The sequence below is a fragment of the Haliotis rubra genome, unplaced genomic scaffold, assembly GCF_003918875.1.
Source record: "Haliotis rubra isolate DU_JTF1 unplaced genomic scaffold, ASM391887v1 Scf184, whole genome shotgun sequence".
NCBI lineage: Eukaryota > Metazoa > Mollusca > Gastropoda > Lepetellida > Haliotidae > Haliotis > Haliotis rubra.
The window spans coordinates 402,477-462,705 of NW_025765825.1; the positions used below are offsets into that span (position 1 = coordinate 402,477).

Here is a 60,229-nt window from a genome sequence, read left to right on the forward strand (position 1 = left end):
AGTTCTATAACCAACACATTAACTAAACAGTGTAAGATCATTTGGCAGTCAGGTTAATCAGGCACATCCATGTCTTCCTGAACCAAAGATATATTTCCTTTGTCAATTTTGGTAGGCCATCCGCCGTAATAAGGCTGGAATAATGCTTAATAGATGTAAAACCCAATTGATTAACTGATCCATTTCGATGGAATGTGCCAACAGCGACTCGGGCAATGTATAGACCAAATACACCATACGTATGTCTCTGTATTATGGTTCTTGCACATATTCGGGGGCGGTGGGGTAGCCTAGTGGTACAACGTTCGCTCGCCACACCGGAGACCCGGGTTCGATCCCCCACATGGGTACATTGTGTGAAGCCCATTTCTGTGTCCCTCGCCGTACTATTGCTGGAATATTGCTAAAAGCGGCGTAAAAACTAAAACTCACTCACTCTTGCACATATTCCTTCATTGAAGATGATGAATATTAACAAAGACAAGACCTAAAAAAGGTTGTCCACATTTAAAACCAAATAAACAAGATATATTCACTACCCGTACTGTCAGAATATATTCACTGGCAATACTATCAAAATCTATTCACAACCAGCACTATGAAGCTGTATTCACTATCCATAAAACTGTATTCACGTTGTCAAGGTATAGTCACCATCAGTCTTGTCAAACTCGCTGAAGTTCTGTCAATCTTCATTCACTTCCAGTACTAACACTTGAAAATCTGTCAAGCTATATTCACTACTCGTACTGTCAAGCAGCATTCACTGTCAACACTGTCAAGCTCTAATCACTTTCAGTTCCGTCAAGCCATACCACTATTCTCTCCAGAACATATTACCCACGATAGCGTTGTGTGTGGCAGGATTACTTATGACACTAGCACAAGATACATATCATTAACTCGCTTCTATGATATTAAAGAAAGTTCTGTTAATAATATGAGCCAATACATTGAGAGTATGACTCAACGCACCACATTCTTCTCCAAGCCTTGGTTCCGATCTGCCACCTAAACACTAAACTGGACTTCGTTATTACAATAAAGGCAATCGCTGGCCACATTCCTTTCAAACAGAGTGGACAATACTCAACGAATGACGATCATGGCTGTATTGTAGTAAGAAATTGGAAAGTGGAACTGGGATTTGGTTTCAAACAATAACAGTCAGAAAACACCATGGAGTGTCCAAGTCGAGAGATCAGTTATCTCCCCTATTTCACCTACTGGACATATATTCAAAATATCAATGAAACTACTATTTGTTCTTGAGATATCATCTGAGGTCACACAGTGAAATATATAATCTTTCTGATAGATTCTTCCAGAATGTCAAATAAAGACAACAGGCAGCGTTGCAATGTGGCATATCGGAGGACACAATGTCGTCTTCTTCATCATATTCTCCAACTCATCCTCTGCCTCTATTCCTTCTTCCTCTCCTTCTTCAGCTCATCCTCTGCTCATCCTCTGCGCTATTCCTTCTTTCTTTCATTCTGCGTCTATTCCTTCTTCCTCTCCTCTTCCTCTGCTCTATCCTCCTTCTTCTTCTTCCTCCTTCTTCTTCAGCTCATCCTCTGCGTCTATTCCCTTCTTCTTCCCTCCTTCTTCAGAGGCGTTTCCTTCTTCCTCTCCTCCTTATTGGGGTAGCTTCTTCAATGGTTGAAGCGTCTCGCTCATCAGACTCTGAAGAACCGGGTTCAATTTCCACATGGGTACAATATGTGAAATGGTCTATTCCTTCCTCCTCTTCTCCTTCTTCAGCCATTGTTGCTGTCCTAATGGTTTGCCGTGATATTGCGCAATATGGAAACCCATTGTTGCTGTCCCTTGCCGTGATATTGCTATCGCTAAACGGGGGGTAAAACAATACTCACTCATTCACTCAACCTCTCATTCCGTCTTCTTCAAATTCTATTTCTTCTTCATGTGATCTCCAATTCCTTCCTCCTCTCCTCCGCCGGACCGCCTCCGTGGTGCAGTGGTTAGAGCGTTCTGATCCCCAACTCATACCCTCTGTTGGTCCCTGCCTGGCGCTCGGCATTATGGGTTCAGCAAGGACTGGTCTTCTTCTGATGTGATCCTCCAACTAACCATGATTCTTCTAGTCATTCCTCACATGAGCGAAATATTCTCAAAGCACGACGTAAAACCAATTTCTCCTCTCACCTCACCTCACCTCCACATCATCATTATTCTATTATTCTTATTACTGTGTTTCTGTAATCTCCTGATCTGGTCAGGCTACAGTGATTACAACTTACTCAAGACAGACGTTATTGCAGGCGTGATTGAGTGGTATAATCCCCTACACAAACACTCACCGGTAACTCCTTACTCATAAGCACAGCTAATGGAATACAATGATCGTTTTTAGGGGCTGATTATGCATATTGAATAAAAAATTGCCTCGGGCGGTTTGACTTTCTCGGTCGGCTCGACTCGACGTGAGTCAGTTGGTTGATGTCGGTGAGTCGCTATGTCCAGTGTGTCCACATATCTAACCTCTGAGGGCCAGTCCAGGGACACTGTCCGGAGAGCACGGACAGCAAGCACGTGAGCCAAATAATTATAAATAACCAATCAGAATAATAATAATTATAAATAACCAATCAGAATTGGATTGATATACAGTTTTCATATACAGTCTTGAAACTGTTTCTCGTCCAAAATGAGGGCATATTTCATGTTATACTTAGTATCTAGACACATGGATGTATGTTTTGTGTCATTTAGAGACTGGGGCATTACTTTATGTGATTCCTAAAACGAACACGACATTTAGTGTGCCACTTGTGAGAAGCTTTTCCTTACCATACCGCGTTATCGGTACATTAAAATAGTGTCCGATGGATGTCATCTGCGTGCCGTGTGTCTGTAGTGTGTCATATATGTTTGCCCACACATGTTCCATATGTTAATTATATCACGTTCTGATGAACTGGGGAATAACATATTTCTGAACCATGTTTTTAGATCTATATTATTCCACATCCTGATATTCTGATGAAAGGCAACACATTTCTGACTCTTTCTCTATATATGTAGACTATTCCATGAGTTGACGTTCTAGTGGAAGATAACACACGTCTCAACCATGCTCTGTATACTAGTATACATTATGCCAAGTGCTGATACTATGGTGAATGTGTTTACACTGTGCCGGACGAGTACAGATTACCTATCCATTGTCTATACAAGTGGAATATTTCACGTTCTAACACTTTGCTGAATGTTATTCTACGTAACTATTGTACGTAAGTAGATTATCCCATGTGATGTCACTCTGCCAGACGAATACATCCTACTCCATGTTCTATATGTGTAGGTTATTCGATGAGCTGATTTTCTGGTGAATGATGACATGTTCATAACTCATGATCATGTTCTATATACACATATTATTGTATGTGCTGCCGTTCTAGTGAGAGATAACAGATTTCCCACCCATATTTTTTGTATGTGTTGTTCAACATGCCGACAAACTGATGAATGATAACATATTTCTGATCCTTGTTCTATATAAGTAGATTATTCCACGTGCTGGATGATAACATATTTCTAATCCCTGGTCTATATTAGTAGATTATTCCACGTGCTGGATGATAACATATTTCTGATCCCTGTTCTATATAAGTAGATTATTCCACGTTCTGGATGATAACATATTTCTGATCCTTGTTCTATATAAGTAGATTATTCCACGTTCTGGATGATAACATACATATTTCTGATCCCTGTTCTATATAAGTAGATTATTCCACGTGCTGGATGATAACATATTTCTGATCCCTGTTCTATATAAGTAGATTATTCCACGTGCTGGATGATAACATATTTCTGATCCCTGTTCTATATAAGTAGATTATTCCACGTGCTGGATGATAACATATTTCTGATCCCTGTTCTATATAAGTAGATTATTCCACGTGCTGGATGATAACATATTTCTGATCCCTGTTCTATATAAGTAGATTATTCCACGTGCTGGATGATAACATATTTCTGATCCCTGTTCTATATAAGTAGATTATTCCACGTTCTGGATGATAACATATTTCTGATCCTTGTTCTATATACGTAGATTATTCCACTTGCTGGATGATAACATATTTCTCATCCCTGTTCTATATAAGTAGATTATTCCACGTGCTGGATGATAACATATTTCTGATCCCTGTTCTATATAAGTAGATTATTCCACGTTCTGGATGATAACACATATTTCTTATGATCCTTGTTCTATATAAGTAGATTATTCCACGTGCTGGATGATAACATATTTCTCATCCCTGTTCTATATAAGTAGATTATTCCACGTGCTGGATGATAACATATTTCTGATCCATGTTCTATATAAGTAGATTATTCCACGTGCTGGATGATAACATATTTCTGATCCCTGTTCTATATAAGTAGATTATTCCACGTTCTGGATGATAACATATTTCTATATATGTAGATCACTTGCTGGATGTTCTATATAAGTAGATTATTCCACGTGCTGGATGATAACATATTTTCTGATCCTTTGTTCCACGTTCTATAAGTAGATTATTCCACGTTCTGGATGATAACATATTTCTGATCCTTGTTCTATATACGTAGATTATTCCACGTGCTGGATGATAACATATTTCTGATCCCTGTTCTATATAAGTAGATTATTCCACGTGCTGGATGATAACATATTTCTGATCCCTGTTCTATATAAGTAGATTATTCCACGTGCTGGATGATAACATATTTCTTATAAATATCTTTGTTCTATATAAGTAGATTATTCCACGTGCTGGATGATAACATATTTCTTATAAATATCTTTGTTCTATATAAGTAGATTATTCCACGTGCTGGATGATAACATATTTCTGATATCTTTGTTCTATATAAGTAGATTATTCCACGTTCTGGATGATAACATATTTCTGATCCTTGTTCTATATAAGTAGATTATTCCACGTGCTGGATGATAACATATTTCTGATCCTTGTTCTATATAAGTAGATTATTCCACGTGCTGGATGATAACATGTTTCTGATCCATGTTCTATATAAGCAGATTATTCCACGTCCTGGATGATAGCATATGTCTGGTTCATGTTCTATATGAGTAGATTATTCCACATGCTGACATTCTAGTAAGAGTTAACTTATTTCTCAACCATGTTCTATTCATGTAGCTAATCCAACGTGGCGACACGCTGATTAATGATAACGTATTCCTGATCCATGTTCTATATACATGTAAGTAGATTATTTGAAATGTTGACAATTTGATGAATGATAACGTATTCCCGATCCATGTTCTATATACATGTAAGTAGATTATTCGGCATGCTGACAATTTGATGAATGATAACGTATTCCTGATCCATGTTCTATATACATGTAAGTAGATTATTCGGCATGCTGACAATTTGATGAATGTTAACATATTTCCATGTTCTGTATATTTAGATTGCCCCATGTACCGACGTTATGGTGAAAGTCATTTTTTACTCTTTTTTTTAATTTATTCTTTTTTTTTTTTTTTTTCTTTTTTTTATTGGTTCATTTTTCAACTCTTGTCCTATACATTTACAATATTTGTTGACATTCCAGGGGCGTAGGAACAGGGGGGCATTTTGATTTTCAATACTTTTCATAAATTAGCCCCCTCGCTCTGAAAACCGTTCCTACGCCCCTGCATTCTAAGATAAGACAATGCTATTCCATGAGCTGATGTCCAAAGACGAAAAATGTCAATGTAATAGTTGCTACTCATTTGCATTATCTAATATCGTGTCTTTATTGTAGATTACCCAGTAACATTATTCATGCATGTCACGGAATAAATTAACGGGCAAATACAGTTGAATCAGTTCATTTTGTGTCTAGGCCCGTCGGTGTCACCTATGACAAGCCTCATACAGCTGTGTATATCGTATTTCTGTGTTGTGTGTAGTGAGAGCGTTGTCAACACAGACTATGACAAGATGTGCAATATATCCAGCTAGTCACTGTAGGCGCATGAACTCGCCGCTGCACCTCCGTGTTTGTTTGTGTGGTAACCGCTGGAGGAGTGTTTACATAACTGCTAAGGGCTGTTTTATTTGTAAATATAACTTTTGAGTTCTTTTCATACTGATTATTAAAGAATACATGTTGACGGGTCATGTTTGACAAGATGTTTGAATATCTCTTTCGAGGGAGTATTTACTTGGGTGAAAATGTGTACATAGAAAATATTTTAAGAGCGAGTATATTTTACGCCGCATTGTAACAATATTCAAACGCACAAACTGTCACTCCTGTGTCACACTTTTGGGTGCGGTTCTTCGGACGATAGTTTCCTTTCATCTCATTATTTCACCACGTCCACCCTACTCACCTCCAACCTCACCCCAGATCCCATCTCTTTTAAGTGGTGATTCCGGTTTGGAAATTTCCCCAGCGTCCTCTAACGGCATCGGGCTGGACCATACGTGGTTATATAGTCGTACCCGATCATTATTGATAATGTCAGTCACCGGATTGTCTGATCACGACTTGAATATACCCGCGAAGATCCTAGTAAGAATTGGTCTTCAACAAACCACGCTTGTCGTAAGTGGCGACTAACCGAATCGGGTGATCAGGCTAGTATCCCAATTGCGTAGGTCGATGCTCATGCTGTTGTTCACTCGCTTGTCTGACTCAGGGGGCGGTGGGGTAGCCTAGTGGTTAAAGCGTTGGCTCATCACGCAGAAGACCCGGGTTCGATTCCCCACATGGGTACAATTTGTGAAGCCCATTTCTGGTGTCCCCCGCCGTGATATTGCTGGAATATTGCTAACAAGGGCGTAAAACCATATTCAGTCAGTCAGTCAGTGTCTGACTCAGCTTGTCGCTGCCATATAGCTGGAATATCGCTGAGTGCGACTGCAAACAGCAAACAAACAAACACTCAATCAAGTTTGAAAACTTGACTGTATGACTGTGTTTCACATAATGAGTCTTGAACCTATTTTGTACATGTAGATAATTAGGGACTTATCTTTGTGATTATGGTTAGATAACGTCATGTAGAAAAAGAAACGGATGAGTTCATACATGGTGTGATAGGTCAGTGGTTAAAGTGTTCCCTCTTCACGTTCTGGTTTGGTTCCCAACATGGGAACGATCTGTGAAACCTATTTCTAATGTTCCCCGACGTGATAATGCTGGAATTTTGTTTAAACAATACCATACTCACTTACTCATATTGCCAAAATTTGATCTGCCTTTGACAAAGCTTGCGTGAGTTGTGTTTATATGTTTTTTTAGCAATATTGCCTATTGTATTTAGTTTTTCAGTGTATCAATGTTGGGAATCAACCCAAGCCTTAAGTGTGACAGGTAAACGCTTCAGAAACTAGACCAAACAATTATCTATCGGGATTGTACGGGATTGTATAATAATCTATTTTGATAGCATATGTACTTAGGTACGTAGAATAAGCAGAATATGAGTCCATAGCATGGGGACTCTACAGTTTATGCTCATGAAACATACGCTGATTCAACGGTAACGTAACGGTTGTTTCTCACGGGATTTGTCACCTTGCACCAGGTATAACAGGTTCACAGAGATCGTAATATGAGTCATGGCGGTGGCTGTAAACTTTATTTAGTTCTGGAAGTTAAGTGTAGCCACCTTAGTTCACCACGGACCAGCAGAGCTACACATCGGCAATAATCCGAACAGCAATAATAGAGGCTTGTACAGGATTAAAAAGGCATAAAGAATATGACGAGACTGAGGCATTTGAGTTCAATACAAGTTTATATATAGAGCTCTCTCTGTCTGTCTGTCTGTCTGTCTCTCTGTCTGTCTGTCTGTCTCTCTCTGTCTGTCTCTCTCTCTCTCTCTCTCTCTCTCTCTCTCTCTCTCTCTCCTCTCTCTCTCTCTCTCTCTCTCTCTCTCTCTCCTCCCTCTCTCTCTCTCTCTCTCTCTCTCTCTCTCTCTCTCTCTCTCTCTCTCTCTCTCTCTCTCTCTCTCTCTCTCTCTCTCTCTCTCTCTCTCTCTCTCTCGTGATGCTTTAACAGCATCAGTGTGGAATATGTCTACATCAATGTAATGCGTGCATCTGCATGTATTTATGTATTTATGCCTGTGTGACAAGGACACAGTCTCAGAAGGTGACATGACGTGACAATGCATGAGTTACACCACCCGGCTCCAAGCGCCACAACACAAGGACCTACTGTTTGCTCATTACAGCCTTTGATAATGTGCCTTAGAATTGCAAGGGTCCACGTTTCTGGTGACAATGACTTTGCGGTATATTAAATATAATCATTATTGTATTTGCCAGGGTGGGTATTGTGATCTCGGATTGATATTGCGGCTGAATAAATGACTGTTATAATTGCTGAATATTAGCCCGAATTCCAGGACGTTAGTGTTTCAAGTCCTACAGACAGTTGTGTTCATTGGTAAGGTGAGGGAGGTGAGGTGAGGTGAGGTGAGGTGAAATTGGGTTTTACGTCGTGCTTGAGAATAGTTCGCTCATATGACGACGTGCATGCGTGTGTATGTGTATGTGCGGCTGCTTGGTCTAGCCCAGACTTAAGCTGGTTTTATAGTGCTAGCCCACTGAGATACCATGCCGCAGAGAAGCATGAATACCCCACTCAGACACATTATACTGACTCCGAGCCGACCAGTCCTTGTTGTACCCATTAATGCCGAGCGCCAGGCAGGGACCAACAAGTAACATATTTTAACGTCTTTTGGTATGACGCGGTCGGGGATTGAACCCGCGACCTGCCGCTCTCCGGGCGGACGCTCTAACCACTACACCACGGAGTATACCATATATAATTAATATACCATAGTTAATTAAGGTTTGAATATGTATATGTCTCAGATAAAGTTACGAGAGTCCGTGTTTACTCCTTGGTCTTGATAGATAGTGTGCGTGAGTGAGTTTAGTTTTACGCCGCACTCAGCAATATTCCAGCTATATGGCGGCGGTCTGTAAATAATCGAGTCTGGACCAGACAATCCAGTGATCAACAGCATGAGCATCGATCTACGTAATTGGGATACGATGACATGTGCCAACCAAGTCAGCGAGCCTGACCACCCGATCCCGTTAGTCGCCTCTTACGACAAGCATGGGTTACTGAAGATCAATTCTGACCCGGATCTTCACGGGTAGGTCTTTATAGAGCTCTATTGTTATTAGAGCGTCTTCCCGGAACGGAATATCTGTAGGTCGATTCCCTTGTCTCCTTGTAACAAAATATGTTTAAAGGTGGTACTTATTGTTGCACTTCCTTGTGCTTGGCTTTTAATGGATGTGATAATTAAGGGCCGGCTCGGGGTGAGAATATTCTTACGCATAACATCATTATCAAGTTGAGAAGGTTTTTCAAGGGGGTTGCAAGAGCCATGATGATGCAAAAAGGTTTCATCACCTCAGCTCTCCACCCAAAAGTAGGGTAAACAAGATAGAACTACGACATGGTATCTCAGTCGTCCAGCACTACAATCATAATCTGGACTAGTACAAGCGGCCACATGCGCGCGCACACATGCGCGTCGGTGCGTAAGTGCATTAATGTTTACTGCAACGTTAAACTCTATATAAGCAGGCTTGATTTCATCTTTTTGTCGTAACGATCCAGACTCTGTGTTTCAGGATCGCCGGCGGTGGCCATGGAGCAGGTCGAACCCCCGTCACGACGGAGTCATTTCCGAGACCGAAACAAAATGGCCACCTGTTATCAGGGGAGGGAACTCCGCCTGCTCCCCGACTAACGTTCTACCACAACGCAGGTGGATCACGTGTGAGGGCCGAGAATGCCCCCCGGAGACACAACAGGCGGCTCCAGTCACTGCCCCCGAGGAAGCCAAAAGGTACACGATACGGAATAGAAGACTCTAGATGATACGTAGTGCTTACCTAGATCCATGTATGTAGTGTAGTGTTGTAGTCATGTATTGTTGTAGCGACCATCCAGTAACCACAGCCCCGTGTCTGTTACATACACTACCGGACGAAAAAGAGTATACACTTACAATTGGATGGTATCAGACAATTAGAAATGTTATCAAACGTTACAAGCTTGAATCAATCGCCGAAATGCTACAGAAACAAAAGGTCCTGTACACGACCATGATACCCGTCTCAAAAACTGGACCATGGAATGACCCTTTCATTTTTAACCGCAAAAAAACATTGGTGTGTTGTACGTTTTGGGGGGGGCCGGCAGTATTCTTGATACCTACCTCCTAGGGTTGATTTGGTTGTGTGAGGTGTTGTCTCGTGATACCTCCCTTGGCTATCCGGGTTCAGATCTCAGATTCACTTGATACTTGGTCTGTCGGCACCTTATTTGTGCCGAATGTTTATTCCAATGTAAGTTCAGTAGCGTTTGCTCGTCATGCGAAAGACATGAGTACAGTTTAAGAAGACGTTTCTGGTGTACCACAGTACTCATGATGAGCATTACTGAAAGTGGGGCGGTGGTTAAAGCGTTCGCTCGTCACGCCGAAGACCCGGGTTCGATTCCCTACATGGGTACAATATATGAAGCCCATTCCTGGTGCCCCCGCAGTAATCGATATTGCTGGAATATTGCTAAAAGTGGCGTAAAACTAAACTCACTCACCTACAATTGCTGAAAGTGGCATAGAATATTCTCATCCAGCGAGCTGGCTAAGGCGCCAGGCTAGTGATCCAGCGAGGTTGAGGTGTCGGGATCGAGCCCACCTGTGACCGGGTATACAAACCTTGGAGTCAACTTTGTGTGCAGACTCTTTCAGTGTTGTCACAACCCCTAGTGTACAGTACACAACCCTGTGCACTTAAAAGAACCCACGAATCCGTTGGTATTTGACCAGATGGTGGCCACATGAATACGTGCAAACACCTAGTTGCGGGTACAGCAACGTGCAGTGAACATGGACAAAGTACTGTGACTATGTGTCCCAGTCCACCCAGCTGTGAATGGGAACCTCGTTAGGATGAGAAAGCCACAATAACTCGGTGCGCCTAGTGGCTGCAAGAGTTGTATACTCCCCAGGGAGTTGAGATTGATAATGCGATGTGCCGTTGAGATTGACATCCAATGATCGAGGGAAAAAATACCAGCGCCTTGAGCATGCACTAGTGCGTGGATATGTGCGCTATATAAATATCCTATATATATATATATCATCCATTCCAAAGTAGCATGTCTACAATGAGCTTTCCTAAAATCTTGTGATGTATCATTCACTGAGTCACTCACCCTCCAGCGCCCCTCCATACATGTACCTGCCCTCCTACCCTTACAGCTGACGATGACTCCCCCAGGATGGCCAACTCCGCCCCATCTAGGAAGGGCCAGAAGGCGGTGGCTCCCCTCCCAAAGCTCAACAACCTGATGGCAAAGCTGAAGACATCAGAGCGGGAGCATACATACGGAAAACACCGAACAAATGGTAGCGTAGCCTCTGACACGTCTAATGTAGGCGTAACCTCACATCTAACACAAGATAATAGAGGTGTAACCTTGCTTTTAACAGGATAAATATGATGTAACCACGCCTCTAACATCGAATTAATGATAGTGTAACCGCACTTGTAACACGGGTCAAAGGTGGCGTAACCTTACCCCCAACAGCAGGCAATGGCGTGAGGCTGCTTCAAACATGAAGGAAAACAACACCGGGCCTATCACATCAGGGTAGTGGTAGTGGTATCACAGTCTCCGGGATATTAACACGGCCTATCACATCAGGGTAGTGGTAGTGTAACCAGTCTCTGACGGCGGCACAGTGGTGATATTAACTCTTCTCCAACATCGACACCAGGGTAGTGGTAGTGTAACCAGTCTCTGACGGCGGCACAGTGGTGATATTAACTCCCCTCAAACATCGACACCAGGGTAGTGGTAGTGTAACCAGTCTCTGACGGCGGCACAGTGGTGATATTAACTCCCCTCAAACATCGACACCAGGGTAGTGGTAGTGTAACCAGTCTCTGACGGCGGCACAGTAGTGATATTAACTCTTCTCCAACATCGACACCAGGGTAGTGGTAGTGTAACCAGTCTCTGACGGCGGCACAGTGGTGATATTAACTCTTCTCCAACATCGACAACCGGGTAGTGGTAGTGTAACCAGTCTCTGACAGCGGCACAGTGGTGATATTAACTCTTCTCCAACATCGACACCAGGGTAGTGGTAGTGTAACCAGTCTCTGACGGCGGCACAGTGGTGATATTAACTCCCCTCAAACATCGACACCAGGGTAGTGGTAGTGTAACCAGTCTCTGACAGCGGCACAGTAGTGATATTAACTCTCCTCCAACATCGACACCAGGGTAGTGGTAGTGTAACCAGTCTCTGACAGCGGCACAGTGGTGATATTAACTCTTCTCCAACATCGACAACCGGGTAGTGAAATCTCGTGTCTAACACCGTGGAAATGATAGTGCTATCTAACATTGGTACATCGGTAACTACATCATCACCTTTAACACGTAGGCAACGATTGTATAATTTCACGACTAACACTGGTACATTGGTAGTGTAACCTCACCACTTATAGGTATATAGATGGAGATAACGGCCGTTTTTCCCCTTCTAACACCGGCACAATGGTAGACTAATCTCCTTTATAACAACAGTGCATTGGTAGTGTAAGCTCATCTCTTACACCGACACAGGGTAGTGTAATCCTACTACAACACCAGCATATGGACCAAGCAATCTCACCACTAACACCGGCACAGTGATATTGTGATCCAAGTCTAGCACCGAGAGTATGGTCGCGTAATCTCACCATTAACACCGGCTCAATAGTAGTCTGATCTGCCCTTGTAATAAGACACAAATATATGTAAATAATTTGCTAAAAGAGTATGTATTCACAAGAAACCTAAATCGCTCCATGACATTTCCATATTTTGGAAAGTGTTTTTGTGTTGTTGTTGTTGTTGTTGTTGTTGTTTTGTATCATTAAAGCATGTGTGATGCTTCAGTTGCTACAAGCTAGTTACAGTCCGTTTGAGTCAGAAACGGACAGATGAACTGCAAATTTTATGCCACATAAATATAAATAGTACACATGTTTATCATTTACTAGTACCCAACAGCTTTCTTATATTTGAACCTTTTCCGGACTCCGACAAAAAAGTTCTTTAAGAAACTATCATTAAAAGTTTGACACAGTTTTTTGATGGAGTCCGGAAAAGTTTCAAATATAAGAAAGCTGTTGGGTATTAGTAAATGATAAACATGTGTACTATTTATATTTATGTGGCAATTTTGTACAATGATAAAATTTGCAATTCATCGGTCGGTTTCTGACTCAAACGGACTGTAGTGTTGTGATTGTACGTTATGACGTTCCCAAAGACCATTAACGTGCGATAACCAAGCTACTATCTGTTGCTACAGACCATGCCGGAGTCTCTACCAAAGCGCACGAATCTCAGAACCAAAAGTAAGTATAAACCTGCCCTGTTCTTGCAACTCTCTCAAAACCATTTTTGTTCCACAAAGACACTCACTACGTCTGACTGCAATAATTCATCCAAGCGAATTGAAAGTTCCGCGTTAAGTTATGGTAGTTGATCAGCTAATCTTTAACTACTTCTGTTTCAGGTCCCAAAAGTTTGCTACCTCATGGGCTAACGCTAGAGCGGAACAGCCCAAACTCCGAAGGTATCATTCTTTCTTTAATCCTCCCTTGACCGCCGGAGATTCCGAAGATGACTAGAATGAGTCCTTTGCTTGTCACCGCCGCCATATAGCTGGAATATTGCTGAATGCGTTAAACAACCAACCAATCTGTGCTTGTCACCGCCGCCATATAGCTGGAATATTGCTGAATGCGTTAAACAACCAACCAACCTTTGCTTGTCACCGCCGCCATATAGTTGGAATATTGCTGAATGCGTTAAACAATCAACCAACCAACCTTTCCTTGTCACCGCCACCATATAGCTGGAATATTGCTGAATGCGTTAAACAACCAACCAGCCTTTGCTTGTCACCGCCGTCATATAGCTGGAATATTGCTGAATGCATTAAACAACCAACCAACCTTTGCTTGTCACCGCCGTCATATAGCTGGAATATTGCTGAATGCATTAAACAACCAACCAGCCTTTGCTTCTCACCGCCGCCATATAGCTGGAATATTGCTGAATGCGTTAAACAACCAACCAACCTTTGCTTGTCAACGCCACCATATAGCTGGAATATTGCTGAATGCGTTAAACAACCAACCAATCTTTGCTTGTCACCGCCACCATATAGCTGGAATATTGCTGAATGCGTTAAACAACCAACCAATCTTTGCTTGACACAGCCGCAATATAGCTGGAATATTGCTGAATGCATTAAACCACCAACCAACCAACCTTTCCTTGTCACCGCCACCATATAGCTGGAATATTGCTGAATGCGTTAAACAACCAACCAACCTTTGCTTGTCAACGCCACCATATAGCTGGAATATTGCTGAATGCGTTAAACAACCAACCAGCCTTTGCTTGTCAACGCCGTCATATAGCTGGAATATTGCTGAATGCATTAAACAACCAACCAGCCTTTGCTTGTCACCGCCGTCATATAGCTGGAATATTGCTGAATGGGTTAAACAACCAACCAATCTTTGTTTGACACAGCCACCATATAGTTGGAATATTGCTGAATGCGTTAAACAACCAACCAACCAACCTTTCCTTGTCACCGCCACCATATAGCTGGAATATTGCTGAATGCGTTAAACAACCAAGCAACCTTTGCTCGTCACCGCCACCATATAGCTGGAATATTGCTGAATGCGTTAAACAACCAACCAATCTTTGCTTGTCACAGCCGCCATATAGCTGGAATATTGCTGAATGCGTTAAACAACCAACCAACCTTTGCTTGTCACATCCGCCATATAGCTGGAATATTGCTGAATGCGTTAAACAACCAACCAATCTTTGCTTGTCACAAAGAGGCCGGTGTGGTTGTTGACTGCGGCAACACGCTCTTCACTTCCTGCTTCCACAGACGCAGACATGTGCATAGCAAGAAATGCAAATTGGCAAAACTATAACTATTGCTACAGACATTTATGTACATGTAGATTTTCCTGGATGGCAGTTGATGTAGACTTTGACTGTTGTAGCGCAAATAATTGAACAGACAATTATCAATCATCACATTTGTATTCTTCCTTCAATTTAGTTAAAGTCGTGTGCATATGCTTCCAAACTTAAATTTGACCAAATAGTTTTAACGAAACATTTTTACTCTGCACTGACTAGTAACGCGTCATTGGTGCTTGTCATTTACAATGTATGGCTTTACACATTTCATGTATAACCTTTCATATTCATTTTGTCCCAGTGACGACAGGGGTTCTCCTAACGAGAAACGCGATGTTCCAGAAAAGAGGTCTGACCCCTTCCATGCCAAGACCGAAAGAAGGTTACACCCTGTGATTCCCGAAGAGGTCACGAAAGAACGAGAGAAGATAGGCCGGAGGAATGAACAAACACTCAGCTTCATGTTCCACTCCTCGGACAAGGAGAACACTTCTCCCGTGAAACAAAGAGAGTCACCCAACTTGGACACGAAGGCAAGAGAGAAGCGGATTGCTCTGGCGAGAAGAGACTGGAACCCTAGTTATGTAGTTCCCAAACCTCCGGCCAGTAGACGACGGGTGAGGACACCCATCAGCCGGCCCTAACTGACGCCAATGAACTGTACAAAGCCTACACTGGGCACACGAAGCGGGAGCTGAGGAAGGGGGATGACACCATTAGCAGAATTGGCTCTCAGTATGGTGAGGTGTACCAAGCCACGATCACCATCTCGCCACGAAACACTAAGGAGTATGTGCTTACTCTCAGGGAAGCCGATGCATATAAAAAGATGAACTCTGTTTACGGTACTGAATCGTTTAGGAAAAAACGAAAATCATATCTCTTACAGAAATTAATAACCGTAGAACTCGACCAGATTAAGGAACATAATCAAACTGTTCGGGAAAGAGAACGAAAAAGGGTCGAATCTAAACGCCGGCAGCAGAAACAACTTAATCACCTGAGAAAACGGTTTAAAGACCAGCAGTATAGACGCTTCCGGTCCCAGTACGTCACGAGTCGCGTGTTAGAGCACGAGAAGATGAACCGGAATCTGTACGGACTTCCGGAAGAGAATGCGCCTGACGAGAATGAAGAAGAGGAGGAACTAGATGTGCCTGAGGATGAATCCGAACAGAGCGTGAAGAGCAGGAAGAAGAAGGATGAGCTGATTACATCGTTTGACAAAAAAGAAGAAGAGGAAAGCCTATGAGAGGAAGTACAAGAACATGTTCAACATAAGTGTGGGTCCGTCCTGGGATCCTCGAGCAACAACACCCAAGATGGAGGGAGTCGACATAATCGCTTTGGAGGTCAAGGAAAAGGACGGTAAGTTAGGCTCTGACTTCTACGTTTCGCCCAATAAGAACTACAGCTATTATGGATTAATAAGGTAGGCAATGTAACAATCTCGGATCAGTGACAACACAATGTGTTTGACAAATCAGCGCAAAGATGTTATGTCAGGTAACACATAGGGTAGGGGGTGGGGGTGGGGTGTTTGTTTGTTGTTTAACGCCGCACAGAGTAATATTCCAGCTATTTGGCGGTGTTCTGTAAATAATCAACTCTGAGCCAGACAAACCAGTTATCAGCATCATTAGCATCGATCTACGCAATTTGGATACGATGACATGTGCCACCCAAGTGAACGAGCCTGACCACCCGACCCCGTTAGTCGCCACTTACGACAATCTCATGGGCTGCTCATCGTGAAGGCTAACCCGGATCTTCACGGCTCGATGGGGTGTGTTTTTCTTACCGTATTGTGAACATGACAAACATTTGCTTCATTGTACATCAGGGGCGGTGGGGTAGCCTAGTGGTCAAAGCGTTGGCTCGTCACGCCGAAGACCCGGGTTCGAATCCCCACATGGGTACAATGTGTGAAGCCCATTTCTGGTGTCCCCCGCCGTGATGTTGCTGGAATATTGCGAAAAGCGGCGTAAAACCAAACTCAGTCAGTCAGTCATTGTACATCATGTTGTAGGAAAAGTCAAAGAGAGGAAGGCAGAGGTCAAAGACATCGTGAGGGACGCGAAGAAGTTATTACAGGACTCCAGTCGAGGTAGGTTTTCTCACGGTGGCAAGCGTGTCGTGTTGCAAAATATTTTATGGTCGCTTCTTCCTCGGATCAAAAATAATTCCAGTACCGTGTCCTTCTGAAATGCCTCAAGGCTGCCCGCTGATATTCTTTTCGATATTTAAGGTATGATCAACTTGCATGGTGTCTCTTGGCGTGTACAAATCTATTCGTACCTCGACAAACTGTCACAATGGTGTGTTTACAGGTGATGTGTGTAGATGGTTAAACCATACATAATGGAGAGACATCTTAATCATTGTGACCACACTGTCAATGTTGATATCAATATGAAGTACAGTGGACTCTGTATAATCCAACACTCACTGGGACCGGGAGAAAATGTCGAATTATAAAGAGTGTCGGATAATTCAATGTCTCCTTGCTTGAATACTTTTCAAACATGGCTTATTTCATGAAATTAATGCTTATAAGCTATTTTGTTGGTAAATAAAGGGAAAATAACAAATTCTGTATTTACATGTACATGTATATCTTCGGATTTATTGTCTTCAGTACAATATACATGCATGGACATAATTTGACAGTTAAATATGTTTCTGATCAAGTTGTCAGTTTTAAGATTGTACAAAGGTTGCTCTCAGCGAAAAGAAATTATGAAGACGTTGTGATAAAACTGTAGAGCGATGAAGTTACATAGGGCGATTCAGCAAGAATGCAATAAAACAATAGAGCGATGAAGTTACATAGGGCGATTCAGCAAGAATGCAATAAAACAATAGAGCGATGAAGTTACATAGGGCGATTCAGCAAGAATGCAATAAAACAATAGAGCGATGAAGTTACATAGGGCGATGAAGCAATAAAACAATTACATAGGACGATTCAGCAAGAAAGCAATAAAACAATAGAGCAATAAAGTGATAACGCCATTGGGTGGGAATGCAATATAGCGATATAGCAAAAACATTATATATGCCCGATTTCGGTGATTTCGGTGTTGTAATTTTAAACTAGCAGTTGAAACTGGTAGATACATTAATGGAGTACAAAATGAAAGGCATTGCCTGTTTTGTAAATTAAATGGTATCTTCGTTGTTGAAGATGAATGGCATGTGTTTTATATCTGTGATGCATATTCTCATATCAGAAATAAGTACATATCAAAATATTTTAGTAAATGTCCATCAATTATTAATTTTATATCTATATTACAGAGTAAAAATGTTAATATCATCAAGGATGTATGTCTAGTTTTATACTTTGTTGACAAAAAACACAAATCTAAATGAAATACATATGTGCTCTAATTAACCATCAATTTATGTATATGTATTTTGGGCCGGAGGCCTGTTACTGAAATAAAATTCTGTTCCGTTCTGATATAGCAATATCTCCATATTATCTTATATAAGGACTTGGATGAATTTCAGTGATCAATTTCTGTAATGCTCACCGGCTTTTACTGAGAATCGTTTAACGTTTTGTAGAAGGTATATTCGTGAGATATTGATACAGAATTATATCTCGTTTCATAGACGAGTGCGTTTAGTTTCTTGTTGCATAGTAAATAAGCAAGATTCACATGCACATTCACCTTCACAATCTCCCACTCCACAGATTTCTTACCATTTTTATGAGACCTACTAGGCAAGATGTTTAAATATGGTGTAGGAAACTTCGAAGATTCATATTCAAATTATATTCATAATATTATCCATCTCTTCGTTGAATCTTAAAACAGAAAAAGGTAGTTTGACCAAGAACAACAAGAATTAGATATAGACTACATATAGACTAAAAATTAACCACTGTTAGATTATACTCGTTAGATTTGGGAATAACATTTATGATGATGATGATGAGTGTTTTATTTAGTATTATTCTGGCAAATGTTACAAATTTACAGTGTATTGATATGTATTTTGTAGAAAATAAAATATATAGCTAACTTTCTTCACCTTAATAGGATATCAGAGAGCTTTTGAAATTGAATTCAGTGCTAATATGCCTGATGCTTGATGGACATTTAGAAGTTGGATGGTAACACAATGTATGGTATGGATTTACAACTTCTTTATTATTTCCGGGTTCGAATCCCCACATGGGTACAATGAGTGAAGCCCATTTCTGGTGTCCCCCGCCGTGATATTGCTGGAATATTGCTAAAAGCGGCGTAAAACCAAACTCAGTCAGTCAGCCAGTCTTTATTATTTACAACACGACGTTTCTGGGCTACTTCTTTTCCCTTCATCAGGTGAATGACAATATTATTTACCAAACAATTGATGAGATAAGATAGGCTGGAGCAGTTATAGCATAGGCATCATTCAAGCAGGGATGTACCGTTATGTTTTGCCTATTACATTGTGTGGTTGTTATAATTTTGTCACATAGTATAGACTGTGTGGTTTTTATAATTTCCGACCCGTGGAGATCACTTTTAGAACTGATCTTCAGTAACCCATGGTTGTCATAAGAGGCGACTAACGGGTATGGGTGGTCAGGCTCGCTGACTTGCTTGACACGTCATCGTATACCAATTCCGTAGATCGATGCTCATGATGTTGATCACTGGATTGTCTGGTCCAGGCTCGATTATTCAATACAGCTGGAATATTGGAATATTGCTAAGTGCGGCGTAAAACGAAACTCTCTCACTGTTATAATTTCTGTAGTCTGGTGTGAGTTATGTAACTAGATATCACATATAAAGACAGACAGTGAGTCTGACAGACGGATACCTGACACACACACACACACACACACACATTTGAACACACACAACACACAGATGTTTGTCAAGGTACATGTCTACAGAACATGTGTAATTTGAATCACCTCAGCTGTAACAACACCAGATGAAACTTTGATGTTTGTCAAGGCTGACATGTGCAACATACGAGAACATACACAAATAGATTTGCACATGTGAAGCGACATCATGCAAGCTGATTCATTCACATATAGTCCGTACCTGGCTGTGCCTTTTCTGCACTCCTCCCTCAAAATAGTGACCGATGTCAATATTGCAATGATAACTCGAAAACTAATAGGATATACATCAGACCAAGTTGGTCTCGTTTTGTGATTTGTTTTCAGAATTTTATGTTTATTAGTTTTCGAATTAAAAAGTCATGGTTTAACAAACTATCATTAAAAATGTTGTTTTCAACAGTTCACTATTGGTTACGAGTGGAGTTCGATTCACAGAAGAAAGGGACAGCCATGGGTACAATGTGAAGCCCATTTCTGGTGTCCCCCGCCGTGATATTGCTGGAATATTGCTAAAAGCGGCGTAAAACTCATTCACTATAAACAAATCATCTTCATTTCCACCAAATAGTCATATATGATTACTAGAAAGCATATGTATGACTCATATTTCATAAAACACGATATTTGTTTTGCAGATTACGACCTATCGCTGAACGAGTCGAGGCTGACATCTCCAAACAGTCGTTCAACACGTCTCGGAAGACGTCGGCCATCACTCGACTCTCTGGAAATAGATGATGACGATGATGACGATGACGATATTTTGAGCGTGCACGACGAAAGTACAACCTAGATGTGGACAGTCAAGTGTAGACCACAGTTGTAGGCAGGAGGTCTTTAGATTTGTTTCAAAACGACTTAATTGGATTTGTCTCGCAAGAGATGATTCCAGTCAAACGCCATGCTCATCCAGATCTGTGATATATCAGGAGACCTGATTCAATGTGTGACATATGTCATATATCAGAGGACAGCATTGATGTGTATCGTAAAACTCGGCCAACCTCGCTCAGATTTTGAATATATCAGAAGACCAGATGCTTGACGGGCATTTACAAGTTGGAAAGTAACAAAACAACGTGTGGTATGGGTTTACAACTTCTCTATTATTTACAACACGCCCTTTCCATGCCATACGTTGTTATGATATCAGAAGACCGCTAAGATATATGTATACCAGGAGACACAAGATATATATGCCGTATATCAAAAGACACCAGAGATATATGTTTTCAGTTTCCGCTCAGGAATAAGTATTGTGAAGAATCGTGTTCTTCATTCCGAAATTATAGACACAAGTAGGATAGGCATCATCGAAATATGTCGTATATCAAAGGACACCAGTGATATATATCAGAAGACATCAGTGATATATATATCAGAAGACACCAGTGATATATATCAGAAGACACCAGTGATATATATCAGAAGACACCAGTGATATATATCAGAAGACACCAGTGATATATATCAGAAGACACCAGTGATATATATCAGAAGACACCAGTGATATATATCAGAAGACACCAGTGATATATATACATATGATATATATCAGAAGACACCAGTGATATATATCAGAAGACACCAGTGATATATATCAGAAGACACCAGTGATATATATCAGAAGACACCAGTGATATATATCAGAAGACACTAGTGATATATATCAGAAGACACCAGTGATATATATCAGAAGACACCAGTGATATATATCAGAAGACACCAGTGATATATATCAGAAGACACCAGTGATATATATCAGAAGACACCAGTGATATATATCAGAAGACACCAGTGATATATATCAGAAGACACCAGTGTTCTGTGAAGTATTGGAAGCCGCCAGTGAAAAAGGTCTAATGTATTATGTCGTGTATCAGAACACCTCTGTGATATATAGCATGTCCATGACGCCAGTGATGGTATGTATATCGTGTATGGGAGTCTCCCAGTCAAATGTGTTTGTCAGAATACCTCACTGAGACGAGTAACAACGTCGGATCCGTTTGACCGTTTGACCGTTTGACTCAGCGATGCTTGAGGCGAGGAGACGCATCCCTAGATAGATGTAGAGGAGAAATTAACCGTTACAGATAGACTGATTTAACAATAGTGTTACAAAATAGTTAATACTGTGGTATTTCTGACCTCACCTTTGAGATGGCATTTTTCTAGTTTCAAGACATCACCATTATCTAAATAGCTATCTCACACGAATATTATCTCACATCTCAATATCTGTCTCACGCGGGAGGGTAACAGAACAGCTAGACAGTTGCCTCACGCAGGACTTCTATTGAAGTAGGTACAAAATTCCTGGATCCGCCTATGAGTGAGTGAGTTTAGTTTTACGCCGCACTCAACAATATTCCAGTTATATGGCGGCGGTCTGTAAATATTCGAGTCTGGACCAGACAATCAAGTGATCAACATCATGAGCATCGATCTACGGAATTGGGAACCGATGACATGTGTCAAGCAAGCCAGCGAGCCTGACCACCCGATCCCGTTAGTCGCCTCTTACGACAAGCATGGGTTACTGAAGGTTCATTCTAACCCGGACCTTCACGGGTTGATCCGCCTATGGGGTAATAGAACATCGTAGTAGCTATCTCGGGGAGGATAATGGAACACCCAAATAACTATTTCGGGCGGGAAGGGTAACATGCTAACTTACGTGGAGGATAGTGGGGCATCTAGGAAGCTACCTCACACGGGGGTGGATCGAACAGAGGAGTGAAAAATTGATATATTGTTAACATACCGTTTTGTGTACACGTCCTGCTATTGGCGTGAGTTTAATTATATTATAATGTATGAGTATGCCTATTACCTGTTAAACATTTACTTAAAGGCGCTTCAGTCCGTTATTCTACTGACCACTGTTAAACCGTTATAGATGTTGACATAAATAATATACATATCTACTACTAAAACATAACCCACAGTACATGTCAGACCTTTTTTCCCGTATTCTGACTGCATTCTGACTCTACAGTCAGAGTAAACTGTGGTTTCAACTTTCATGTCACATTTTTGTAAAGACAAAAATCACAAAACTCATTATATTTATGAGATCCTTATTTTGTATTAATGAAATAGATATATTTTCATGATGGCTTGTGTTTCAATCTTTTTTTCACTCGTGAAATTACTGATCTGTTAAACCGATATCTGAACTGCTAACCAGAATCAGGACGGGAATCAATGCAATAATACTTTTACTTGAACGTAGTTATTGATTTTGTTGAATAATCAACCTGCCTCTCATTTCAAACGAGGCAACTACTTCTCGCCATGCACTCGATACCTTCTACCAAAGATGTGTCTAGTTCATTAATCCCCGTTGCATGGCGTTCTTGGATTATGGTGTTTAGGCCATCTTTGAGGTACCATAGAGATGAAACAGTATGACGTCAGCGTTTTTTCTTTATCACAATAGTGCCCAAGCTACCCGTCTAATAAATGAGGTCTTGGAAAGATAACATTATGGTGAGCCGTGGTCTATCATGATATCAGCAGATTTCATCCCTTGAAGTTAAACAGACGATCTATAGCGAGCGAGTATAGTTTTACGCCGCTTTTACCAATATTCCAGCAATGGGAATATACACCAGAAATGGGTTTCACACATTGGACGCATGTTGGGAATCGAACCCGAGTGTTCGGCGTGACGAACGAATGCTTTAACCACTAGACTACCCCACTGCCCCTGCTGTCCACACCACCTCACCACTACCCCACCACCTACCGATGAGGAAACTCTAACCGACTGCAGCATTTACAGTTTAGTATTATACTACTGGTTGGTTGGTTGGTTTTATAGTTTTAGGGCGACGTGGGCCAATAAGAGGCCTATTTGCGCCCAACACATTGACTTGATTTAATAAACAATCATATGTAATTTCATCGCCAAAAGGAATCGTTTAGTTAAGATAAAAGAAACGACAACACTATTAATATTAATTTGGATAAATGTATACATATATCGAATAACCTCTGCTTTGTGTTACAGATTAAAAACCTTAAGTAATCACTTCAATTTCTGAAACATGAAATACTCATTCATTAAAAGAGCAGTAGGTTCAGATGACAGAGTGTTAACATGATTTAAAACCACAGAACTAAATCTGTCTAAGCCATTCGAGAGCCTGTCTAGATTACATCATATTTTCCAGATGACGAGACAAAATCTAAAACTGCCCGTTGCACAGACCCATACATGATATTGGGGCCCAAAACTGTTTCTAATGAAAATACATCATCAACCTCAAGTACAGCGCTTCTGAGATTATGTCTTATGTTGTTATGCCCAGGGCATGTAATTAGATAATTTTCGATATTTTCAGGCGTTTCCAAATTGCAATGGCCACATTTAGAAGAGACCGTCTTATCTATAATACTCCTGTAAGCATTTAGCCCACAGTGTTCAAGTCTGAGACGTGAAAGAATAACCTCATCACGCCTTTTACGACGACGAATTTTATGACCAGATTTTAGTGATGGTCTAAGTTTGTACATATGTCAACTTTTAACATCTCATGAACAATGTCATCTCTAGATCCATTTGCACCAGCTTCTATAGCTTTGATTGCTGCCATGGAATCTGTCAAGATAATTATACTACTGTCCGAAGAGTAGAGTTGCGTCCCTTGGTCACACTAAACACTTATGGTCGTGAGTTCGACTCCCAGTTAGCCAAGGTTATGTTTTTAGGTTTGTCTTGGCAATAACCCGTACCCGTGGGTTTCAGCAAAATGAGAAACGAAACCTGCATTACTTCGGGTTTCTCTCCCACATTAATCAGACACGCGGTGATGTAACTGGAATACTGTTCACAGCGGCTATAAAACTCACTCACCTTCTTCTTTTGAAGGGGCGCTTGGGTAGCTCAGATGTGAAAGCGTTCGCTCGTCACGTCGAAGACCCGGGTTCGATTCCCCACATGGGTAAAATGTGTGAAGCCCATTTCTGGAGTCCCCCGCCGTGATATTGCTGAAATATTGCTAAAAGCGGCGTAAAACTAACCTCACTCTTCCTTTGGAGGACCAAGGATTATTATTAGTATTATTATATTGTTTATCATATATTCTCCAGCCCATTTAGCTTAGCGTTCTAATGATTAATTTACCACTTATGACAAGCCACAGAGCCGACATTTTCAGCGAGAAGTTCGAAGGAGAAATGTTGAAACACTATGATCCAGAGAAATAAGCGGATAATGATTAAAAGATTAAAACGATTTCGTCGCATCAGCAAACTGCAGCAGTAAAGAAGGTAATAAATATAGATTGGTTATTAAAATGACTTCAGCAATCTGATCGTCATGGATTGCGCATTTATTCAGACCCTTATCTACCCAGACACATGGGGGTGGCGATGCGGGTGGTTCACGTGTCGAGGCTGTTGTTGTACGTACGTCAACACGGGGACGATCGATGCGGGTATGAGGGACGGAAACTCACCCCTATTGAATATGTGTCGCCTGGATCTGGCCGGGAGGTTGTCGACCCACATCGGTTGATTAACTTTTCATTGCTGTTGAGCTAATTTTACCAATGGAAAACATGCCGTGTTTAAAGACCACACAAGAGCACAACGTTTTTGCATTCGCGATAAAGCAGGTTGACCCCTAAACTTCGATACCAAAATTAATTTAATTAATGTCATGTGCCACCCGAATTCGATTCAGTACACAATCATGGGCATTGTTAGTTTTGTCAAACGTTCAAAAAATAAAGGACATTTTTTCATTATCTTCAAGAAATATCCACTAATGTGCACTGGCGCCTTAACACAATAGGCTTAAACGTTCTTGCACCACGACGGAGCATATTTACTGTCGGCATATGTGTTCCAGAATGCGTTACCCTTGAAGTTGTAGATATTTATTTCCCAGTTGCTGCGTAAGATCTGTTTGATTCCAAACACGTCAACCCGTGAAGGTCCGGGTTAGAATTGATCTTCAGTAACCCATGCTTGTCGTAAGAGGCGACTAACGGGATTGGGTGGTCAGACTTGCTGACTTGGTTGATCCCAATCATGTAGATCGATGCTCACGATGTTGATCACTGGATTGTCTGGTCTAGACTCGATTATTTACAGACCGCCGCCATATAGCTGGAATATTGCTGAGTGCGCCGTAAAACTAAACTCACTCACTCCAGAATGCGTTCTTGCCCGACTTTAGTAAACTTTCGGGCAAGAAATTCTACATCAGAAAATTGGATTTGGCAACAAAATCCTAGCGTTATGAAAATGTAATTGTTACTAGGCTGAAACAGTCGCCGCAAAAATACAAACGTTCGGTCCAAAACGCCTGTGGGGCGCTAAAAGGTTAACGGTCATATGGCCTCCCACCGGGTACCCATTTACTGTTGAGTGAACAATGTTGAATAAAGTGGGTGGATATGTATTCCCCTGTAGTACATTAGTAGCTTTTAAAAGAAGGGGTTTCTACGCAATACCACACGGGAACAACTACACAAAGCGACCTTTCAGTTGCAACTAAAATACGTTGAAGCCAGATCACATAAAAATGTTTAATCGTTGTAAAAGATTATTGTAAAAGCTTTTGAACACACTATTCAAATGTTATTAGACAATGTAATGCTTTCCATAAACTTTGAGTTAGATTTGTTGAACTTGGGGTATCAAAAAACGCTAAAGGGAGACGAACAATTTTATTTTTCACAGCATGTTTTGCGAACAAACTTGTTGGTGGCAAAGCCTAAGGAAAATATTTTCCCAGGAATATGTTCTGGTTGGTTCCTCAGATCGCAGATAATCCAAACACAGACATATGCTGACTGTAGGTCATGGTCGCAGACAGTCTCACCGGTTTACGCCATATATGGCCTTGTAGGGTGTTGATGCCAGGGCTTACCGAACACATAGTTCTTCCAAATCCAATGATCAAGAATGTCATAGATCAACGAAAATGACATATAAAATAAACTTTTCACACCGTTGACACGTCTTACCTTAAAACAGTCTGTTTAGGAAATACTACAAGTAGGCATGCATATCCAACGCAAATTATGTATTAATTCTTCAGTGGCGTAAACACAGAATCAGTGATAAGAAACATGCATGACGTCATTTGTGACGTCATCAATGACGTCATCACAAACGCCACACTGAAGCAGTAACAGGCATTCGCTGCAGTCGCCCATCACACAGCGTGTCGGCCGTACTATTTCACATGCAGTCCTCGGCCAGTTTGTCAAGCTAGGGTTTCACATATTTAGCAAAGGGAGATCTTTTGTCGACCACGCATTCACAAGCAACTTTGATGGGTTGAGCGTACTTCTCCCACTCGTCCGTGATGTAGTGAACGCCATCTTTGATGATGGTCATGCACGTGTTCGGCTTCTTCCGCAACATCGTCATGTAGACCACAGTCTGGCGACACGATCCATGAGCTGGAACAGTGAGTGAGTGAGTGAGTGGATGGGTGGTTGAGTGAGTCGGAACCGGACATTCACGTGACGTCAATCACTAGCCCATATTTATAACACTATCCTCCTGAGACATCATGCCTCAATTTAACACGAATGGGGTGTGGGGGATGTGGATTAAAAAGGTTCTCACCTGTTCCTCCCAGGTGCAGACACCCCTTGCTGTCCGTGTTACACCAGACCTCATTGATGATCCGGGGGAAGCGATCCGTCCCGAGGGTTGTGGTGTGGGCACATGTCGAACACAAATGTAGGTAGCCGTCATTGGTCTGTGCACCCACGTCTCTGCAGGTCTCCCCAGAACCTACCGAGTGAGTGGAGAAACACCGTGAACGAGTGAGTGAGTATGGTTTTACGCAATAGTGCAGCAATATCACGGCGGGTGACAGGAACGAGTTTGACCCATTACCCATGTGAGGAATCGAACCCGACTCTTCGGAGTGACGAGCGAACGCTTCAACCACAAGACTGCCCATTCGCCATCGTCCCTTGAGTTGGATAAAAGAAGGGTTATAACACGAGGAATGGTACGTTGTTGAGTATATTCTTAGTCTTTCACCAGGTTCCAGACTTTACAGATCCGTGAAGATCCGGGTTAGAATTGGTCTTCAGTAACCCATGCTTGTCATAAGAGGGCTAACGGGATCGGGTGGTCACGCTCACTGACTTGGTTGACACACGTCATCGTATCCCAATTGCATAGATCGATGCTCATGATGTTGATCACTGGATTATTTCCAGGCTCTAATATTTACAGACAGTCGCCATAAAGGTGGAACATGACTACGTGTGGCGTTAAGAAACAAACAAAACAAAATTATGATATTACAGAAGTTATCATCCATAAATTCCTCCCCACCACCCCTTCCCTTCCTCTCTTTAGAAGCACTTCTACATGACTGTCAAAAAGTTTTAAAACATCATATATCAATTCTAGAATTATATGATTAAATACCCACCAACCGCGTTACGTCGTACACGTTTTCTTTCTGGATACATGACCTTCGCCGGAAGTACCTGCGCGAGTATGCGCAGTGGAATGTTGACATTGATTTCCCGCCATTTACCGGGATTACCCATGATGAGGTTAGGACCGGTTTGTTCCTGTCCGCCAGATCCAAGATGTCCGGGATCGTTCTCACTCTTCGGTTTCAGGGTTACCTTCCCTGTGTCCTTGACCTCAATATCTTCATGATTTTCACTCTGCAAGACATGAAATATTTTGTATTTATGTGTAGGTGTGAACTGTATTTGTATGGGAATACTAAGCTTTATTTTCCGTTAAAAGAGTTCGATGGTATACGTATTGGGTGGACAGCTGCTTATCCGGCATGTGGCTATTAATTCGCAAAGAACGATACGATAATTCATGATGCTTAACCATGAGTTGAAAATTGAACAATTTGAAGTTTGGCCAATCTGTACTCTCTAACAATAGTGTTTGTTTCCTTTCGCCCGATAGTTTAATCGAAAAAGATTTATTTAGAGAAACACCAGACTTGAGTGTGGCATCTTCATCATTAGTAGAGAGATTTCGGCCAAAAAACTTTTTTGTTTGTCTGATAGCGTCTAACATCTGAAAATCTAGGAACCCCCAGCCTTCAATCTCACCCTGTAAAGTGTCCGGTTGAACAGCAGCTGCTGCAGTGACTTCGGCATGGTGGTGGTGGTGGTGGTGGTGGTGGAGTCGGGGTAGCTCCGGCTGTAATACTGCCTGTACGCCTCCTCCAGCTGACTAAGCAGTTCTTTCTTAGTCCTGGTGTAGTCCCACGCCCAGTCGTCAGGGTGTCCGTCAAAGTCAACATCCTGCATAAACAAACACATGGAAATTTATGGAGTCTCACAACTGATTTGCTGCAAATAATTAGTTGAGACTCCTTGGTCCTGATTCTGTTATTCCAAAAACCTTCAAGACGCCTACAGCTGAGATGCCTATACACAGGCATTAATACACATAGATGTACTTCTCTGCTCTGGACCACTCTGTTTGAATTAACGGATTGACGGGATTTTCAGTGATCCATTGACATTATTTTCACAGCTGTTTTTTGTCTTTACATCAAACTGAATTTGTTTCTGAGAATACATGTTGTCAAGATGGGCATTCTTTTGCACTGACGTTCTATACTGCAATCCCAAGTCATGTGACTATAAGCTTCCAGCGCCTAACAGGCAGCTTGGGTTATCCGGGGTAATAATGTTGTGATGTCTGTGCGCCCTTTGGCTGAATGAGTGAGTATGGTTTTACGCCGTTGTTAGCAATATTCCAGCAATATCACGGCGGGGGACACCAGAAATGGGCTTCACACATTGTACCCATGTGGGGATTCGAACCCGGGTCTTCAGCGTGACGAGCCAACGCTTTAACCACTAGGCTACCCCGCCGCCCCGTGCGCGCTTTGAGCATGCCCCTTTGTGGTGTGGAGTATTGCGCGGTATAAGCATCATCATTATATCAGCTTCAACGACGGTATCAAAGCCTCATGTGATCCAGTTCTCAGGCGTTTACCACTTCAGTGAAACTGAAAGGCTTCGGTGGCATGGTTTCTGGGATTGCACAATGGAATGTGCGGACTTTCTCTGAAAAGGTTAGAGAGATAACCGGCAATATTATTCTAATCAGTTGTGGATTAGTTGTTACATCCCCAAAGGAAGCCTGCAACACAAGCGGGGAACAAAGAACTCCTGCACCTCGGACCTCGGAGGGGATTATGTTGGAACACAAGGTCTGTTTGTTTTGTTTGTTTGTTGTTTAACGACGCTGTCAGCAATATTCAAGGGCCCTTATTCTCGAAACGTTCGTAGCCCTAAGAATTCTTAACTTTGATCGTAGCCAATGTGTTAAGAATGGGCTTAAGAAGTTCGTAGGGCTTAAGAAGTTTCGAGAATAGCTAGCCAGTTGGTTAGGTCCCATACTGCCTACAGTTCCAAACTGCCTACATCCCAAACTGCCAACAAAAACATTGTAGGCAGCGTGGGAAAAGAGTTTTTGCCTTGTAGAATAATGGAACAGCCCGAGTATCAATGAAGAAGGGGTGCTTCGTTTGGAGTAAGGGATAATTAGGGGGGATTATATTAGTATATATCTCTGCATATACTTCTGTGTATAGTATGTTTTGAGTCTTCTCATCCAATAAAGACTACAAGACAAGTACAATGATATTGTTTTATTTTGTTTTGGGAAACAGTTAGCATGTATTGAAATATTGGCCCGCGGACTAACAACCACCTTGAGGGGTGGCACCTGAAGCTGAAAAACCTTATTGCCAAAGCCCACCCAAACATCTACCTCTTCATCTGCAACATCAAGAAAACCGAAGCCGTAGACAAAGCTAAACGTGCTCAGCTCGACTGTGGTGCCCTCCCCAAGTCACGCAAGCGTGTTTAAAGAGAGCTCGATGCGAGACTTCTGAGACTGAAGGAGCACCTCCAGAGCGGCAGAAAAACGCCTCTTCAGTACCTTGATGCTGCTGGACATCTCATCATGTTTGCAAAGTGATTGTCAGTTGTGTGTGAAAAGATTGTAAAACCACTGAAAGACTGTAAAACCTATCAGTTTTTCATGATAAATCCATGTCTCCATGTAAATTCTGAGAATTCTCAGAATGAATAAAGATGTCCTACCAACCAACACTTGTCATTTTTTTAAACTTCTGTAGGCAGAGTGGGAAGACACCACAGAATTAACCAGCTAACTATTCAAGTTCATTTTAGCAGGGGTAGAACAGGTCGGATCGGTGTATTCACTTTCTGATCACTGGACCGTATCATGTTGTTTTAACCTTTTAGGCTGTTTGGAACTGTAGGCAGTATGGGAATACACCTTCCAGTTATATTGCGCGGTCTGTAAATATTTGAGTCTGGATCAGACAATCCAATGGTCAACAGCACGAGCATCGATCTACGCAGTTGGGATACGGTGATATGTGTGAACCAAGTCAGCGAGCCTAACCACCCGATCCGACAAACATGGGTTGATGAAGATCAGTTCTAACCAGGATCTTCACGGGTTTGAAACACAGGTAGCACCAGTCCACCGTAGTGATTGTAATTACAGTAAACGTTTCACTCGCGCCCATGACTGCTTATAATTATTTATTATAGCGTCATTTAACGCTAATCTCGTAATGTCCCGATACACACATTGGACATAAACACCTTTATTATCCATATGGTGAAACATAACCAGTGTCATATATATCATATGTGCACGTATCACTTTTGCCTAGCAACCATTCTTTCAATATTTCGTCATCTGTGACGTCACTTAAACAATTGAACGTGACGGCAATGAACTGGGCAGTCACACTTGCTTACCGTGTTTTACTGCACAAATGTTCATGAATAAAATGGATAATAAAGAAATTATTACACTCGCAAGTGTGCCACACGACTTATACGAAACTCATGCATAATTGCGTAACTTTCACACTCGTTTCGTATAAGTCGTATGACACACTTGCTCGTGTAATAATCTCTATTTATTAACGACTTGACCTGAGATTCTAACGATTTGTTTGGATAACCGATGACCTCTCAATTAGGTCACATTCTGACGTAACTATTTTTTCATTCTTAACAAACACGTGAATTCATTCATTCTACAACTTAAATGCATTGTGGGAATGTAAACATTGCGAACGTTGCCGTGTCGCTGTTTAATTATGAGTCGAACAGAGACATTATATCCGTCGAAAACATAAACGCAATGTTTCCACCAGTAATGTTACCCGAATGAAGCAACTGCAAACCAAGAAACGGGGTGCTACGGGTAGTTTACTGTAGGAGGCTGTACGAGGCGATGACAACTGACATGCATCGTGACGTCGGTTACCAAGGCAGTGACGTCATTACAGTGTGACGTCATGCAAATATTGTACTAGAGTACAAACTCTTCCGCAAACTCTTTATGAAACCGGTTTCGGTTTGAAACCATAAAAATAACAAAAATACGCTATTTTGTCAATTTAATGCATGTAAGACGTGTAAGAATCTCTATTTATTACCTACGAGGGCGAAAATATCGGATTTCATATTTTTCATACGATACCCTAGGGCAAAATATCACTTTGTCATGGTGACGTGACGTCATAAACAATGACATGACGTCACGTTTCTTCTGTGTCGTTGCGTTCTACATGCGGCGACGGCGGGTAGCCAGCCTATGTGTGAAAGTAGATTTGGGTTTATTTTCCTCAGTTTGACGACTTCGGTAATAAACAGAATGTTAATATATTCGTGCCCATATCATACTATGTTTACGACACAAGTGCCTAAATGTTGGTATTTTCCGAGCGAGAGCGAGGGAAATACCAACATTTAGGCACTCGTGTCGTAAACATAGTATGACATGGGCACGAATATAATATCCTCTATACATTAAATACGAATACGCAATCAGTAATATTAATAACTAAATCACAAAGCAGTTACCTCATACATATCGTTAAGTGACAACATGTTAGGGAAGTTCTGCTGCGCCTCATCATCCGACGTCGCCATGTAGTCTTTGACGTAGTTGCCGCCGACGTCAGACAAGACTTGCTTCAGCTGGTCATCGGAGAGGTCGAGTCGTCGCATCTGTGTATGTTGGCATGACAACGAACGGTTGACGATAGGGATGGGGGTGGGGCACTTCCCGGGAATCGGGGACGTTATAATGTCTCTGCCGTGATTGACGTTGTTGAACATGAAGCCGGCGACAGGTGTTGTGTGAGGAGACTTGTGAAGGGTGGGGACTGCATATTGCGTGGGGGTCAGGTAAAGGCCCGGAAATGGGTTGCCTGAAAATAAGGAATGAGTGAATAAGTATAGTTTTACGCCGCTTTTAGCAATATCACGTGGGGACTTTCGCCGTTACGAGCGAACGCTTTAACCACTAGGCTATCCCCGCCGTCCCTAAAAATAAGGAACGGTGCTGATCAGTAAATATGTGGCGGTGTTCAACTAAACTGACGTGCAAAATAAACTATACACAAATGTTTGAAGCCGTTAAACATGATACCAGCAAAACAATGCTTAATGGTGTTTATGTATTTGATAATTGTATCATACTTCAGTTTTGGACATCTAATTTGTAGAACTTCAGCAACTATATTCAGGGGAGAAATGTTTGCAATTTGTTGGTCCTACCGTATTTGTAAAGATATATGTTCAAAAACACCAAGTACATGGGTTTTTTTGCGCAGTATGCGCGTTTGCTTGGAGGCGGAAGAGTGGCCTCCCTTGACAAATAGGGTGAAACTGAGAGAAATTTAAAACATGGACACATGAGCGGCTCGGCGCTAAAGCTCAAAGGAAAAGGTATCACTTTTAGCTGCATGTTTTCACGTGAAAAACAGTCTCTTTTCAATATAAGTGTATAGTAATCAACAATCGAATAATAATCACAAGATTGATTTTTGGGAGTTAAAAGGATAGAAAGGGTATAAAGGCGTAATCCCATATTCGAATCATAGACATAAACAATGAATTTGATATTCATAATAAAAATATTATTATCTGTATTTGAAAGGTATTTGATAATAGGAATTGTGTTTTAAACTTTTAGACATTTTATATTTCCTATGAATCGAATGATGATAACAAGACATGTTTGATATTGAGTGATATCTATATTTTTATCTCACAAATTCAAATAATTGATCCTACTTTGTTTTCTAAACCCTCGTGAATCCGCCTTGACCAACGCGTGACCAATGTTACGTCATGTTTTGATTTAACACATTCCTACTAAAACCCCTGGGTGAGGTATACTGAATTTTAGAAACGTCAATATGGCGTTGTCGCTAAATCTAATTAGTTTCGTTTAACGATTTACTCATGAATAAAATCATTTTAATGAGAATAATTAACTAGGTTTCGACAGTGTTTATGCATTCTGATATGAGTCATGAAATTTAAATTGCGTTTTTATCTAAATATTTCAGAATCAGTTAAGCAATGATTGTGCATCTGGTTGATGTTCTACGGATGGTTTTTACATTCTTGGGAAACAGAGGCGGTACAATGGCAGATTTGACAAGAAATAAAACGTCTAAAATGTTATAGTTCTGTGTTATGGTAATAAACATTGCTATTGATTTTCTTGTTCACCTGACAGACAGTTTGCATGATATCTCAGGATCACATTTTATGTGTTATGTTTTGAATTCTTCATATAACATCGTTAGGCATGGCTTAATAAATATGGTTTTACCGCCGAAATCTCAGGATCACATTTTATGTGTTATGTTTTGAATTCTTCATATAACATCGTTAGGCATGGCTTAATAAATATGGTTTTACCGCCGAAATCTCAGGATCACATTTTATGTGTTATGTTTTGAATTCTTCATATAACATCGTTAGGCATGGCTTAATAAATATGGTTTTACCGCCGAAATCTCAGGATCACATTTTATGTGTTATGTTTTGAATTCTTCATATAACATCGTTAGGCATGGCTTAATAAATATGGTTTTACCGCCGAAATCTCAGGATCACATTTTATGTGTTATGTTTTGAATTCTTCATATAACATCGTTAGGCATGACTTAATAAATATGGTTTTACAAAGCATTTAGTGATATTCCGTAAATATAGAAAATGGATTTTACAAAATACACCGATTGGAAGAATCCAGCTTTCGAGCAGAACCACTAGGCTATCTCACCAGCAAGTTCTTATGACCATATTTTGCACGATAATTTCCTGTATTTCTTACCTGCACTTGACTGCAACTTTGAGTATACTACGTGGAGGAAGATGAGAATCGTCAACGTGTCCATCATATTCGTCGACTTAATACGCCTGCAGCAGAGAAACCCAGTTAGAGGTATACTTTGGACTGGCTGTCAAATGACCTGCTCTAATAAAGCGTCTCCTTGCATGTGGGAAGGTTGAGATCAATTCCGTAATTTACTTCAAAGCAGCAACTGATTGGCCAGCTTTCCTTTACGTCAGAGTAGCAGAAACATTTTAACTCAATACGTGACAAATAGGAATTACATTTACTGTCCACATCATCGTTGACGACAACGTGACAGTGAAACATTCTTGCATATGGTCATGTCGTACTGTCAATCTTTAGGGGACCTGTCATAACTCTATCGGCCTTATCTTCGTAATGCCTGGATATTTGTTCGAGTGTTAAGGCTGCACTAGACCACCTGTTGTGGTTGGGGCACGCCCAGCCGTTAGGCGACTTGAACTGCCTACAGCGTTAAGTGTGTCTTATCCACGAAATGTTGATATTATGTGGGAGTATGGCAAAGGGAATTAAAAGGATTAACTCGGTATCGAATTCCTGACAGATGTATCGTCTCTATGAATCAGTGGGGGAATCAGACTTCCATGTGTTGATAAATATATGTCTATAAATAGAACTATAAATAGTCGATCTAAACTAGAGTGCGATGGGGTAGAATAGTGGTTAAAGCGTACGCTCGTCACGGCTGAGACCCGGTTACGATTCCCCACATGGGTACAATGTGTGAAGCCCATTTCTGGTGACCCCGTGGTGATATTGCTGGAATATTGCTAAAAGTGGCGTAAAAACCTACTCACTCTCTATCTAAACCAGGCTTCTTCTGGTCTTGGATGCAAGTACTAGACCGAACCTATGACTTGTTTTAAAATGCTTGTCCACTGAGATACCATGCCACGTTAACATGGATACCCTCAGACACAGTATAGGGACTCCCAGTCAACCAGTCCATGTTCTATCCCTTAATGCTGACCGCAAGGCAGGGCAACAACAAGTCCCTTGGTGATCGAACCTTGGACCTTCCACTCTCCGGGCAGACCACTTGAGAGACCGAATTAATCTGGTATATATAGACGTCCCGATTTAGTGAGTGAGTGAGTTATACGCCGCACTGAGCAATATTCCAGCTATATGACGGCGGTCTGTAAATAATCGAGTCTGGACCAGACAATCCAGTGATCAACAACATGAGAATCGATCTACGCAATTGGGAAACGATGACATGTGTCAACATAGTCAGCGAGCCTGACCACCTGATCCCGTTAGTCGCCTCTTACGACAAGTATGGGTTACTGAATATCATTTCAAACCCGGATCTTCACGGAAATCGGAGATAATTATTTTTGACAAATATATTCGGAATCACTGTCAATTGTGGTCCGGTTTCGTCAGGTAGTGCCTCTATTGATTTATTGAATAAGTGTTATGGACTTGACGATTTGGCTTCACGTACTGATCAGAATCATAACTGTCTAGGCACAACAAATCGCAACACACTTCTAAGTTGTTGTATTGGTCTGAGTCATGGGTAATGTGATCTGGGTTAGAACTGATCTTCAGTAACCCATGCTTGTCGTAAGAGGCGACTATAAACGGGGTCGGGTGGTCCGGCTCGCTGACTTGATTGACACATGTCATTGTATCCCTATTGCGTAGATCGATGCTCATGATGTCAATCACTGGATTGTCTGGTCCAGACTCGATTATTTACAACCCGCCGCCATATAGTTGGAATATTGCTGAGTGCGGCGTTAAACAACAAACAAAGACATGGTCAATGAGCTTTGGAGTAAGAGAGATGGTCCCTCTTCCAATTTGTTTTTCCTTTTAAACATTTCCCATCGGGAATGACGTATCATCGTTATAATTATATGCGATAATCTTAGCTTCAATGGCAAGTTGAAAGGGATTTCAACCTTTTGTTAAAGAAAGTGAGTGGGTGAGTTTTTACGCCGCGTTTAGCAATATTCCAGCAATATGAAGGCGGGTTGTAAATAATCGGGTCTGAACTAGACAATCCAGTGATTGACATCACGAGCATCGATCTACGCAATTGGGAGTGCCCAAATGGCCTTCACACATTGTACCCATATGGGGAATCCAACCCGGGTTTTCGGCGTGAAGGGCGAACACTTTAACCACTAGGCTACCCCGCCGCTCCTGTTAAAGAAAGTGTTTAACTTTTTCTGTTGCAATGAGCACGGTTGTCATTTTGCACATATCGTGATAAATGCAGGGATGTACATCATGTATTATTGTATTCTGATACTCATGGTGACGCTATACTTTTTGACCCAATCAAAAATTAAAAGTTTCCTTTTCAAATATTTATACCCGAGCCCCTCGCTAGATCCATGTCTCCTGCAAAGTATAGCCTATTTGGAAATATTCAAGCTACATCAATATTTCAGCCCATTTGAAACCGATGCATGTTGCGTTGATAATAATCTGTTATTTGAAAACTAGAAGAGTGTACCGGGCCTGAATAAATGTAATCAGACTGGGATCAAACCCGTACCTTTCCATTGATGCCCCCTTCGGTATCACTGTACCACTGAAGGTCACCTAACTTGTTTCATCAACTAAGTGGTCTTTGCGAAACACTTAAGACCTCTGGAGACATATCAGTGTACCTAGCTGGTACAGTCAGACAGCAAATTGTCATATAGAGCCATGCCGATTAGATGAACGCTAAATGTTATATTGATTTTTACTTTTCAAGAAACCAATGACGTCAAATGAATGTCAGCTTGAAACACTGGATGGTGTGATGCACGACGGTATTCGGTGTACCATCTGATATTTAGCATAATGTGAACGAAATATGGACTGGAACCCTTCCACATGCTGACAATCAGCTGGCAGAAAAATAACAAAGGTAAGATGCTGTTCCTTGTCGACGACCAAGATATATAAGAACATGATGACAAAACTTGTAGTGCATGTAATGATGATGACGTTAATCACATGTTAAACAGTGAAATATCGAACGTTGAAATTCTTCAGGCTATTGACAATCTCAGTGTTGGGAAAGCGCCTGGACCTGATGCAGTTACACCTGAGATGATTAAATCTTGTAAATCTGAACTGTTACCGTATTGTCATGTGGTATTTAATGCTATACTTACTAGTGGTAAATTTCCTGTGGAATGGACCAAGGGATTAGTGGTACCATTACACAAAAAAGGAAAAGCCTCAGAAGTTAATAATTATAGAGGCATAACACTTACTGACATTATGAGTAAAGTTTTTACATTCATTTTGAACAAGAAATTAATACTGTTTTGTTCTTTGTATGAACAGCTGCCTGAATCACAAGCAGGGTTTAGAGCTGGTTACAGCACTCTAGACAATATTTTAATTTTACAATGTTTAGTACAAAAGTATCTTACAAAGACTAATGGTCGCTTTTACTGCTTGTTTGTTGATTTCAAAAATGCATTTGATTCTATTAATAAAAAACTATTATGGTACTCTGTATTGAAAAGGGGCATTCATGGTAAACTATTTAATGTTTTGTTTGATATGTATGCAAATGTAAAATCTGCTGTTAAATTAACTAATTTGTCAACATCCAGTTATTTTGATACATTGAGTGGTGTGAAACAAGGATGTGTACTCAGCCCCTTGCTGTTCTCATTGTTTGTGGTAGAATTTGGAAATATACTCTCCCAAAAAAGAAACGCATCATGAAAATAGCAATTTCATGTAGCAATGAATTAAAACGTGATTCATTTTACAAAAGGTTTTGCTCTGTTTATGAGTCCAATGGTGTTTATGTTTTGAAACATCAAAACAAAACGCACCATCCGTAAAATACCCGTATTTAACAGCATGATTTTCAATTTCGGCGTGTAGTGTCACAGAATACACAATTCACATGCAATGTGCGTGAAAGTTTGGTATCAGATAGTCTCAATGATGGGTATAAAAGGTTGATCGCTGTCTGTCGATTATTCACTGTATTTGGAATATTGTTGACGAACGCAAAATGCCACGTCTAAGTGAAGCCAACCGTCATATCGCCATTGGTTTGTTTGAAGCTGGCAAGTCTCAACGTGCAGTTGCCCGACGCATGAATGTTCACCAAAGCACCATTTCACGGCTCTGGGAGAGATATCGCCGGCAGAATGCGGTAGTAGATGCCCCTCGTAGTGGCGACCTCGAGCGACCACTGCGGCACAGGATCGCTACATCCGGGTACATCACCTGCGTCATCGAACAGCTACGGCGACCAGTACCGCTCGACAAATACCCGGATTGAGGAGGCTTTCTGCACAGACCGTCAGGTACAGGTTGAGAGAGGCTGGTTTACGTGCCAGAAGACCCTGTGCTTCGACAACAACATCGTCGACATCGAGTTCAAGGGTGCACCAACGTTCAGGACTGGAACCTACCGAACTGGCGTAGAATCTGGTTCAGTGATGAATCACGATTTCTATTGGAACGACGCGATGGAGGAATGCGGGTGTACAGACGTCGACGTGAACGTTTCGCCGACGCTTGCGTTCCCCAGATGGACAGATTCGACCGGGACAGTGTTATGATGTGGGGAGAGATCACCTGCCGTAGGAGAAGTGATTTGGTGATGATCCAGGGCAACCTGACAGCTCAACGGTACTGTGACGAAATCCTACGCCCACACCTCCTTCCAATCATTGATCGCCAGAGGGAGTTGTTTCAACAGGACAATGCCAGGCCCCACACAGCACGTCACACTAGAGACTTCCTCCAGAACCACAACATCAATGTGCTCCCCTGGCCCTCAAGATCACCGGACTTAAACCCGATCGAACATCTGTGGGATGCCCTGGACAGACGGGTGCGACGCCGTAACCCTCAGCCCCAGACACTTCAGCAACTCGCACAGGCACTACAGGCAGAGTGGGCTGCGATTGGGCAACACGAGATTCTGAGACTTATTCGTTCGATGCCGAGGCGATGCCGTGCAGTTCTGGATGCCCACGGTAGTCACACGAGGTATTGACTTCAGCGCCACCACACGTCTCCATGTGACACTCAAACTGACTTTCCTCGAGTTGGTGCCAAAGACGGATAAGTCTGCATTCCCAGTGTGCAATTTCACTATATTTCATTGACTCATAAAGCCTACAAGATGTTTCAAAATAAACATAAAAATACAGTTGAAATTCCTATATGCGTTTCTTTTTTGGGAGAGTATATGTTGTATGAATCCAATGTTAGGGGTATTTTTGTAGGTGAAGAATTTATGGATATATTGTTGTTATTTTATGCAGATGACTTGTGTGTGTTTGATGACAGTGTTGTTGGTTTGCAGAGAAAACTTGATGTTCTTAAGCAGTATAGTATTAAAATGGGATTAAATGTTAATCTAGATAAGACAGATATATTAGTGTTTAGAAACGGTGGTAAGCTAAGGGGAACAGAAAAATGGATGTTTGGAAGTGATCAGGTTAAGATATCAACGTATTATAATTACCTGGGAATTGTATTTTCTAATAGATTATGTTGGTCAAAAGCAATTAATGTTCTTGTTCAGAAAGCCAATAAGGCTTTATTTTCAGTTAAACACCTACAGTATAAGTTAAAGATTATTTCTCCCACTGTTTTATTTAAGATTTTTGATACACAGATAAAACCAATTTTGCTTTATTCGAGTAAGGTATGGGGATTTTCTAAAATTGAATATGTTGAACGTTTTCACATTAAGTTTTGTAAATATGTTTTAGGTGTTGGGTATTATGTCTCAAATGATGCTGCTTTGGGTGAATGCGGTAGACATGGTCTGTTTATTGATTATCATAAACGATGTATTACATTTTGGTTAAAATTGTTAGCAATGCCAACTGTTAGGTATCCAAAACAATGTTATTTATTATGTAAATCATTAGATGAAGGTAATCGTATAACTTGGGCATCAAAGGTTAAACACTTACTATTTAGTTATGGCTTTGGCTTAGTGTGGATCACACATGAAGTGGGTGATAAAAACATGTTTCTTAATACTTTTGTACAAGACTTAAAGACTGCAATCAACAAAATTGGTACTCTAAAATTTGTGATTCAAGTAAATTATGTAATTATAAAGAATATAAATCTCTTTTGTCAATTGAATATTATTTGTGTGCTATCCCAGAAAGAGAATACAGAAGACTTTATGTTTATTACGAATGTGTGAGCTTCCTTTAATGGTTAATATTGGCAGACGGTGTGGCATTCCCCGCAGTAATAGAATATGTACATTTTGTTCGTTAGGTTGTGTAGAAGATGAATATCACTTCCTTCTAAAATGTCCATTGTATGACTATCTCAGATCAAAATATATACCAAGATATTATCGTAATTCACCCACGATGTTTAAGTTTAAAATTCTTTTAACATGTAATAAGATAAATATTTTGTCAAATGTTGCAAAGTTTATTAAGGAAGCTCTATTTCTCTCAGAAATTCCCATCTGTCATTATAATGATTATTTTGCATTATGTTGTACATGGGCCGTTGGCCTTTATACCGAATAAAAGAATTGAATCACCAATATACATGTATATATTTTAAATCTAATACTGAGATGGCACGTATTCGGTTAGTTGAGAGAGATGGCACTATTCTCACCCAAGATGTAAATACATTTACGATTTCTCCGACGCTCGTGTCTCATAGGCCAACTGGCTAGGTGGTATATTTTATATTGTCTTGTCTTTGTGATTATTTGTTTGTATGTATACCGCGTGACACGTAAATAAAATATTTTCTTCTTCTTCTTAATATGAAAGGAAAGCCCATAGTGATAGAAGTCCGAGATATTTATCACTTTGAAAAAAACCGTGAGCAGTACCTGTAAACTTACTCAGCCAAACTGGGTTTCGAGCACACAATCATACTTTCTGGCGTACGGAAGCAACGCAAGTGTGCACAGCTAATTGCGGTGTCTACGACGACTGTCATCCGTTCCCCCCTTTTATTCAATTGAAAGCAACTACAAACGCTGCTATGACTTGTGTATGGAAGGCTCCATTTTGGAGGACAACAAACGCTTATCTTAGCTGAGATTCATCGTCAATTCGTCGCTTCACTTTTTTTAATCCAGACATGTTAAACTTGCATCTCAAGTTATATATTCGCGAGAAAGCAGAGGAATAGGGACTTCGTACTTACCCTAGCCTGTCGCTTGCCTCGTACATATGAACCGCCTTACCCCATAGCGAGTTGAACTGTTGACGCCTGGTCCCTCTCACAGATCTAGAAGGCAGGGAGCGGGCAGAACTCCAACCCACAGGTTCATAGGGGTGAGAGCTGAGAAGTGTCTAGCTGATAGGGTTCGAGATAAATGTCTGTATGGTTATACGTTTAGACAGCTTGGTAATAGAGTATGACTTTATTATATAAATATGTATATGGTTGTACGTTTAGACAGTTTGGGTATAGAGTATGACTTTATTATATAAATATGTATATGGTTATACGTTTAGACAGCTTGGTAATAGAGTATGACTTTATTATATAAATATGAATATGGTTGTACGTTTAGACAGCTTGGTAATAGAGTATGACTTTATTATATAAATATGTATATGGTTGTACGTTTAGACAGCTTGGTAATAGAGTATGACTCTATTATATAAATATGTATATGGTTATACGTTTAGACAGCTTGGTAATAGAGTATGACTCTATTATAAAATATGAATATGGTTGTACGTTTAGACAGTTTGGGTATAGAGTATGACTTTATTATATAAATATGTATATGGTTATACGTTTAGACAGCTTGGTAATAGAGTATGACTTTATTATATAAATATGAATATGGTTGTACGTTTAGACAGTTTGGTAATAGATGTATGACTTTATTATATAAATATGTATATGGTTATACGTTTAGACAGCTTGGTAATAGAGTATGACTATATAATATAAATATGTATATGGTTGTACGTTTAGACAGTTATCTAATAGAGTATGACTTATATTATATAAATATGTATATGGTTGTACGTTTAGACAGCTATCTAATAGATGTTGACTATATTATATAAATATGAATATGGTTGTACGTTTAGACAGTTTTAATAGATGTTGACTATAGCTTTATATATAAATATATATATGACTATATATATAAATATGACTTGTACGTATAGACATGCATCGTGACGTCGGTTGACAGACAGTTATCTAACAGATATATAAATATGTATATGGTTGTACGTTTAGACAGTTATCTAATAGAGTATGACTTTATTATATAAATATGTATATGGTTGTACGTTTAGACAGTTATCTAATAGATGTATGACTATATGTATATAAATATGAATATGTTTAGACAGTTATCTACGTTTAGATGTTGAGATATATAATATATATATATACAGTCATTAGTTGTATTATATAACATATGTATATGGTAATACTATAGGTTGTATTTAGAGTATGAGTTATTATATAAATATGAATATATACCTGTATGGCTGTACGTTTAGACAGTTATCTAATAGATGTTGACTTATATTATATAAATACCTATATGGTTGTACGTTTAGACAGTTATCTAATAGATGTTGACTATATTATATAAATACCTATATGGTTGTACGTTTAGACAGTTATCTAATAGATGTTGACTATATTATATAAATATGTATATGGTTGTACGTTTAGACAGTTATCTAACAGATGTTGCAATCTGAGTATGACGTTATCTATATAACTATATGTATATGGTTGTAGGTTTGGCAGTTTGACAGTTATCTAATAGATGTTGACTATATATATAAATACCAATAATGGTTGTCTTAGACTTATATATAGATGACTATATAATATTGACACTATACAATACCTATAGGGTTGACACAGTTATCTAACAGATGTTGACTATATATATAATTACCTGTATGGCTGTACGTTTAGACAGTTATCTAATAGATGTTGACTATATAATATAAATACCTGTAAGGGGTTGTACAGACAGTTATCTAATATGATGTTGACTATATAATATAAATACCTGTATGGTTGTACGTTTAGACAGTTATCTAATAGATGTTGACTATATAATATAAATACCTAATATGGTTGTAAATACCTGTATGGTGTACGTTTAGACAGTTATCTATAAATACCTGTATGTTGACTATATGATTAAATACCTGTATAATATGAAAATACCTGACTATAAATATAAAATTGTACTGTAATGTTTAGACAGTTATCTAACAGATGTTGACTATATAATATAAATACCTGTATGGTTGTACGTTTAGACAGTTATCTAATAGATGTTGACTATATAATATAAATACCTGTATGGTTGTACGTTTAGACAGTTATCTAACAGATGTTGACTATATAATATAAATACCTATAGGGTTGTACGTTTAGACAGTTATCTAATAGATGTTGACTATATAATATAAATACCTGTATGGTTGTACGTTTAGACAGTTATCTAATAGATGTTGACTATATAATATAAATACCTGTATGGTTGTACGTTTAGACAGTTATCTAATATATGTTGACTATATTATATAAATACCTGTATGGTTGTACGTTTAGACAGTTATCTAATAGATGTTGACTACATAATATAAATACCTGTATGGCTGTACGTTTAGACAGTTATCTAATAGATGTTGACTATATAATATAAATACCTGTATGGTTGTACGTTTAGACAGTTATCTAATATATGTTGACTATATAATATAAATACCTGTATGGCTGTACGTTTAGACAGTTATCTAATAGATGTTGACTATATAATATAAATACCTGTATGGTTGTACGTTTAGGCAGTTATCTAATAGATGTTGACTATATTTAGACATATATATATTTATATATATATATATCTGTATGGCTGTACGTTTAGACAGTTATCTAATAGATGTTGATTATATCATATAAATACCTGTATGGTTTTACGTTTAGACAGTTATCTAATAGATGTTGACTATATAATATAAATACCTGTATGGTTGTACGTTTAGACAGTTATCTAATAGATGTTGACTATATAATATAAATACCTGTATGGTTGTACGTTTAGACAGTTATCTAATAGATGTTGACTATATAATATATAAATACCTGTATGGTTGTATATATCTAATAGATTTTGACTATACCTGTATACCTGTATGGTTGTACGTTTAGACAGTTATTAGATGACTATATAATAGTATATGGATGTTGTTACAATAGATGTTATATATCATATATATACCTGTATGGCTGTACGTTAAGACAGTTATCTAATTGATGTTGATTATATCATATAAATACCTGTATGGCTGAACGTTTAAACAGTTATCTAATAGATGTTGATTATGTCATATAAATACCTGTATGGCTGTACGTTTGCGCAGTTATCTAATACATGTTGACTATGTCATATAAATACCTGTATGGCTGTACGTTTAGACAGTTATCTAATAGATGTTGATTATATCATATAAATACCTGTATGGTTGTACGTTTAGACACTTATATAATAGGTGTTGACTACATTAAATGAATATATGTATGGTTGTACGTTTTGGACAGGTTGGGAATAGGCGATGGCCATATTACATAAATGCCTGTATTGTTGTACGTTTAGACAGGTATTGCCGATGTCATATAATCAATGTATGGTTATTCGTGTAAACAGTTATCTAATAGGTGTTGACTACATTACATGAATATATGTATGGTTTTACTTCTTGGACAGGTTGCAAAAAGGTATTGACGGTCTCGTAAATACGTGTATGGTTGTATGTTATGTAGTCTTGGTAATATTTGTTGACATAAAATGCGTGTGTGGTTGTACGTTTAGGCAGCTTAGTAAAGCGGCTGACACTATTTGTATATAAGTATCCGGTTGTAAGTTTAGACAGCCTGATTGTCTAGAGTGACTTCTTGGTAATAGGTGTCAATTGAGTGATGTAACATGAGGATTTGGCAGGACGCCATTCATCTACAGAGAAACACTTTCTACATTTCTTCACTGCTAATGATATCAACTTGCTATGTCTATTATGTAACAACAGGAACACTTGTAGGCATGAACAGCTGGACCAGTGTGTTCTAGGTCGGAAATGTATAGGCATTTTGGTCGGATATATCTACTAGGGGTGACTATTGAGGGGAAACAACTAATGCGATAGTGATAGTCTATTGCAACATACTAAACTGACGTGGAAAAGAAAGTACACACCTGGTGCTTTTGGATTACTTTCCAAAAAGCGCGGTAAATGTTGTGAAAAGAGTTTTTACAGTGATATATAAGTCACAGACTTTCCTAATATGTTGCCAAACACTACAGATATCGTGCCCAATTGCGAAGTTGACAGTCAAAATCACAACACTTTTCAAATAATCCTAAAACCCCATGTGTGTACTTTCTTTTGTACGTCAGTTTATTGCGACAGCGATAGTCTCTTTTAATAACTGACAAGAAACCTGAAACCCAGATCAAGTAAACAGTTAAAACAAACGCAATGAAACTGCAAGTCTGCACCCCAAAAATACAAAACAGAAAAAAATGTTTAATACAAATAAATAACCACCAAAATACCCATTTGGATTGAGCATTTATCAAAGGAAGTCAATTACTAAACTAACGATAGTCACACATACTATCGATGCATCGATAGTTTTTCGTTTCTACCGTCGATTAGTGGCTTTCGGAGACTCAGCAATTGCAATCCATCGATAGTTCGATTACAACGCTAATATCTACTCAAACAAAAATGAATTTCCGTTTCTACGTAAAGTGCCTGAATCACAATGCATCACTACAGGAACGATTCAATACTGTGACAAACTGATATAACATCCGAGACAAATACAGTTATTCAACCAGGATTAAATTGCTCTTCTGCGTTTATGTTACAATTTGCTGAATTCTATGGGGCGGTGAGGTAGCCTCGTGGTTAAAGCGTTCGCAGAAGACCCAGGTTCGATTCCCCAGATGGGTTAGATTTGTGAAGCCAAATTCTGATCCCCGCCTTGATATTGATGGAATATTGCTAATAGTGGCGTAAAACTAAACTTACTCACTCACTTCTGTAAATCCAGGGACAGTAACAACACTCTCTTCGTTAGAACGTTCAACAAGGGAGATTATATGAAACTTCTTCCAATATCTTGGGATAACTCAGAGATTTTTCTTCAGACCTCCCATATTCCACAATACTGAGCATCGAGTGAATGACGTCACTTTCACAAATGTAATCCTTAGCGCTGGCTAAAATGATCGTTAATCAGAAACATCGTGGATAGGAAAACATGTTAATGATTTTAGATATGAAAATTGTGTCATGGATAATATCGTACATTCCCTTTTGTGATAGAATAAAATTTTCATATACTCAAACAATATACAAAATTATGTCTTTATGTTGTGTTATGTTATGTTGTGTTGTGTTACGTTACGTTACGTTCAGTTGTGTTGTGTTACGTTACGTTCAGTTGTGTTGTGTTGCGTTACGTTACGTTACGTCACGTTCAGTTATGTTGTGTTTATGTTATGTTTGCTATGTTATGTTGTGTTGTGTTAATAATATGTTATGTTATGTTATGTTATGTTTGCTATGTTGTGTTGTGTTGTGTTACGTTACGTTCAGTTGTGTTGTGTTATGTTGTGTTTTGTTATGTTATGTTATGTTTGCTATGTTTGTTGTGTTGTTGTTATGTTATGTTTGCTGTGTTATGTTATGTTATGTTGTGTTGTGTTATGTTAATGATATGTTATGTTATGTTTGCTATGTTATGTTGTGTTGTGTTACGTTACGTTACGTTGTGTTGTGTTATGTTTGTGTTTGTGTTGTGTTATGTGTTGTGTTGTGTTGTTGTGTTTGCTATGTTATGTTATGTTATGTTATGTTACGTTACGTTACGTTCAGTTGTGTTGTGTTGTGTTGTGTTATGTTATGTTATGTTATGTTATGTTATGTTATGTTTTATGTTATGTTGTGTTGCGTTGTGTTGTGTTATGTTGTTTGCTATGTTGTGTTGTGTTGTGTTGTGTTGTATGTTTGTTATGTTATGTTACGTTACGTAACGTTATGTTATGTTCAGGACGCTGTTTCGTAGGAATCATAAACATATCATCATATGTGATATGAATGCAGGGATTGGGAAAAGCAGGGGTCATGAGCCATTTTGCACATTAAAATAAAAAATGGCCCATTAAAATTTTGAAGTTTACCATTGATGCAAGAGCAGTGGCCCATTCTAAATTCAGAAAATGGCTAATAATCCTGAAAACGGCCCATTGTCAAAGTTCTCTATCCCAATCACTGTGAATGTATTCATTTCTTTTAAATTATTTTTTGTAATTTTGCTCAAAGTTACTTCTCCGATATTTATCGATGATCCATAGATATTTAGTTCACAATTATCGATCTCTATGATCTATGTCATCCTTATAATTACATCGTACTAATCCTAACACGATAAAACACGGATGACAAGAAGGAGTATTATTTTTGTATTACATGCAATTTGCTTCAAAAAGTAAGGATTGTTACTGTTTTGAGTACATTAATTGAACTTCATTGTTGCAAAAAACAATACGTTCACGTAATGGGGAACATTCCTCAGTTATCTCCCTTTACAGCTTCGCCGATAGATGGCGCCAATCACTACGGTCCTAAGTATACTTTCGGCATAATGATGGCGTTCAAAGTTTTGACAACAGTCGTCAGTCAGGACAACTTCCATATTCCGTAATTCGTAATATTTAAGAACCACAGAGTTAAAAGTAGGTTTAATGTCGATTTAAGTTTAGGCCTGGCCGATAGGCAGGCCAGTATCAGAGTGACAGCTGCTGTTGGACCGTAACTACCGCAGCGCTCCAAGCGGGCAAGGGGGCGCAACTCCAGGAATGTTCCCCATTGTTATATGTAACTGTACATACACATTTACGCACATATACGAATTTGCAAGGTGAAAGGTTTTTGTAAGACTAATCCGATCAAATTTAAGAATGCAAGCTGAAGTGTCTACGAGGTTATGGCCTGGAAAGCGAAATTTGGACCTCAACTCCAATACTCGATTCTTTTCTCGAAGGGTTTCTTACACCGATACCCAAACTTGTCATAGATCAAGTGCTGAAACTTGAAACAACTGTACTTTTTATAACGACATTAGATTTAACATTTTTAAGGCAGCTGCAGAAAGCAACGGTAATTTTAATCACCTTTGTGATGAGGATAAATTGTTTTATATAATGAATTCCGATGTTTTACAAAAAGAATTAGCAAATGTGCTTTATAAAATGTTTAAGAGACGGCAAATGACGGAATAATGTTAATCTTATATATACAATGTATATCCAATTTATGCATTTTCATTTTTGGACTTATTTGATCATGATTATTTTAAGAATACCCTGTTATTCTTTTTCTTTCTCTTTTGTTGTTTCGTCGAGGAGTCTGTTGTTGTTATCAGTGTGTCTTATCTACAATCTGCCTAACTTTTTATCTTCCATATTATATTCTATCATGTGTGTACCATTAATGTACTTATAATGTATTTATATTGTCTCATAAGCCCATGTTAGGCTGGACGCACTTCCTTTAAACTGAGATTCTGTATTTTACTGTAAATGTTGTGCGTGTCACCATTTAATAAACATTTTACTACTACTACTACTACTACTACTACTACTACTACTACTACTACTACTACTACTACTACTACTGAAACTTCATTTCAGTTAAGAGGCTCACAGATCGAATATTGGGGTCGCGCGCTAGTCTGAAGAACGGAAATCCGATATTTTCATAGCAATTCGCTTGCGCGGCACGTCTAGCACAACATTGGTTTTCGCTTTACCGGGAATAGGGAATATTGAAAATTCGCTTTACGTCTACAAGGTCTCCTCTAACGTAATTGGTCCGCAACCCAGTTCGGTGAGTCGCAGATACATGATGCTTATTGGCATCCGGTGATTACGGGGGCTAAATAAAATGGCGCCAGTTGGACGACTGAAAATTGGGGTTTGATTCCCCAAACTCTACCAGTGTTCCTAGCTTGAAGAAAAGCTTTGACACCGGTCAGTTTGACTTGACATGTACTGGAATGTTTTCTTGTACATGTGTAACGGTAGAGGAAACGCCTGTTATCTGATTTTATGGGACTGGGAAGCACACAGATTTAGGCTCATAGCAATACCTGCTGCTGTTAATTCGCATCGACTATTTTAACAACCACGTCTATATTTAAAATTACTACACTCAAAATAGCTTGGAATACAGTTCAACAGTACATGTATCTCATTACCAGAGCTGAGACGTGTCTTGCCGATAGGGAATATCATTAGCAGAATTGATATTGGTCTAATGCCACTGATGCTTTCTGGATCGGGTGGTCAGACTCGCTGACTTGGTTGACACATGTCATCGTATCCAAACTGCGCAGATCGGTCTCATGATGTCAATCACTGGATTGTCTGGTCCAGACTCGATTATTTACAGACCGCTATCATATAGCTGGAATACTGCTGAGTGCGACGTTAAACAATAACCAACTAACCAATGTTACATCGTAACTGATTCCATTCCAGCAAACTCTAGACCCCTTGTAATCAATTCTTTCACATTTATATGGCTATACATGTTCATGGCATTCTTAAGAGTCATATGAATGCGTCTTGTGGTGTAGCATTCTGGCATTTCGTTTCATGTTTATGAGATTCTATGTATGGTGCTCGTGTTTGCAATATAGATGAGCACCCGAGAGCGAACAAATAAGGTACATGGGTTCGTCTTCTACCTGGGACGAGTTACAATGACATGTGTAAATGTTTGATATGCTCTCGAGGACAGATCAGGCATTTTAGTTTTTGAATTCATTGCAGAGCTAATATCATTTCCCAAATGCTTTTGTTCACAACTATGCCATCTTCCTTATGTATTTGAAATTCGGTTTGAAATCGATGCTTCTGAGAGACATTTACGATTCATTGTTGCGTTTAGGAGAACTGTTCTTGTGAGTATGAAGAGTGAGGAAGTGAGTTAGTGAGTGGGAATGTGGGAGAGTTTTTACACAGATGTTAGCACCATTCCAGTACAATTGTACCCATGTGGGGAATCGAACCCGGATTTTCGGCATGATGAATGAATGCTTTAACCACTAAGCTATCCCATCACCCCTGAGTGTTGTAGACAAAGAAGGCAAAGAAACTATTGACAAACAAGGATAAGTTGAGCACCGACCTGACAATCGACCCGTATTACCATGTACGAGTGCCGCCCACTGGTGCTTGCCATTGTTAGCGAAGGGGTCCCAGGTTGTCCGCGATCAAGTGTAGTGCGACTTGCTACACCGAGTCTTATGAGCAAGGCGTGTGCAGCTACGCGGGGAATCAATTTCATCGATATGCAATGCACGTGCACAAGCCCACATCTGCTCTACCTTTCACAAACCAAATGGGTTTGCTCATTGCCGTGCACCGCCTACTTCTCGTGAACGCGTTCTCTGTGCCGGTCCAACTTGTCCTTGTTTGCCAGTAAGTTTGTCGACACACGTGACTATGTAGGCTACCTCGTATTTATACGTAGCTAAGTAGGCTACATACGTGACTCTTCACGGTGACTCTTTAGGGTGTATCGAAAATGTACGTGTCCATGTAGAGGTCACTGTGTAGGCAACTTCGTAATTATACGTGTCTGTGTGGGAACATCGTAGATATACGTGACTCTTTAGGGTGCATCGTATAAATACGTTTCTATGTAAAGTACATCGTATATAGTATATATATGTGACTGTGTTGGGAACATCGTAGATCTACGTGGGGCGGTGGGGTAGCCTAGTGGTTAAAGCGTTGGCTCGTCACGCCGAAGTCCCGGGTTCTAATCCCCACATGGGTACAATTTGTGAAGCCCATTTCTGGTGTCCCCCGCCGTTATGTTGCTGGAATATTGCTAAAAGCGGCGTAAAACCAAATTCAGTCAGTCAGTACGAAGATATACGTAGTTATGTAGGCAATATCGTAGAATGCATCGTCAATATACGTAACTGTACCGTGTAGTCTACATCGTAGATATACGTGACTGTGTAGGCAACATCGTAGATATATAGAGAATCTCATCCGTGTGTCTTCTAATATCAAATATATCACCACCGAGGCTTGCCGAGGATATTTTTACTTTTACCAACGAGTGTTGATATATTTGATATCAGAAGACACGAGGGTGAGATTCTATTAAATTTTATCATAAAAAACACTCTTCATTAGTTTTCAATGAAAAATGTACACTCTCTAACACGGTTCCGCCAGTAGACTTGCAGTACAGCGATGTCACAGTATTGTGACGTCATCAAGTTCATGACGACATAACATTGTCAGGGCATTGTACAAAATCTACTGTCAAAATGATATCTCCTAGGAGATGTCGTTTGGTGTCACACAAGCAATAACTCCTGTGGAACACAGTTTTGGATGATAAAAGTGGCTACATTGTAGACACACATTGGTGTATCATCCAATCACCAACCTTCAACGACTCAGTGTTCATGGGCCTGGGCCTCCTTTCACAAAGCACTAAGGTGATCGTAAGTCACTAAAGTAACCTCAGTGCAATGTTAAAGAATGGGAGTTAAGATTAACCTAGTAAAGGCTGCTTCGTGAAAGGAGCCCCTGTTCTTCTATAAGGCTTTTCAATCAACTACAAGTGTTCCCGCCTTGATATACGGTGCACCAAAACGCAGCATTTTACAAATTTCCCAGAAATCGTTACTGATACACAAGCATTAATGTTGGGTGGTTCAAAATCACAGCAGAGTTCGACACGACCAGACAACAGTGGAATCAAAGAAGACGTTTGAACATCGTGATCACACGTAAGTTCTTGTAGAGAACGAGCTAATCCGATTTTCAACCATAACTTGTAACATAATTTACGTTCTTCCACTGAGACTTTAAAGTATCTGTGAAATGAGGACTATAAGGCGTCAGTGACGTCATGTACATTGTCATCTCCGTGATTAAGGCCCATCTTTGACGGGTGTTCATCGCCGCTGTTGAGTCCCCACAGAGGTGCCTACTACCTCTCGTGTAATCAGGTCACTAAGGGTTAACTCCTAAGACATCTGAAAAGCAATCACAATACGTAAGTGGTTTGACTTCCTATTACTGTGCTTTACTCTTAGAGTCATTGTAGGGAAGTCTTCATTTGTGGGCATATGAGCCAGTCAAGAGAAGACTTTAACCCGCTAGGAGGATAATAGTGTTGTTTCACTGGCTAATAACGCCCAGAGTGCATATACTCCATGAAGAGAGATGTGATGTTTTGCTTTTCATTTTGCACATATCAGGTCATTTAACAAACTATGTATGAGCCATGCTCACAGAACGATACCTTGCCTAACCCCTTGTGTGATGTGAATTCTCCATGCTTGAAGAATAGAAATACTGTCAGTACTGGAATATACTTATTCCTAACTACCCGATCTTACCCAAATATATCACAAAACATGCATACGTTTCCAGCCTTTCGTTAACTGAAAGGGGGTATATATCTTATAATGCTCGAGAGAGAAATAAATACCTCTGTAATTATTTGTATAACCCTTTTAAAACAATGTCAGTTGTCAATAATTATCAGTTCTAACCTGTTTAAACAATGGTGCAACAGCATTCGAGAGAGAAATACCTCTATAATTATCTGTCTGAGCTAATCTCGCTTGGTCAACTGAGTCAATCTGTATATTGTCTGTAGTGTTCAACTTTAAATTGTCATGATCATGTTCCAGAGCCTTAACATGGTCCTTGCACTAGGTCCCATACATCTGCACCCCTAGTGTACTGGACCTAAACAACTGCACCCGTAGTGTACAGGTTCTATACAGCTGTACCGCTAGTGTACTGGTCCTATACAGGTACGCCCACCCGTACTGTACAGGTACTATACAGCTCCACCCCCAGAGAACTGGTCCTATAATAGGTACTCCCACCTTAGTGTACTGGTCCTATACAGCTACACCCCTTGTGTACTGGTCCTATACAGGTACTCCCATCCAAGTGTACAGGTACTATACAGCTCCACCCCCAGAGAACTGGTCCTATACAGGTGCACCCCTAGTGTACAGGTACTATACAGCTCCACCCCCAGAGAACTGGTCCTATAATAGGTACTCCCACCCTAGTGTACTGGTCCCATACAGGTACACCCCTTGTGTACTGGTCCTATACAGGTACTCCCACCCAAGTGTACAGGTACTATACAGCTACACCCCTAGAGAACTGGTCCTATAATAGGTACTCCCGTCCAAGTGTACTGGTCCTATACAGCTACACCCCTTGTGTACTGGTCCTATACAGGTACTCCCACCCAAGTGTACAGGTACTATACAGCTCCACCCCCAGAGAACTGGTCCTATAATAGGTACTCCCACCCTAGTGTACTGGTCCTATACAGCTACACCCCTTGTGTACTGGTCCTATACAGGTACTCCCACCCAAGTGTACAGGTACTATACAGCTACACCCCTAGAGAACTGGTCCTATAATAGGTACTCCCGTCCAAGTGTACTGGTCCTATACAGCTACACCCCTTGTGTACTGGTCCTATACAGGTACTCCCACCCAAGTGTACAGGTACTATACAGCTGCACCCCTAGAGAACTGGTCCTATAATAGGTACTCCCACCCAAGTGTACAGGTACTATACAGCTACACCCCTAAAGACTGGTCCTATACAGGTGCACCCCTAGTGTACAGGTACTATACAGCTTCACCCCTAGAGAGCTGGTCCTATACAGGTGCTCCCCTAGTGAACTGGTACTATACAGCTGCACCCATAGAGAACTGGTCCTATACAGCTGCACCCCTTGTGTACCGGTCCCATACAGGTACTCCCACCCAAGTGTACAGGTACTATACAGCTGCACCCCTAAAGACTAGTCCTATACAGGTGCTCCCCTAGTGTACAGGTACTATACAGCTGCACCCCTAGAAAAATTGGTCCTATACAGGTGCACCCCTAGTGTACAGGACCTATACAGCTGCATCCCTAGAGAACTGGTCTTATACGTCTGCACTCCTAGTGTACTGGTCCTATACAGGTGCTCCCCTAGTGTACTGGTCCTATACAGATGCTCCCCTAGTGTACAGGTACTATACAGCTGCATTCCTAGAGAACTGGTCCTATACGTCTGCACTCCTAGTGTACTGGTCCTATACAGGTGCACCCCTAGTGTATTGGACATATACAGGTGCCCCCCACCGTAGTGTACTGATCCTATACAGCTGCCACCCCGTGCATACATGGCCTACCCCTTGTGTATATGGCCAATATATGTGTGTGTTATTTATGTGGAAAATGCATGTGTTTCAGAATGGTGTTGTGGGTGATGGTTGTGTTCATCGGTCTGACAACGGACACAGAAGGAAGTGTATTTTACGGTCCCAGTAAGTAGGAACGCACCAGTTCTAGTGATGGTGACAGGATTGATGGTACTTATAGTACCAGTGACAGGAGTAATAGTACCATTGACAGTAGTAATAGTAGCAATAGTAAGAGTGACGGTAGTAATAGTAGTAATAGTACCAGTGACAGTAGTTATAGTGGCAGTGACAGGAGTAATAGTACCAGTGACAGTAGTAATAGTAGCAATAGTACCAGGGACAGAAGTAATAGTACCATTGACAGTAGTAATAGTACCAGTGACAGGAGTAATAGTAGTAATAGTGAAAGTGGAAGGAGTAATAGTAGTAACAGTACCAGTAACAGGAGTAATAGTAGTAATAGTGCCAGTGACAGGAGTAATAGTAGTAATAGTACCAGTGACAGGAGTAATAGTAGTAATAGTACCAGTGACAGTAGTAATAGTAGTAATAGTACCAGTGACAGTAGTAATAGTAGTAATAGTACCAGTGACAGGAGTAATAGTAGTAATAGTACCAGTGACAGGAGTAATAGTAGTAATAGTACCAGTGACAGTAGTAATAGTAGTAATAGTACCAGTGACAGGAGTAATAGTAGTAATAGTACCAGTGACAGGAGTAATAGTAGTAATAGTACCAGTGACAGGAGTAATAGTAGTAATAGTACCAGTGACAGTAGTAATAGTAGTAATAGTACCAGTGACAGGAGTAATAGTAGTAATAGTACCAGTAACAGGAGTAATAGTAGTAATAGTACCAGTGACAGGAGTAATAGTAGTAATAGTACCAGTGACAGGAGTAATAGTAGTAATAGTACCAGTGACAGTAGTAATAGTAGTAATAGTGAAAGTGGAAGGAGTAATAGTAGTAACAGTACCAGTAACAGGAGTAATAGTAGTAATAGTACCAGTGACAGGAGTAATAGTAGTAATAGTACCAGTGACAGGAGTAATAGTAGTAATAATACCAGTGATAGTAGTAACAGTACCAGTGACAGGAGTAATAGTAGTAATAATACCAGTGACAGTAGTAATAGTAGTAATAGTACCAGTGACAGGAGTAATAGTAGTAATAGTACCAGTAACAGGAGTAATAGTAGTAATAGTACCAGTGACAGGAGTAATAGTAGTAATAGTACCAGTGACAGTAGTAATAGTAGTAATAATGAAAGTAGGAAGGAGTGAATAGTAGTAACAGTACCAGTGACAGGATAGTAATAGTAGTAGTAATACCAGTGACAGTAGTAACAGTACCAGTGACAGTAATAGTAGTAATAATACCAGTGACAGGAGTAATAGTAGTAATAGCAACCAGTGACAGTAATAGTAATAATACCAGTGACAACAGTACCAGCACCAGTAATGATACCAGTGACAGTAGTAATAGTAGTAATAATACCAGTGACAGTAGTAATAGTACCAGTGTACCAGTGACAGGAGTAATAGTAGTAATAATACCAGTGACAGTAGTAATAGTAGTAATAATACCAGTGACAGTAGTAACAGTACCAGTGACAGGAGTAATAGTAGTAATAAGTACCAGTGACAGTAGTAGTAATAGTAGTAATAATACCAGTGACAGGCAGTAGTAACAATACCAGTGACAGGAGTAATAGTAGTAATAGTACCAGTGACAGTAGTAATAGTACCAGTGACAGTAGTAATAGTAGTAATAATACCAGTGACAGTAGTAACAGTACCAGTGACAGGAGTAATAGTAGTAATAGTACCAGTGACAGTAGTAATAGTAGTAATAATACCAGTGACAGTAGTAACAGTACCAGTGACAGGAGTAATAGTAGTAATAATACCAGTGACAGTAGTAATAGTAGTAATAATACCAGTGACAGTAGTAACAGTACCAGTGACAGGAGTAATAGTAGTAACAGTACCAGTGACAGGAGTAATAGTAGTAACCAGTGCCAGTGACAGGGTAATAGTAGTAACAGTACCAGAGCAATAGTAGTAATAGTGCCAGTAGCAGGAGTAATAGTAGTGACAGGGTAATAGAGCAGTAGTAGTAATGGTGCCAGTTGCGAACAATAGTGACAGTTAATAGTGCCAGTAGCAGGAGTATAAGGTGCCAGTGGACAATAGTAGTAATAGTGCCAGTAGCACCAGTGACAGTAGTAATAGTGCCAGTAGCAGGATTAATAGTGCCAGTGTAGGGCAATAGTAGTAATAGTACCAGTGCCAGTAGCGGGTAATAGTGCCAGTAGTAGGCAATGGTAGTTATAGTGCCAGCGACAGCAGTTACTAGTAACAGTGCCAGTAGTGGGAAATAGTGCCAGTAGCAGTACCGGTGGCATGAGTAATGGTGCCAGTAGCAGGAGTAATGGTACCAGTAGCAGGAGCAATAGTAGTAATAGTGCCAGTAGCAGGAGTAATAGTGCCAGTAGCAGGAGCAATAGTAGTAATAGTGCCAGTAGCAGAGTAATAGTACCAGTAGCAGGAGCAATAGTACCAGTAGTAATAGCAATGAGTAGCCAGTAGCAGTAATAGTGCCAGTAGCAGCAATAGTAGTAATAGTGCCAGTAGCAGGAGTACCAATAGTGCCAGTAGCAGTAGTAATAGTGCCAGTAGCAGAGTACCAGTGCAATAGTAGTAGTGCCAGTAGCAGGAGCAATAGTAGTACCAAGTAGGGGCCAGTAGTAATGGTGCCAGTAGTAATAGTACCGCCAGCAGCAGGAGCAATGCCAGTGCCAGTAGTAATAGTGCCAGTACCAGCCAGCAATGGTAATAGTGCCAGTAGCAGGGCACAGTAGTAGTAATAGTGCCAGCAGCAGTAGTAATAGTGCCAGTAGCAGGGACCAGTAGCAGGTGCCAGTAGGTGCCAGTAGCAGGAGTAAATAGTGCCAGCAGCAGTAGTAATGGTGCCAAGCCAGGTAGTAGTAGCCAGTGCCAGTAGCAGGAGTAGTAATAGTGCCAGCAGCAGCAGTGCCAGTAGCAATAATAGTGCCAGTAGCAGGAGTAATAGTGCCAGTAGCAGGAGTAATGGTACCAGCAATGTAATAGTGCCAGTAGCAGGAGTAATAGTGCCAGTAGCAGGGAGTAATGGCCAGGCAGGAGTAATAGTGCCAGTAGCAGGAGTAATAGTGCCAGTAGCAGGAGTAATAGTGCCAGTAGCAAGAGTAATAGTGCCAGTAGCAGGAGTAATAGTGCCAGTAGCAGGAGTAATAGTGCCAGTAGCAGGAGTAATAGTACCAGTAGCAGTAGTAATAGTAGTAATAGTGCTAGTAGCAGGAGTAATAGTGCCAGTAGCAGGAGTAATAGTGCCAGTAGCAGGAGTAATAGTACCAGTAGCAGGAGTAATAGTACCAGTGACAGTAGTAATAGTAGTAATAGTGCTAGTAGCAGGAGTAATAGTACCACTGGCAGGAGCAAGAGTAGTAATAGTGCTGGTGGCAGGAGTAATAGTACCAGTGACAGGAGTTATAGTAGCACTCTTATGTTTCAGACCAACAATATACCGGCTTCAACATACATCCGAACATTTCTTACAACCTTGAAGAAAGTGGCATTCCTGTGCCGAAACGGAACAGACAACGGTTCGTGTTGAAATATTGCCACCGAGCCTTCTTCATCCTCTCTGCCAATCACAACGTGACTCAAGGTAGCATCGAGGTGTCAATCAGTCCCTCCCTAGTTTCAATAAGGGCGTGTCTAGATCCGCATACGTACCCTCAGTGTAGCGGAAAGGTCACTGTACAAAAGAAGGGAAAGTTCTTCGACTGTGCCAAGATGGCGCCCTTCTGGCTGACGTGGAACAACACCGGTCACGTGACCCTTGGTTCTGGGAATGTTTTTGACACAAATGTGCTGCTGCAGCACCATGAGAACGTTGATTTCAAGGTGTACTACATCTTCTACGGCATTGACGGAGAAGGCGGTGGCACATATTGTTTCATCTTTGGTAAGTGAAGTAAACTGCTTACCCGTGAAGGTCCGGGTTAGAACTGGTCTTCATCAACCCATGCCTGTCGCAAGAGACGGATCGAGTGGTCATGCACGCTAACTTCCTTGACAGATCTCATCGTATCCAATTGCGTAGACCGATGCTCATTATGTTGATCACTGGATTGTCTTGTCCAGACTCGATTAGTTACAGACCGCCGCCATTTTGCTGGAATATTGCTGAGAATGGCGTTATAAACACTAACCAACCAGCTTAAACTGTTCCTCGATAGTTTTCCTCAAGTTCGTGGGCGGTGGGGTAGCCTAATGGTTAAAGCGTTGGCTCGTCACGCCGAAGACCCGGGTTCGAATCCCCACATGGGCACAATGTGTGAAGCCCATTTCTGGTGTCCCCCGCCGTGATGTTGCTGGAATATTGCTAAAAGCGGCGTAAAACCAAACTCAGTCAGTCAGTCAGTCCTCAAGTTCGTATAAAATCGATAAATGCGGGTAAAAAACACCGTAAAACAATATAACTATAATCATAATTACTAAGTAACGAGTAATAAATGAAGGCTTATCACAGCAAGTAAATTTACGCATCTACATAAATATCTAAGTCAACTCCACCGGATGTTTACAAGTGAGATACACAAATCGTTTGATGTTATTCAGTAATTTAATTTGATATATCTACACGTATATAATGTTTATTTGACGGAACGTTTTAGAACTATTTTGTATCACGTCTGGTAACCTTCACTTGACCTTGACTTCATGAAATCCGAAACAATGCGTTTTGCTGGTGGACTTACTCTGTCTCACAGTCCGAGGGCCTAGATTTTCGAAGCT

General features: G+C 40.3%; 2 protein-coding genes across 3 annotated transcripts; one reads left to right on the forward strand and one right to left on the reverse strand.

Annotated features, from left to right (window-relative positions):
* The first annotated feature begins 2,479 nt into the window (after nucleotides 1-2,479).
* LOC124273811 (uncharacterized protein DDB_G0283697-like) lies at nucleotides 2,480-21,239 on the forward strand. The gene is given in 11 exon segments (XM_046709119.1): nucleotides 2,480-2,556; nucleotides 9,651-9,868; nucleotides 11,291-11,463; nucleotides 12,982-13,010; nucleotides 13,607-13,666; nucleotides 15,350-15,665; nucleotides 15,938-16,264; nucleotides 16,266-16,416; nucleotides 17,078-17,155; nucleotides 20,545-20,661; nucleotides 20,664-21,239. Coding segments are annotated over 11 exon segments (1,605 nt in total). The 3' UTR covers nucleotides 20,723-21,239.
* Nucleotides 21,240-26,565: 5,326 nt separating this feature from the next.
* On the reverse strand, nucleotides 26,566-42,302 carry LOC124273771. 2 transcript variants are annotated; one of them, XM_046709080.1, is made up of 7 exons: nucleotides 42,257-42,302; nucleotides 35,078-35,163; nucleotides 32,806-33,155; nucleotides 28,984-29,178; nucleotides 28,332-28,575; nucleotides 27,506-27,676; nucleotides 26,566-27,336 (listed from the first exon to the last, which is right to left on the reverse strand). In XM_046709080.1, exons 1-7 carry the CDS (start codon nucleotides 42,280-42,282, stop codon nucleotides 27,143-27,145), a joined length of 1,266 nt encoding a protein of 421 aa, XP_046565036.1. In that variant the 5' UTR covers nucleotides 42,283-42,302; the 3' UTR covers nucleotides 26,566-27,142. The 2 variants fall into 2 exon arrangements, with proteins under 2 accessions (XP_046565036.1, XP_046565037.1); XM_046709081.1 differs by lacking the exon at nucleotides 42,257-42,302 and adding an exon at nucleotides 35,362-35,451.
* Nucleotides 42,303-60,229: the final 17,927 nt, after the last annotated feature.

Coding starts and splice junctions, on each gene's coding strand:
- LOC124273771 (XM_046709080.1), bottom strand. CDS start 42,282: ATGTACGAGGCAAGCGACAGGCTAGG. Junction 28,576..28,983: donor TCAACCGGACACTTTACAGG/GTGAGATTGAAG, acceptor CATGTCTTGCAG/AGTGAAAATCATGAAGATAT. Junction 27,677..28,331: donor TGTACGACGTAACGCGGTTG/GTGGGTATTTAA, acceptor CTCACTCGGTAG/GTTCTGGGGAGACCTGCAGA.